The 68,173-nt window shown below is 60.7% G+C and overlaps 4 protein-coding genes across 5 annotated transcripts in view; all 4 read right to left on the bottom strand.

Annotated features, from left to right (window-relative positions):
* The window catches only part of SERPINA3 (serpin family A member 3), a 10,455-nt gene extending 7,377 nt beyond the window's left edge, over window positions 1-3,078 (bottom strand). The window contains exons 1-2 of the mRNA XM_002723248.6: window positions 3,022-3,078; window positions 606-1,253 (exon numbers count right to left, since the gene is read on the bottom strand). Of these exons, the coding sequence (XP_002723294.3) occupies window positions 606-1,236 (631 nt within the window). The 5' untranslated portion in view covers window positions 1,237-1,253; window positions 3,022-3,078. The remainder of the gene's footprint in view (window positions 1-605; window positions 1,254-3,021) is intronic.
* A 15,369-nt stretch (window positions 3,079-18,447) lies between these two features.
* LOC100359259 (plasma serine protease inhibitor) lies at window positions 18,448-28,070 on the bottom strand. Of its 2 annotated transcripts, none has more exons than XM_051839123.3 (5): window positions 28,014-28,070; window positions 24,069-24,700; window positions 22,482-22,752; window positions 21,986-22,133; window positions 18,448-19,427 (listed from the first exon to the last, which is right to left on the bottom strand). In XM_051839123.3, exons 2-5 carry the CDS (start codon window positions 24,682-24,684, stop codon window positions 19,239-19,241), a joined length of 1,224 nt encoding a protein of 407 aa, XP_051695083.1. In that variant the 5' UTR covers window positions 24,685-24,700; window positions 28,014-28,070; the 3' UTR covers window positions 18,448-19,238. The 2 variants fall into 2 exon arrangements, with proteins under 2 accessions (XP_051695083.1, XP_051695084.1); XM_051839124.3 differs by having other exon boundaries at window positions 24,069-24,695.
* An 8,213-nt stretch (window positions 28,071-36,283) lies between these two features.
* On the bottom strand, window positions 36,284-46,141 carry SERPINA4 (serpin family A member 4; the record flags this gene model as incomplete). The annotated part of the gene is given in 5 exon segments (XM_089322526.1): window positions 36,284-39,659; window positions 40,384-40,543; window positions 41,564-41,837; window positions 44,622-44,773; window positions 45,999-46,141. Coding segments are annotated over 5 exon segments (930 nt in total), but the record flags the coding sequence as incomplete, so codon positions are not given.
* A 4,415-nt stretch (window positions 46,142-50,556) lies between these two features.
* LOC100358746 (alpha-1-antitrypsin-related protein) lies at window positions 50,557-58,093 on the bottom strand. Its single transcript, XM_008251304.4, has 5 exons — window positions 57,415-58,093; window positions 54,404-55,041; window positions 52,812-53,082; window positions 51,521-51,668; window positions 50,557-50,793 (listed from the first exon to the last, which is right to left on the bottom strand). The coding sequence occupies exons 2-5, from the start codon at window positions 55,035-55,037 to the stop codon at window positions 50,608-50,610; spliced, it is 1,239 nt and encodes a 412-aa protein (XP_008249526.3). The 5' UTR covers window positions 55,038-55,041; window positions 57,415-58,093; the 3' UTR covers window positions 50,557-50,607.
* Between the last annotated feature and the right edge of the window lie 10,080 nt (window positions 58,094-68,173).

Here is a 68,173-nt window from a genome sequence, read left to right as displayed (position 1 = left end):
GCCTGGCTGGAAGCCCCCTGCCCCTGCTTTCACAGACTGGGTCTGCAGCACTGCCAGCTGGCGCCCTCTGCTGGTGGGGTGCAGTGGGAGAGGAGGAACTGACACTGACAGGGCGCCCCGAGCCAGAACTTCTGGAACCTGAGCGTCACACACTGCCCCCTGCTGTCCACACTCCACACTTGGCTATCGACCAGGCCCGGCACACACGTGACAGGTTCCTGTGTGTGAACCAGATGGAGGCGAGGCACAGAACGGGAAGCTGAAGGGTGGGGCTGCCAGGGGTCAGCACAGGAGAGGGAGGAGGGGGCTCTAAGCAGGGAGGTGGCAGCCTCCTGGGGGCCCAAGTGTGTAGCTCCCTCCATCCCTCCGCTGCTGGCTTTGCTGCACTGCCTGTGCCCGATGGCTAGAGGTGGAAGCGGCAACTGGTCTGTCTGCTGTGACCCTAGGGGTGGGGCCCTAGGGCAGGGCGGCGGGAACCCCACCAGCAAGGCAGGCGCCCGGTCCATGTCCCCTGCCCCCTAGCACAGCTGCTGGGCCGGGGCAGAAAGAGCCTGCGGACTCAGGACCCTGCGTCTGGGACCTGCGGACCCCGGGCGGGCGCTCACCTTTGAAGAAGATGTAATTCACCAGGACCATCGCGGTCTGCGGGTCGAGGCCCTGGATGAGGTCCACGATTTTGCCCTGGGTTTCCTTCTCCACGTAGCTGTTGATGAGTCTCTCGGCGGCGGCGGGGTCCTGGAAGTCGGTGGCGATGGCGGCCGAGCCGTACAGCTTCTCCGCGCCCTCGGCAAAGGTCGCCAGCATCTCCAGCGACTCGCGGACGAACAGTGCGTTGCCCAGGCTCAGCTGCAGCTGCGCGCGCGGCTGGCGGAGGGCGCTCAGGAGCTGCTGGAAGCCCCAGTGGATTTCCATCTCCGGCGTCTCGGTGAGGTTGAACTTGAGGCCTTCAAGCAGCTCGGTGAGCGTGGAGTTGCGGGCTCCCAGGGACAGGAAGGCCAGGGCCGTGGAGAGGCTCAGCGGGGAGAAGATGAGGTTCTTGTGGGGCATCGTCGAAGCGAGCTGCTTGTACAGGCTGCAGGCGAAGTGGGCGTTGCTGGAGACGAGCCCTGCAAGCCGCCGCCCATCCTCCGAGAGCTCCTGGCCCCGGGTCTCCTGGCCAGCTGTGCCCGCGGGGTGGCAGAGGACAGCAGGGCAGAGCCCCGCTACCACCAGCGCCAGCGCCAGGAGAGTTGACATCCTCACCGCTCTCAACCCTGAAAAGCAGGAACCCTGTAAGGCTCAGAGGCCCAAATGGTGCAGCTCGTCCCCTCAGGGCCTCCCTCCTGGCCTGCGCTCCAGCCCTCATGGCTTCGTGACCTCCCCTGGGGGCGATGCTTTCCTGGGGACCCAACAGACACCACTGCTGTGAGGGTGAGTGCTGTCCCTGGGACAGAAGTGGGGCACAGAGTGGTGCAGGGGGCTCCCCAAGGGAACACAGCGGGCCAGGCACGGAGGTGCGGTCAGCAGCCAGGCCCACCCAGCTCTTAGTTCCGGTGGCCATGAGGTTGGGGGACGTGTCCTTCCAGAATGCCTTCTCCTCCCCCATGGGCACCCATCAGAGGGAGAGACAGTAGGGGGCCTTGTCCCCACCCCAACCACTATCTGCCCTGAAGTAGGACCCTGGAGGTCTCCTGCCCCGTGTCAGACCTCAGCCCTCCCCCAGTCCTGGGTGGCAGGTGCCATGGTCCCAGGCAGGCCATCCCTGGAGGGGCCCGGTCACAGCGCGGTCTGCTAAGGGAGGACCCAGCAAGCGGCTGGTCCCTGAGAGGTTCTGCGGGGTTGACTTCCTCCCCTGGCCCCTGGAGCTGCTGCACAAGACCGGAGACAGGGGCTGCATTCAAACCCCTGACTGTGGCCGGCAGCTTCCACCCACGTGGTCCCTGACTCCAGAGGAGAAAGGGGGCTGGGGCCGGCGCTGTGGCATAGCAGGTAAAGCCGCCACCTGCAGTGTCAGCGTCCCATATGGGCGCTGGTTCAAGACCCCACTGCTCCACTTCCAATTCAGCTCTCTGCTATGGCCTGGGAAAGCAGTGGAAGATGGCCCAAGTGCTTGAGCCCCTGCGCTGCATGGGAAGACCCAGAGGAAGTTCCTGGCTCCTGGCTTTGGATCGGCACAGCTCCGGCCGTTGTGGCCATCTGGGGAGTGAACCAGCGGATGGAAGACCTCTCTCTCTCTCTCTGTCTCTCCTATCTCTGTATAACTCTGGTTTTCAAATTAATAAATAAATAGACCTTAAAGAAAGGGGGTCGCTCATGTTGGGTCCCAGGGGAGGATGGAAGGAGAGGAGGAGGAGGAAGGAGAAGAGGAGGAAGAGGAGGGGAGGCAGTTCCGGGTTGCTGGGAATCCGGAGTTGAGGGACAGGGCAGCCTTGGCCTCAGCTGTCGGCTGACAGTCGGGCAGATGTGGCCAGTCCTTTGGAATGGTGTCACACGGGATTTTCCGCAAATCACAGCTGGAGGGAGATGGCTGGTGTATCTAAGCCAGCCAGAGGGGGGCGCAGCCGTCCGTCAGCTCGGCCACGGGGCCTCAGGGAGAAGTGGAGCCCTGGCCCCTCCAAAGGCAGCCCCTGTCTCCCGCAGACCCTGCAGCCCTGATGGGGCCTGCGTGCTTTGTCCAGGGGCCCCACGGCAGGGTGTGCGTCTGCACCCCGTCCTGAGAGCAGTGCCCTGTGCCAGCCGAGGGGACGGCACCTCCTCCCCCTCTGAGGGTCAAGGTCACAGCTCGCTCCCACTCAGAGCCCAGAGCGTGGAGTCAGAAATGACCCAAGAAACCACAGTGGCCCCTCCACCCAGGGCAGGCGTGAAAACCCGCATCCCCCGAGAAGGGGACATTGGAGTTGGTGGCAGCCCCAGAACCGTCCCTTGGCCCCCAGCCCCATGACCTGAGCCCCCTTGCACCCCACACAGGCCACAAGCTCCAGGTCACAGCCTAGCACCCCAGGAATCCTCAGCTCCCAGCACGGAGGCAGCAGCGTGGGTTACCTGCTGGTAAAGCCGAGGAGGCACTGGGAGGTTCCGGAGGCGCCCGCCCGGAGTGCTGGCTTTGCCCGAAGGCCAGCACTTATTTGTCCTGGCAGGGAACCCCGCCCCTTGCTTAGGAAATGTTGTCGGGAACAGCCGAGGGCTCTGTTCTTAGACTGGAAACAGCCAGACGACTGTTTCCCATAACCTGGTTTATTGGCTCCAATGGAACAACCCGGTGATGGGAAGCGCCTCTAACTTTTTGTTCCTTAAAAACAATGACAACAAAAACTGCCTTCTTAGTGCACTTTCTGTGTATAAAATGTGTATTGAGGAACATGGAATAACCCAGAAAATATAAATAAAGATGCTGGAAATATCCCCCAGGGTGGGCCCGGCTAACCCGTTGGTGTATTTCCACGTCGCTTTGCTTCTGAGCGTTGGGCGTGAGTCTTCATGCGTCTGTGTGTGTGTGAGGTGTGAATCTCTGAACGCAAACGCGGCCGTGCTGTTTGCAAACACAGGACTCTGTCGCTGTGCGTGCTCCAATGTTATATGCCTGCAGTGTCACGGGCGTGCTTACACCTGCACTGCACACGCATGTGAGAGCGTCTCCCTGTGCTACGAAGGCGACAGGACTTCTTCAGTCTCGTGATCTCGCGGGCAGGCCAGCGTACACGGGATCTATCATTGGTCAAACCGTCAGCACGCAGTGCGTGACTATCGCTCTAAATGCAAGCCTGGCTTTGTTTGGAGCACTGTGTGAGCGAATGAACCACAATAGATGCTTGTTGGCTCTAAAGCGTGAGTGACCGATGAGAGTGGAGTTTCATCCTCCCTAACTTGGTGGTCCTTGCTTTGCAGGCTCCATATATTTTCAGAATGTAATATCTTTTTAAGCACTTTTGCCTTCTTCTGCTGCTTTCCTAAGGCCATTAGCAGGGAGCTGGACTGGAAGTGGAGCAGCCAGGACTTGAACTGGTGCCCATATGGGTCACTGGCACAGCATGTGGCGGCTTTACCCATTATACCACAGTCAGACCCCAGAATGCAATTTTTTTTAAAAGATTTTATTTTATTTATTTGAAAGAGTTACAGAGAGAGGTAGAGACAGAGAGAGAGGTCTTCCCTCTGTTGGTTCACTCCCCAGATGGCCACAATGGCTGGAGCTGTGCCAATCCGAAGCCAGGAGCCAGGAGCTTCTTCCGGGTCTTCCACGCAGGTGCAGGGGCGCAAGGACTTGGGCCATCTTCTACTACTTTTCCAGACTATAGCAGAGACTGGATGGGAAGTGTAGCAGCCGGGACTAGAACCAGCGCCCATATGGGATGCCAGCGCTTCAGGCCAGGGATTTAGCCCACTGCACCACAGCGCCGGCCCCACATTTTTAAATTCACACAGAATCTCAAAGACATGGAGGCTACAGGTGCCTGAAGCTCTCTTAGTCCAGGTGGAGGCGGTGAGTTGACGGAGGGGCTGTCCTTTGCAGGGCACCAGGCTCCGTCTACCTTGTGGCTCAGCCATCCCTGGGCATTTGTCTGCTTGGCCCAAGGCAGTGGACTCCAGGGCCTGACGAGGGCAGAGGGAATAATGACCCAGCTCATATTGGACAGCACTGCCCGAGTCCACTATCCCCTCCTCATTGGAGTGACCCGTCCCCAGGCTGCAGGATCCCTGTAGCTAGCTGGTTTACCATCTGAGCCAACAATCTCTTTGGAATGTTTTCTCATCAGAGTCCGGGGGAGCCCCCTCCCACATTTCTGAGCCCCTGCAAAAAGAAGTAAGAAGGAACCCGGGAGGATCCAGTGGCAGAGGTGTCCTGTGCATGACAGCAGAGAGCTTTGCCGTCCTGTATTCAAAGTGTAGGCTGGGGGCCAGCAGCACCTGCGAGCTTGTTAGAAACAGACTCCCTGGCAGGCTTCCGGCCCCGTGGTTAAGGCACGGCTCGGGATGCCCTCAGCCCATATTGGGGTGCCTGGGTCCTGGCTCTGCCCTTCATTCCCGTTTCTGCTGATGAGCACCCTGGGAGGCAGCAGGTGCAGGCTCAGGGAGCTGGGCCCCTGCCACCCATCTGGGGGACCTGGATGAAGTTCCTGGGCTCTGGTTTCAGCCTGACCCACTCCCAGCTATTGCAGACAGGCGGGGGATGAACCAGTAGATGGAAGATCTCTCTCCATCTCTATCTCCTTTGCCTTTCAAATAAATAAGTATTTAAGAAAGTAACACAAAACCTTGGGACCCTGCCAGCCTCACTAATGCAGAATCTGCATCCTCACTGCCGCCCCGATGAGCCGCGGCCCCGGCAAGGCTGGGCTCTCCAGGATGGCGAGCCTGTCTGTGCGCGGTTTCTTTCTCTCTGGCCTCTGCAGAAGGTGGCTTCCAACCAGGCTCTCCCTCAGCACAGCCAGGGCCTTTCAGAATCTGAAGGTGCAGAGGGACGTTTTTCGTGCCTGCTTTTGTCTCGGCTGCACGTGGGCTTTCTTATAAGCATGCGCAGAGTTGGTTCCTTCCAGTATTCCACAGATGCTCACGGAAGGAGCCCTGCACCAGGGGGGACCCAGCAGTGAGCGGAGCCAGGAGTGACCCTGCGCTGCAGGTGCTGCCGTCTCTGTGGGTCAGAGCAGTGAGTGCCTTCCTTAGCCTCACCGGGAGGGTCTCCGGGGGTCTCCGCACGTTTTCTGTAAAAGCCCAGAGAGTCAAATTTTAGATGAGAAAGGGCACATGTGATGTCTGTGTCTTCCTCCGCTTTCTCAAGCTTCCAAAACTGCCCAACTCATTCCTAGCTTATGAGACGCAGGGCAGGCCTGTGGGCTGGATGCGCGTGGTGGGCCAGGTTCGCCAGCCCCTGATGAGATGCGTGCAGGGCTGGCACAAGGGGACGAAGGCTTTCGCTCTCCTGGCTTGGGCTCCAATCACAGCTTGTGGCCCATGCACTGCCACGGGGGGCACGGCGGCCAGAGTGGGTCTAATGAGCTCTTCCTGATGGCCATCTGTCTGTGCAGCACAGGGTCATTCCCAGGGCAGGACACGGAACTTGCTTTGCTGATTCCCACTTCGCTTCCTGGATGTGGCAGCAGGAGCTGTAGCAGGAAGCCGGCTGCCAGAGCGTGAGCCCGGAGAGGCAGCTCAGCTGCGTGCTACGCCGTTCGTTCGGCTTGCTCAGCCACCATCAGGCAAGCAGGTGTCGGCAGGAGCCGGGGCCCCACGGCCAGTGCGTCCTCCAGGCTCAGCAAAGCTTCCCCGGGGCAGATGGCCTCCGTTTACAGCGCAGCTGAAGGTGTTCCACCCCCGGTTTTATATCCCGGCGGGTGACGTGGATCTCTGGACACCAGCGCTCAGAACCTCCTGTTCTCCGAGAGATGAAGATATGGCCCGGGCTGGTCCTGAGCTTCCTTCCTGTCTCAGAGGGCGGTCTTCTCGGCCACTCGGGAACTTGTCCTCCTGAGCGCTCCAGCCGACCCCCACCCTCTGATCCTGCTAAGTCCATACTTGCCCCTGGCAGGGGTCAGATCGTCACCCCTTCTTTTAGTCCCATCAGATTCTACCCTAGGTGGTGCCCAAGTGAGTGCAGACTATCAACCAAATGATGGATATTCCCACGTGACCGGGACGGACTGCCTTTGGGGGCGTCCGTGTCTGGTCACACTGAACACGTCTCCCTCCTCTCTCTCTCACCTGGAGTTTTATTGGCCAGCCTCGGCCTGTGTCAGCCTCCAGGTATGGGGTCCAACATGGAAGCGTGGGACTTGCCCAGGTGCCCCCCAGCGTACGTGGTAGAGCTGGGAGTGGAGCTTAGGGCAAACCACGCCAGGGCCAAATCCAAGCCCCTCACCACCACACCCTGCCCTTGTTTCTTAAACAAGGAAGCCAATTTCACCCTCGAAGACAGAGGAGAGAGTGACAGTCTTACAGAGACGGGGGTCGCCGTTTGTTCCACCTGGACCTGTGCGAGTTGTCTTTCAAGTGGGCTGGGATCCCAGCTGCCACGGAGCTTTGTCTCCATCAGTCACCACCCTCGTTCCTTTGGCTGTGGAAGAACCTGTTCCTCTGACGTGAATGCGCCCAGGTGGGCAGTGCAGGGTGAGCCGGAGACACACCTGGCTTTGGTGAGGGAGGGAACAAGGTCTCCGGAAGCCTCTCTCTAAAGGTCAGGAAGTCCCCAGGGCGCAGGGTGGAGACGGGTAGAGGTAGCAAGTGGCACCTGCCCCTGGGGCCTGTGTGACCGTGGCTGTAGCACCTGCCCCAAATGGGCCCAGGACCCGGGGCACGCAGGGGCCCTGTCCCAGGGTCACATGGTGTCAAGGCGAAGCTTGGGTGCTGCGAGCTTGGTCACGCTGTCCCCTTCCAGCCCCCTCCTGTGTGGTGCTGCCTGCGCCGCGGGGCGGGTTGGCCTGGGAACAGCTCAGGGAGTCCTTGACCGGGTCCCACGTGGACAGGGAGGCGCCCACAGGTGGACTTGGCAGGAGCGGGGTGATTTCCTGGTCCCGATGTGCACACCGCCTACTCTGGGCTCTGTCCTGTTCTCCGGGAGGGGGCGGCAGCCTCTACTGCGAAGCTGCTTGCGTCGTTTGCACCTGTACATTCCTCAAACACAAAGACCAGTTGCCGCCTTCTCACGGGACAATCTCGCTCTCCCTCTCCCTCCACTTCCCCCACCCCCTCAGGAGTCCTATCTGAGCTGCCCTATGAATAGGCCCACACGGTGAGAAGCCAGGCCTTCTGCCAGTAGTCCCGTGAGTGAATGGAGATGTGGAGCTGCCGGCCCCAGGCAGTTCTTCCGGTTCTGCAGCCTTGGCCAAGAACTTGAATAAGTTCTTGAGAGGCGGTGCCCCAGGCCCCCCAGTGAGCCCCTGCTGGCCCTCGGCAGCGCCAACACGTGTGCGGGGCGGTGGGCTGGGACGCAGCAGCCACAGACCGAGGCAGGTCCACATGCCGGCCCTCCTGGCTCTCAGGCCGGAGGCAGACTGTGGGAGGACACGGGAGGATTATGCCACTGAAGCCCCACTAAGTGGGAGTTCCTTCTGCCCACCCCATTCTTAAGTGGATTTGCCTTCCTCCACCTGACACGGGCCCAGTGGCATCGGTGACGGCCCCCCTGTGCTGTGTTCTTTACACTTAAGAACTCTTCGAGGGGCTGGCGTCGGGGTGCAGACGACTGAGCCACAGATGAGGCATCGGCGTCCCACATCCAAGCGCCCGTTTGAGTCCTGGCTGCCCTGCTTCCGAACCAGATCCCTGCTCACGCACCTAGAGAAAGCAGGAGAGGACGGCCCGAGTGCTCGGGCCCCCACCACCTTCATGGGAGGCCCAGATAAAGCTCCTGGCTCCTGACTTTGGCTTGGCCCAGCCCTGACTGCTGTAGCCATTTGGGGAATGAACCAGTGGATGGAAGCTCTCTCTCTCTCTCAGTCACTTTTCAAATAAAATGAATCTTTTTAAAAAAGATTTATTTATTTTACTTGAAAGGCAGAGTTACACACACACACACACACACACAGAAAGAGAGAGAGGTCTTCCTACCCCGGTTTACTCCCCATGGTCTCAACAGCTGCAGCTGTGCTAATCTGAGGCCAGGAACTTCCTCCGGGTCTCCCACACAGGTGCAGGGGCTCAAGGACTTGGGCCATCTTCTGCTTTCCCAGGCCCCAGCAGAGAGCTGGATCAGAAGTGGAGCAGCTGGGATTCGAACCGGCGCCCTTATGAGATGCCGGCACTACAGGTGGTGGCTTTACCCTCTACGCCACAGCGCCGGCCCCAAACAATCTTTTAAAAACAGAGCTCGCCAAGTCCTCGCAAACACCAGCTGAGGTAGGTGGGCTTGCTCTGTAGCACCTGAGGAAACAGCACAGACAATGGAAGCGCGTTTCCAAGGCCACACAGCGGGTCCATCGGAGCCGAGCTCGGGTTCTGAGCCTCTCTCCAGGGAGCACAGCTCCAACCCCACAGACCTGCGCTGGGCCTGGCCCTGGAGCCACAGTGACTGCAGAGACAAGGAGCCACCTGCTGGAGGCCCAGCCAGAGCGTGAGGGCATGGAGGTGGACGTGGACGTGGGCGTGGGAGGCTCCTGGGATGTGAGTCAGAATCACGCTGCCACCCGGCCGTAGCAGCTGCTGCCCCCACGTTGCACCTGGGGTGATCTTTCCGGTTTCGGGGTCCCCCTCTGGCCAGGGCTTTGACCCGACTGCCCCCGACAGCTCTCCTCATGCCGGGCACACCCTAAAGCAAATCCCTGCTGTCCCTCCTGCGCCGGGCTCGGCCAGAGACCCCTTGCGCCCTCCCACTCCGCGTTCCCAGAACCCACCCCTTCCCCTCTGTCAGTGCTGCATCCCCACAACCCTCACGTTCCCTGGGGCCGTGACCTCCCAGCTGCCCCACACTTCCTCTCCTGCCCCATCAGTCCGTGTTCTCTTCCCTCCCTCCCTCCCCCCTTCCCTCCCTCCCTCCCCCTTCCTTCCTCCCTCCTTCCCTCTTTCCCTCCTTCCCTCCTTCTCTTTCTTTGAAAGATTTACTTATTTGAAAGGCAGCATTACAGAGAGAGAGAAAGGGAGATACAGGGAGATGCTTCCATCTGCTCGGTCACTCCCTAGATGGCCGCAAAAGCCGGGGCTGGGCCAGGCCAAAGCCAGGAGCCTGGAACCCCCAACTAGGTCTCCCATGTGGGTAGCAGGGGCCTGAGCACCTGGGCCACCATTTGCTGCCTTCCCAGGTGTATCTGCAGGGAGCTGGCTTGGAAGTGGAGCAGCGAGGACTGAGCCAGCACCCATAGAGATGCCCGCATCTCAGGCAACGGATTAACCACTGCGCCACAACACTGCCCCCCCCCCCGCCAGTCTGTTCTCTACAAGGTCACAGAACACCTTTAAGAACACATGTTGTGGGGTCGGCGCTCTGGTTTAGCTGGTGAAACTGCTGCCTGCAGTGTCGGCATCCCATATGGGCGCCGGTTCAAGTCCTGGCTGCTCCATTTCCAATCCAGCTCTCTGCTATGGCTTGGGAAAGCAGTAGAAGGTGGCCCAAATCCTTGGGCTCCTGCACCCGCGTGGGAGACCCTGAAGAGGCTCTTGGCTCCTGGCTTCGGATCGGCACAGCTCTGGCCGTTGCAGCCATCTGGGGAGTGAACCATCGGATGGAACACCTCTCTCCTTCTCTCTCTCTCTCTCTCTCTCTCTGCCTCTGCCTCTCTGTAACTCTGCCTTTCAAATTAATTAATTAATTAATTAAAAGAAAAACCACATTGTTCAGCTCACTCACCTGATTGATGACTAAGAAACCTAAGCCTCCCCTCAGCCTCCCTCCTTTCCCTCCTCTGGGTCCGGCCCTCCCCCCTCCAACATCCCTGCCTCCCTGTGGTCTGATCCCCTCTGACCTCTGCCACTGGGTCACCTGCTATGTTTCCTAGAGCAGAGTTCTCCCTGCAGAGCCCTTGGGTCCCCCAAAGTGAGCCGGGGGACCGAGGGACAAGGGGCTCTGTCCCTAAGGGAGCTGGAGCAGAAGGCTCTCTCTGCTGTCACCTGCTGGCCGTGCTCGGCACGTGCACCACCCCCTTGAGAAACCCGTAGGGATCAGCTCCTCAGTGGTGGACAAGGGGACCTCCGAGAACGCTTGAGCCTGGCGCAGTCTCAGACGAGTCGGCCAGTGCAGGGCTCAGGGCTGCCCCAATGTAGCAGGGAGGCCCTGGGGCGCTGCCTGGAGCTCACCCTCCTGGACACTGCTCCTACTTCTACTCTGCCTGCGGTCCCTTGCCCTCTGCTCCTCCCCACAGGGGGCGCTATGGGTTTCTGGCCATCGGGGCCCTGCTTCTGGCTCATCCCTGCTCCCTACAGACTGGATTGCCAGGCCGAGCCAAGAGAAACACCTCCAGGGACTTAGGCTACACAGTGGCTCGCTGTGGGAGGGCCACACTGCACTGGGCGCCAGCCCAGCCGCCTGCCGGGCCTGCTGGGAGTGATCCGGGGCTGGGCCGGCACAGCCACCCCGGGCCTGCTCCATCCAAGGCACCTGAGGGCCGGCTGCAGACCCTGAGGCGGTGGAGGCTCCCTGGGCTCTGGGCCTCTGGGGCCGCCGTGCCGAGCTGAACGGGGGGCCCTGCCCTGCCAGTGCCTGGCAGTGGTCGACAATGAGACCTCTGTGCATGCATCCAAACCCCACGGCGGAGCCTGCAGGCCCCTGGCTGAGACTTTCTGTTTCGTTGGGCTGGGGCCCAAATATGCATTTTGAAAGATGCTTATGTATTTATTTGTTGAAGCAGAAAGACAGAGACAGAGAGAGCGCTGTCATCCACTATGCATTCCTCAAGTGTCCATAACGGGTGGGGCTGGCCCAGGTGCAAGCCGGGAGCTGGGAGCTCATCCAGGTCCCCAACATGGGTGGCAGGAACCCAACTACTGGAGCCATCACCGCTGCCTCTGAATGACACCTGGGCAGTAGGGACTCCGTTCTGGAGCACCTGGGACTCCATCTTGAACCCCCCCCCCCGCCCGCCCCCCGCCGGCAATAAAGGACGTCAGATTGTGCCAATGTACGGAGTCCTCTGCTCTCGCTCAAGTACAGTGGCTCCCAGGGTCTGCATGAGCCAGAATCCAGAATCGGGAGTGGAGCCAGGACTCTACCTGCTCCCCCAACCACGCGTCTTTAACAAGCCCCCAAGCGCTGTCCACCAGTGTCGCAGGAGCTCACAGCATCTCCCCTTGTCAGGTGTCTGAAGCAGGTGCCAACTCAGCCCCTCCCACTGCACAGCAGGAGGAATGCACGTGCTGTGTCTGCTCCACGGTTCCACGCCTCTGACGCGGGGAGCAAGAATTGCAGCTCCAGGCCCCCACTCCTTTCCCTCACACCTGCACCTTCTCCTGCCCTCCGGGCCCCACTCCTGCCAGCCCAGGCCCTTTTAGTGTCTGTGAAGGACCTAGAGGAGGAGCGCTTACCTGCGGGTGCCATCTGCACGGTTCAGGGCAGCCTCCGGGGTGAGGGCAGAGAGAAGCAGGGCTCGGCGCTGGACGCTCTGCAGGAGCCTCCGGGGTCCCTGGGCCTTAGAGTCCTGCGTCCTCACTGCGGAGTTGAGAGGGTTAAATGAACTGACACAGGGGAAGTGCCGGGCACTCAGAACGCTCAGCTCTTAGTGCAGCTGGAGGCTTACGGGCTGTGTGGGGTGTGGTTGTGGGTGTCTGTGTGTCTGTGAGTGTGTGCATGCCTGTGGGTGTGGGCAGGTGGGTGAGTGCCTATGTGTGTAGGTGTCTGTGTGTGTGTGCATGTCTCTGTATGTGTGTCTGTGTGCATGTGTGTGGGGGGGTGTCTATGTGTGTAGGTGTCTCTGTATGGGGATGGATGGGTGTCTGTGTGTGCGAGTGTGTCTCTGTGGGGGGTATCTACATGTGTAGGTGTCTGTGTGTGTATCTGTGTGTGTGTGTGGATGTCTATGTGTGTAGGTGTCTGTGTTTGTGTCTCTGTGTATGTGTGGATGTCTATGTGTGTAGATGTCTGTGTGTAGGGGGGTGTCTATGTGGGTAGGTGTGTGTGTGGATGTCTATGTGTGTAGATGTCTGTGTGTAGGGGGGTGTCTATGTGTATAGGTGTGTGTGTGTAGGTGTCTGTGTGTGTGTAGTGGGGTATCTGTGGGTAGGTGTCTGTGTGTGTCTGTGTGTGTATGTCTATGTGTGTAGATGTTTCTGTATAGGGGGTGTCTATGTGTGTAGGTGTCTCTGTGTGTGTAGGTGTCTGTGTGTATGTGTGGATGTCTATGTGTGTAGATGTCTGTGTGTAGGGGGGTGTCTATGTGGGTAGGTGTCTGTGTGTGTCTCTGTGTGTGCATGTCTATGTGTGTAGGTGTTTCTGTATAGGGGGGTGTCTATGTGTATAGGTGTGGGGGGGTGGGGGGGTGTCTATGTGTGTAGGTGTGTGTGGGGGTGTCTATGTGTGTAGGTGTGGGTGTGTGGGTGTCTATGTGTGTAGGTGTCTCTGTGTGTGTGTGTGTGGATGTCTATGTGTGTAGATGTGTGTAGGGGGTGTCTATGTGGGTAGGTGTCTGTGTCTGTGTCTGTATGTGTGACAGCGCAGGTGTGTGTGTGGGAATATTCTGTTTCCTACAGTCCACGTCCTTCTAGACAAGCACCACCAGGTGAGGTCATGGAGCCTCCTGACCAGGTTCCCCCGCGGAGTGCAAGGACCCAGGTCTTGTGTTTGTAGCTGTTGCCATCTTGGGGTTTGGGCCATAGTCCCTAAAGACACAGACACGATACCAAGCACCATACCGCCTAATGTCGAAATCTCCAAAGATCAAAACCCCTGATGCTAAAATCCTGAAAGGGCAAAATCCCAAAAACGTCATTCTGGGGAGAAAAACTCTGTGCATGACAGTTACATGGCTTTTTCAAGGGGCTTTATTGGAGTCGTAGCGGAACTCGAGAGAACGCGTCCCAGGGCTCTCACACAACACAGGAAGCCACGGGAACCCGGACACTTCCGCCAGCGTCAGCACTGGGGTGTGCTAACAGCAAGGGCAGGGGTTCCAAGCTAACAAACCGTATTTGGAGACACAGGTCAGAAAGAGAACTGTTTGCTGCCCATCACTGTGGTGGGTAACTGGGCCCCCCCCCACGTCCCCCTACGACTGCAGCGCGAGGCGGACAACCCACACCTCCTGCCAAGATCCATCCCAAACCACGTGGGTCAGCACCCACATGCCGCCGCCCGAGCAGCCAGGCCCCAGGAAGTTTTCTCTTTCGTAATCACGGATGTCCCGAAAGGACAGCGCTGCCCACCAAGGGAGCTTCAGCGTGTTTGTCTACGTGCACGGGGCTTCCATGCAAGGTCAAGGCTGCGATGAGTCTCTGGCAGAGGCAGACTTGGAAGACGTGCCTGAGACACCCGAGGACTTGCCGAAGGTCCGGACACAATCAGATGAGGCGGAGGTGAGATAAGCAGTCTCGCAGAGGAGTTTAAAAATAATGCCAACGGCTTAAAATCATGGAAAAAACTAAAACAACCCCTCCAATTAAAAAAAAAAACCTTATAAGAACATTCCAGAAGGTGTGTTTAAAAGGGAAGCAGGAAGAAGTGTGCTACAGGGATGTATGCGGGCAGCAGTCCCCAGAGCGGGCCCGCGCTCCTGACCCCCAGCTGTTGTGCAGCCCGGCACCATGAGCTAATGCATTTGCTGTTAAGGGCACACTTTCACGGAGAATACGCTCACATTCTTTTCCTGTGGGCGGTCCCTCTGCCAGAGGCTTCAGGCCTTCACACTCACCCACCTGCACCTGCCTCTTCACCTGCCCATCCGCCAGGCCACGCCTCCGTGTTGGCCCAGGTACCTGGAGCTGCATCCTGCGTGCGCCCTCCATGGACCACAGACCCTGCAGGGACAACACTGTTGACAGCACAGAGCTGCACCCTGCATCTTCTTGCCCACAGAGTTTTCACACGGGCGCTTGTAGTTGCTGTGTTGTGTGGCCAGCCTACTTACCCGAATTTCCCCTTCCCCACCCAATTCTGCTTTCTACTTTTCTTAAATGACATTTTTATTCCCCAATGGCAATTGTGCTTTTTCAGGATTTTAATATGTAGGGTTTTTTTTTTTTTTTTTTTTTTTTTTTTGACAGGCAGAGTGGACAGTGAGAGAGAGAGACAGAGAGAAAGGTCTTCCTTTGCTGTTGGTTTACCACCCAATGGCTGCTGCGGCCGGCACGCTGTGGCCGGCACCGCGCTGATCCGAAGCCAGGAGCCAGGTGCTTCTCCTGATCTCCCATGCGGGTGCAGGGCCCAAGCACTTGGGCCATCCTCCACTGCACTCCCGGGCCATAGCAGAGAGCTGGCCTGGAAGAGGAGCAACTGGGACAGAATCCAGCGCCCCGACTGGGACTAGAACCCGGTGTGCAGGCGCCGCAGGTGGAGGATTAGCCTAGTGAGCCACAGCGCCGGCTATATGTAGTTTTTCAATGTTCAGGATTTTAATCTTTAGGAATTGCGATTGGGGAGTTTGATCTTTCAGGATTTCAGCACTGGTATAGCATTAGGGACCCTGTCTTTTGGGAATTTGTTCAACACCAGCCCCCTGGACACCCCCTCACTCCCACCCTCCTGGTCTTGGGGAACAGTGGCCGATGGTCAGGGCTGGGGAGGGCCAGGGCTGTCACCTGCTGACTGCCGCCCCCACCCCAGCTCGCTGTGCAGTGTCCTGGTGGCCCATGAGGGACTGAACCTCCCTCCCCCACTTCCCTCCGCAGCCCCAACCACGCAGCCCGGCTGCCCGTGTCAACACACCCTCCCCGCCTCTGGGACTGTGCTCACTGGGCTGCCACTTAATCTTTGCGCCTTCTTCTCCTGCTCGCCCTGCAACCCCAGCTTCCCGGCACCACCAAAGAGAGCCCCCCGTTGGCACCCTGGCTACAGAACCCCCCCGCCCCCCATTGCTCAGAGCCCTGTTCTCCGCCTTTACAATCCCCAGCTGGACTCCTGTGCGTTTCTCTGCCCCACCCCCGGCTTTTTTTTTTTTCTACACATTTTATTTAAAAAAAAAAATGCATCAGCTTCCTGTTTTGAAACACCTTTGGGTTTAGAGAGAAGCTGTGCAGACCACACAGGGAGGTCCTCCCGTGCTTCTCCCATTCTCCCCAGAAGTCAACATGAACATCTCAGGGAACCACGGAGACTTTCCAAGACCGAGGAGGGAACGCTGGCCCAGCCCAGAGCTATTTGGATTTTGCGTTTTTCCACACAGTCTGGTCTGTTCCGGGACTCCTTCCAGGACCCCCCCAGGACAAGCGCCGTTCTCAGTGGGACTGGTCAGGCGTTCTGTTCCCTGTGCCCCACCCTCTGGGTGCGGCTCCTGCTCCCCCGCGGCTGGGCTGAGGTCATGGATTCGGGGGCAGTCCTTGGGGGGGGTGCCCCAGCCCACCCACCCAGGCCCAAGACGTCGGCAGCAATGTCGACCTTGGCTCCCCGGCCGAGGCGGCGTCTGCCAGGTCTCTGCTGCAGGGTCGCCGTTGTCCACGTTCTGTGCTCAGCTCTCAATGCCTGTCACATGCCGTGATGCCTGGCGTCGGCCCACACGTGATGGGGTTCCCTTTTCCGTTTTATCCTTTAACTCCTTTCAATCTGCCGCCTCCACACCAGGTGTCCCTGCCAAGAGCACGGACTTCTGTTTGCTGCTTCCCCCAAACAAGAGGGATTCTGGCTGGGGCTTCGGGCACTCGAAGGGCTGGGGTGGCCGAAAGGGACTAAATCTTGTGCCCCACCCCCACATTCACAGATTGCAGTCCTAACCCCAGTCCTGCAAAATTGGAACTGGATTTGGAGAGACAATTAACTTAAAGCAAGGCCGTGAGGGTGGGCCCTGCTCCGAGAGGACCGACGTCCTTCTAAGAGGAGATGAGGGCACAGACACGCACAGGGCATCCAGGGGAGGACATAGGAGGAGGCAGCCAGGAGCAGAGTCCCCCAGAAAATCTTGAGCTTGGCCTCCAACCTCCAGGCCAGGGGGCAGAGCCTCTCTGCGGTTGAAGCCGCCAGCTGGTGGCACCGTGAAGGGCAGTCCTGGCAAACGCGCACCCAGGCACAGGCCTGCCCCTCTGTGCCCTCTGAACCCTTGTTCTAGAAGGCGTGAGCGCCCCCTGGAGGGCTGAGAGGCGGCACCTGCTGATGTGCAGATGGGACAGCCAGGGACAGACACGCAGGGCACGGGTGGCTCTGAAGTCCAGATGAAAGCAGAGACTCCACTCTGGCCCCGTGTCCAGGGCCTGTCACTGAGCTGCCAGTGCGTCTCCCCCTCCTCTTTGCTCTCCTTCCGCCCTGTGCTGTTCCACTCTGAACTCTGCTGGAGTCCCCGCCACACCTGGGCCCCTCCCCCCACGCCCATCTGCAGCTGGGCCCTCTGCCTGGGAGTCCCCAGTACGCCTTGTTCCTCCAGATCTGTTCTGTGTTGTCTCTTTCTCAAAACCCAACCCCTGCAAGCCTCACCCTCTTTCTCTCTGTCCCTGAGCTGTGACACCATTCTGTGCATCCCAGGACCCAGCACTGGTGGAGTTAAGCAGCACACAGCCTGGGACGCCCTGCCCCTCTCTGGTGCGGAGCTCTGATGTGTGACACACACGTGTGAGCCCACCCTGGCCCCGCACACAGTAGCTGCTGTCTGACTGGCCTGTGGCCTCGGAGCAGTGCTGGACTTCGGCCTCTTGCAAGACACGCCAGCAGAGCCTCCCCCTGGCCTTGGACTGGCCAGGTAAACAGGGAGAAAAACATTTGCCAGTCCAGCCCAGCCATTGCACAAGAGAGAGACCCATGGGAGGGGGGAAGACCACACCGAAAGGCTGGATCTTAAGGAGCCGCCTGGCGCCTGTGGCACAAACACAGACAAGCTGGCCACAGCCACCTGCCCTGCCATCTGGCCCCCACTGCCACCAGCTGTGACATAGGGACAATGGTAGACTTTGCCGCTCTGTGGAGGGGTAAGGGCAGTCACCATCACCAAGTGCCCGACGTGGCTGGCATATGGTCAGTGCTCAGTGCTCTGGACATGGCCCCCATGTGACATTCTGAGTTTGTCACCTCTAGTGGGCACCGCCTGGAATCCAGTGCAGACCCTGGAATCAGAGCAGTGCAGTGCTGTGGCATGGAGGGTGAAGCCACCGTCTGTAGCACCAACAGCCGATACGGGCACCGGTTCGAGTCCCGGCTGCTCCATTTCTGACCCAGCTCCCTGCTAGTGCTCCTGGGAAAGCAGCAGCAGATGGCCCAAGTCCTTGGGCCCCTGCACCCACGTGGGAGACCTGGAAGAAGCTCCTGGATACTGGCTTCGGATCAGCCCAGCTTTGGCCTTTGCAGCCATTTGGAGAGTGAACCAGTGAATGGAAGACTCTGACTTTCAAATAAATGAATAAATCTTTTTTTTTTAAGAGCAGTGGGCACAGCCTCCAGGAAAGCATTAGAAGGACACGCAGGCTGGGGCAGGCAGGCGCTTCAGGGTCAGATTTGGGGGTGCTGCTCAGGGGGCAGTTGGAGATGGAGTGTGCAGCTTGCTCTTCCAAGAGTCTGGTGTCCTTCGTTTGGCCAACGAGGAAACATGCTGGCTTGGTTGAGGTTGGGAGGGAGCTCACCTGGACCCCGCACAGGGGAGCTGTGCGGAGATGCACTTGGTCAGGGCCTTGTCCATTCCCATTGTCTCCCCACAGGGCAGAGCACTGGGCCGTAGTGGGGCTGGCTGGTGGCCCTGAGGCCACATACCCTGCTCAAACCCCGGCTGCACTACGTGTGAGCTGTGTGACTAGGGAAGCCACAGCCTCTCCGAGCCCCACCTTCCCTGTGTGGAATCCCTGTGGAATGGGAGTAATAGAGGCACCCCTCCCCCAGGGCGGTTGGGAGGGGGGTAGATGTGGCTGTGCAGCTGAAACCCAGAGGCTGTGTGGAGCTTTGCCCATCACTGTTCCCAGAGCTGCTTCCGTAAAGACAGAGACCCCCAGTGTCTGCAAAATCCTTTATTGTTATCACCTATATAAAACCCCAAACGCGAGTCTCCGGCATCTGCAGCTGATGCGCGGCTGTGTGCAGAGGCCTCCATTCTCCCCTCGCCTGCCTGGCCCGCGGCGTTGTAACTGCAGCTGGGAGGGTGCAATCTTCCGCTGGCCCACTTCCGGTCTGAGGCGCCACTGTCGTGCTCCAGGGATGAGACCGCCGGGGAGCGCCCCGGGCTTCCTAGTGATTTCAGGGTCCGGGACCGAATCCTTGCCAGGATGCTCCGATGCCCAGAGAGGGAGGGAGGGATGTCCCCCGACGTCACACAGCAGGTTAGGGCCGGGACAGTGGTCCCTTTCCAGACACCCTGGGATGGTTCTTCCCAAGCACAATGAACTGGCAGGTGTTGCTGATGGGTGGGGACTAGGCTCCGACATGTGACTCCTGGGGGGTGCTCATTGCTAGAACACCTCTCCCCACCCTCCTTGGACCGAGCACCACCGGCCTGGGCTGCAGGCATCTCTGCCACGAGCGTGCTATGTGAGCATGGGCAAGGCAGGCGCTGTGTGTGTGTGGGCCCGGTGCTACCCTCCAGCGACAGAGAGTGAGGGGGATGGAGCGGTCTCCAAGTTCTCAAAGGTGCCGCTGTCTTGCGGTCGTGTGCGGAAGCCACCCTCGGGACGGGACGGGAATCTCATGGTTACGATTTGCGATGCCTCACCAGCCAACTACACGGGGGTCGATCGCCAGCTACCAGCAGTGGAGAGATGGGGGCCTGTGCATTCGGGGGAGCCGCCCCTCAGGGCTGCACCACTTTGCCAGCGAAGAGGATGTTGCTGTGGCCGTCCACAATGAGCAGGAGGAAGGGCCTGTTGAACATCAGGGTGGGCACGCCGATTCGGACCGACCTGAACAAGAAGATGGAGGCCGTGGCTGCAGCCGCTTTGGTTCCCGACTCGTCCACCTCCACCACGGCCTTGTGCACCATCTGCAGGGACACGGGCACCGCACATCACTGGGCCGCCGGGGCCGGGAGAGGCCAGGCAGAGGGCCGCTCCGGGCGTCACTGTCCGGGACCCACGTGCCTGAGAGCGCAGCAGGTGGGACGCGGAGTGACCGGGCAGCCGCCCCGCCCACCACATATCACACACACACACACACACACCCCACACACCATACACACACACACAGATACACACCACACACACACACACCATACACACAGATACACACCACACATACCACACACACACAGATACACACCACACACACACCATACACACAGATACACACCACACACACACACCATACACACACACACACCCTACACACATAGATACACACCACACACATACACCATACACACAGATACACACCACACACATACAGATACACACCACACACACACCACACATACACAGATACACACCACACACACACACCATACACACACACACACCATACACACACAGATACACACCCCACACCCCACACACACACAGATACACACCACACACACCACACACACACACCATACACAGATACACACACACCCTACACACACAGATGCACACCACACACACACAGATACACACCACACACACACATACCATAAACACACAAATACACATCATGCACATACACAGATACACACCACACACATACAGATACACACACACACCATACACACACACAGATACACACCACACACACACACCATACACACATACACAGATACACACCACACACACAGATACACAGCACACACACCACACACACACAAAGATACATACCACACACACAGATACACACCATACACACACAGATACACACCACACACCCAGATACATACCACACACACACCATACACACACACAGATACACACCACACACACAAAGATACACACCACACACAGATACACAGCACACACACAGATACACAGCACACACACAGATACACATATAGATATATACCACATACACAGATACACATCACATACCACACACACCATACACACACATACACAACACACACAGATATACACCACACACCACATAGATACACAATACACACAGATGCACACCACACATATACACAGATACATACCACAACACACCAAACAGATACACACTACACACACATATAGATATACAACACACATACAGATACATATCACATACCACACACATACACAACACACACACACAGGGAGGGAAGGTGGAAGGGAGATGGGATGAGAGCACAGAATTCGAGAAGAGAATGGGATTGACAGGAAGGGGTGTGGTGGGATGGGACAGGGTGGGGTGGGGTGGGGTACAATAGGACGGGGTGGGATGGGTTGAGGTGGGACGGGGTGGGGTGGGGTGGGACAGGGTGGGGTGAGGCGGGACTGGGTGGTGTGAGGTGGGACAGGACGGGGTGAGGTGGGGTACAATAGGACGGGATGCGATGGGTTGAGGTGGGATGGGGTGGGGTGAGGTGGGGGGGACAGGACGGGATGGGGTGGGGAGGGGTGGGTGAGATGGCGTGGGGTGGGGTGGGGTGGGGTAAGGTGGGACAGGATGGGGTGGGTGGGATGGGACAGGGTGGGGTGAGGTGGGATGGGGTGCGATGGGGTGGGGTGAGGTGGGGTGGGACAGGACTGGACGGGAAGGGGTGAGGTGGGGGGGACAGGACGGGATGGGCCGGGATGGGGTGGGGTGGGGTGGGGTGAGATGGGGTGGGGTGGGGCGGGGCGGGGTGGGGTGGGGGGAGCTGGGGTGGGGTGGGATGGGGTGGGGTGGGGCGGGGCGGGGTGGAGTGGGGGGAGCTGAGTTGGGGTGGGGCGGGGCGGGGTGGAGTGGGGGGAGCTGAGGTGGGGTGGGGTGGGGGGAGCTGGGGTGGGGTGGGGTGGGGGGAGCTGGGGTGGGTGGGGTGGGGGGGACAGGACGGAATGGGCCGGGATGGGGCGGGGTGGAGTGGGGGGAGCTGGGGTGGGGTGGGGTGGGATGAGATGGGTTGGGGTGGGGTGGGGCGGGGTGGAGTGGGGGGAGCTGGGGTGGGGTGGGGTGGGATGAGATGGGTTGGGGTGGGGTGGGGCGGGGTGGAGTGGGGGGAGCTGGGGTGGGGTGGGGTGGGATGAGATGGGTTGGGGTGGGGTGGGGCGGGGTGGAGTGGGGGGAGCTGAGGTGGGGTGGGGTGGGGGGAGCTGGGGTGGGGTGGGGTGGGGTGGGGGGAGCTGGGGTGAGGTGGGGTGGGGTGGGGCGGGGTGGGGTGGAGTGGGGGAGCTGGGGCGGGGTGGAGTGGGGGGAGCTGGGGTGGGATGGGCCGGGATGGGGTGGGGTGGGGTGGGGTGAGATGGGTTGGGGTGGGGCGGGGCGGGGTGGATTGGGGGGAGCTGGGGTGGGGTGGGATGGGATGGGGTGGGGTGGGGTGGGGTGAGATGGGTTGGGGTGGGGCGGGGCGGGGTGGGGTGGGGGGAGCTGGGGTGGGTGGGGTGGGGTGGGGGGATAACAGCCTGGAGCAACAGCTTCTGAACACAGACGCCCGGGAGCTCCTGGACCCACCTCGGACACCTGGATGTTGGAGTGGCTGGTGATGGCAGACAGGTTGGCGTGGGAGGTGAAGACGTCACTGATCCCCAGCCTGGGCAGGATTTTATCTAGCTGGTAGGAGCCCTTGATGGAGAACTTGGGAAGATAAAGGTCGAGCTGCCTGGCAAGGGACAAGGACCGCGCAGGGACGGCTCTGAGCACCGGCTCTCGAGCCCGTGTCCCGCGCCTGCCCTGGGCCTCACAAGGCGTATTATGGCCGGTGCCCTAGTCTTGCTTGGGGCTTGTGCTTCGGCCGTTGCGGGCAGTCACTGCCCACCCTGGTGCCATCCTGGGAAACCCAGCTGAGCTGGGCCAGGACTTCATGGGGTGCCTCCGGACCTGGCAGCAACTCACTGGCTGGGCAAGTCCCCCCTGCCTCCCCCCACCTCCCTGTACACCCCCACCCTGCTGTGAGGCTGCGGGGCAGGGCCAGGCGCCCCACACGGCCCCAGAGTGGCCGGAGCTGTACCTCTTGGTGAACATCTTCAGCCACTTCCTCAGTGTCTTCTCGCTCAGCCCCTCCTCCACCTGCCTCATCTTGCCTTCTTCAGGGAGAATGAAGAGAGCCGTGGCGTTGCCCTGGTAACGGAGCCCGAGCACCATGCAGGAGAGGTTTCGGTCCAGGAAGTAGAGATACTGGTCCTCACGATTCATCATGGGCACCCGCACGGAGGCCTCGGGGCGCACGTGGAAGTCATGCTCCCGGGTGTCCTCGGGGCTGAAGCTCATCTCCCATTTAGCTGCAGAGGGGCCGGGACTGTGTGTAAGAAGCAGAAACTCTCCCAGACGGAAAACACAGCCCCCTGGAGCAGCCTTGGCCGCACTGATCGCCGGCTGCCGCGCCCTTGGCCGCAGAGCCAGGTCCCTTCACGAGTTCCAGACAGGCCTGGGTTTCCCTGGGAGCACGCCCTGGCTTTCCTGTCTTCAGAGGCCTCCGATCCCTGATGTTTGCTTAATTAATTTATTTGTGAGGCACAGAGAGAGAGAGAGAGAGAGAGAGAGAGAGAGAGAGACCGACAGAGCGCCCATCCTCTAGTTCAGATGGCCGCAATAGTCCGGGCTGGGTTGAGGTGAAAGGTGGGAGCTCAGTCTGTCAGCCTAGGCTGAGACCACAGGTAGGGGGCAGGAGCTCACTCCCTGGGTTTGCATTAACAGAAAGCTTGGATCAGGAGCCAGAGCTGGGTGTTGAACCCAGGCAGTCTGAAGTGGCACAGGCGTCCCCTGCCACCTGATGTCACGGGGACAGCCCTGGATATGGGGACAGGGGAACTTGGAATCCAAGCTTGATATGCATGCCCTGCCTCCAAGTGCCCAGCCTCGAAGTGACCGTGCTGGGAGGTGGAGCCTTGGGAAGGGACCAAGTGGGGCCTTGGGAGGGGACCAGGGCTCTTCCCTGGGCGCTGTGCGTGCCCTCCTGCCTGGGAAGGATGCCATCCAGGACTCGGGGAATGGGCACTCCCCGGACACCGAAGGTACCTGCTCCTTGATCCTGAACTTCTCAGCCTCAGAACTGCAAGAAATAAATTCCTGCCTCCAACCCGCATGTGTGTGTGTTGGAGCAGACTGGGCCCCTAGGAAGGCAGGCGGCTTCCAGTGGGACTCCATCCCCTGCAGCCAAGGAGGGGCAGCTGTGAACAGAGTGGGGATCTTCACAGGAAATGCGGGGGTGCAGGGGGATACACGCCAGGCCAGCTCTCACTAAGAGGCAGACTCTCCAGACGGTGCACACAGGTGCAGTCTCCAGAGGTGCGGGTGCTTGTCCGGGCTAAGGGTCGAGCGTCTGTAACCCTGCCCTGAGTACCTGTGGCCTCGGTGGCGTCTTCCCCATGGTGACCACAAAGAACTCACGCTGTGGCATCAGAGTCCCCAGGGGCCCGCCAGCGTGGGGGGTGCAACACCCTGAGCTTCTTGACAACCAGTCCACCCCCAGCAGCTCCTCAGCCCTCCTTCCACTGCAGGCCCCAGGCAGGACTAATCCACCCCCGCCCACGGGAAGTTGGGAATTGCTATTGGAAGCAGCAGAAGAGAAAGTTCAGGTTTGAACTTCGAGTCTCACCTTTGAAGAAAATGTAATTCACCATGACCATGACCTGGGTGCCGTCCAGGTGCTTGAGCAGCTCCACCACCTTGCCCTTGGTTTGCTTGGCCACGTAGTCGTTGATCTGCTTCTTGGCTCCCACGAAGTCCTCGAAGTCGGTGGAGAAGGCGTCTGCCAGGTACAGTGTCCTTATGGCGCTCAGGAAGGCGTCCTGGATATCCAACTTGCGGTCGATGAACAGGGTGTTGCCAAGGCTCAGCTGCAGGTCTTCTCTGGGCTGGGTGAGCTCGTGCAGGAGCTGCTGGAAGCCGTGGTGGACCTCGTCCTCCGAGCGGGCCTGGAGGTCGAGGCCCAGGCCCTCCAGGATCTGCGTCTTGGTGTTGGACCGCGCCCCCAGGGCCAGCATGGCCAGGCTCAAGGAGATGCTCAGAGGGGAGAAGAAGACGTTCTGGCCCGGGGTGGTGGAAGCCAAGGCCCTGTAGAGGTCGAAGGCAAAGTCCCTCCTGCTGGGGGCCGCCGTGGCCTCCACGAGGGGCTCCTTCACTTTCTTCCGCATCTCCCGGGGGTGATGGCGGCGGGGGCTGGCACCCTGAGGGCTGAGGAGCAGCAGGCACACGAGGAAGAAGAGCTGCATTGTGGCTGCTCCTGTTCTGGGAGGAAGGGAAGGGGGGTGGTCTCAGAGAGAGGGTCTGGGCCCCGCGCAGCGTCTCCTGGCGGTGAGCTGGGAGGGAGACAGGAGACGGCCTGCTGGGCGCGAGTGACATCTCAGGATGTCACACCCAGCCCCAACAGGAAGGTCTGCTTGGTGGACTGGCGATTCTGTGAGGCTGGGGGTGAGGATTTGTGGAGGGCACAGGGCCTGGGGGACGTGGACGTCCAGCCTGGAAAAGGAAGGAAGTGGTAGAGGACCCTGCCCCTTGTCCGCATCCAGGGCCAGGCTGCCTTGTGGGCCTCTCAGAGGCTCTTTGGGAACTGTAAGCCGGGCCCCTTCTCAACACGGCCTCTGACCTTCCCTTTGGTGTCCTGTGCCTCTGCAAATTCAGAGCAGCTGCCCGCTGTGGGCTCTGAGCCCTGCTGTCCCGGTTCACACCGTGAGCTTCCCCTGTGCCGGGCAGGGCACCGGCACACAGACAACTGCCCCTTCTCTCCCGGTAGCTGAGCAGGCCACCCCCGCTCAGGAAGTTGCCTCTTACTGTGCGCATCCAGGCCCCTCCTCTTCCGTGTCATCAGCTGCTGTGTGGACATCCTGACCCTGAGACCGCAGGATGCATTTAAAGACAGAGCCTTGATAGAGGTGATCGAGCCAAAACAAGGCCACTAGGGAGGGACCAGACCAATGTCCTCATAATAGAAGGGGAGGTGAGGACGCAGATAGGTGCAGAGGTGAGGACACACAGGTGCAGAGGGGCTGTGGACACACAAGTGCAGAGGAGGTGAGGACACACAGGTGCAGAGGTGAGGACACAGACAGGTGCAGAGGTGAGGACACACAGGTGCAGAGGTGAGGACACACAGGTGCACGGGGCTGTGGACATGACAGGTGCAGAGCAGGACCACGGTGGGACACGGAGAAGGCAGCATCTATCCACCACGGAGGGGCCTGCAGAGACCCCCTGGCACCTCGGTCTCAGGCTTGGCCTCCAGCACTAGAGAGGAATTTCTGCTGCTCAGGCGGCGGCGGGGGGGGGGGGGGGGTTGTCTCTGGTGCCCCAGGACACAGCCCATCTTCTCTTTCCATCTTCCAGAGGAGGAGGCTCTCCGCGTGGCCCTGGGGGCCGTCAGGTGGCCTGTGTCAGCTTAGCTCTTTCTGCCTGCCTTCTGCCTTCAGCACCTCCTCCCTCCCTTCCTCCACCCTGGAGCCATCTCCTGTTCCTGCTTCCCTGTCTGGCTTCTGTTCTAAGTCCCTCGTCTACCCCACGGCTTTGCAGAGCCCACACTGCAAAGCCCACTACCCGGTGCCAATCTCAGCCCTACTGCGGCCTGGTCATGTGATGTGGGGCAGGTCAGTTACACTGGAGCCCCCACTCCCACCCGAAAGGCAGAAGTGATATCAGGACCGGCTCCCTGGGCACCTGTGGCCTTCAGCTGATCACCATAGATAAAAGCTGGCAGAAGTGCCAGTGCATGAGGAGCCAGTGGGGCCACGTCTGGCCAAGGCCTCGCCTGAGACCCCATTTCATCTGCTTTGCGTGGGGTGCACGCCTTCTACACGTACCCTCCTGTGCACCTGAAAGCAGCCCCGGCAGCCGATTGCCGAGCTGCGGATGGCCTGCCTGCTTCTAGGCGGTTGTCCCCGCTGCGTTCCATTCCTGGAGTGAGTCCCCTCCTGCTGGGTTCTCTCCCACTCTGGGCACCATCCTATCGGGCCCTGCAGGCCCAGGGCAAGCGGGGCCAGCCTGCCGGTCACCTGACCCCAACCACGCCCAAGGGGCCCCCAGCAGTGGCGTGGGAAATGGTTGCTGAGCCGGGGAGAGATGGGCAGACCAGGGCTGCAGGTCTGTCTGTCTGAGCCACGTTGAGTACTCCTGGCCTCCACGCTGCACGCTGAGCTTGGAGAAGGAGGCTGATGGAGGAGGCTGTGCCTGCAGAGCCACAGCCCCCCGGCACCAAGCCAGCAGCCTCTGCCATCGCCGTGCGGGAGGCCCAGGCCCATGGTGGCGGCGGCACCTCTGTCGGGCACCGCACAGTGTTGACATTTCTGCTCCTCCAGCCTCACGCCTTTCCCACGGAGGCAGCTCCATTTCACAGGCAGGAAGACTGAGGTGCACCACTGCAGGGGTCCACTGTGACCCTGACCCTTGAGGCCCCAGTGACCTGGCTCTCCCAGCCTCTCTGGCCCACTCTGCCCTGAGGCCCAATTCTCCCAGTGCCTCAACCCCACTCTCTGCAGTGAGCTGTTGCTATCATGGACGAGGCGGGGCGAATGAGTGAGTGAGTGAGCAGGTGAAGGAATGAATGGACCTTGGCTCCTCCTGTGAAATCCGCAGGTGGCGGACGCCTGCTGGACACTGAGTGCTGGCACCAGAGCCAGGCTGGGCACCCGCAGCTGAGCTCTGCGGGTGACCTTGAGCATGAGCAGAGCGTGTGCTGGGCTTCCTCTCTGCTGGTCTGAGCTGATTTCATGAGCTGCCCCAGCAAGCACACGAGTGCGCACCATGAGGCCACCCGACAGTCAATGCCAGACGTGGCCGGCACCTCCCGCACCCCGGCTCTCAGGCTGGGGTTCCCTGAGCTGGGACCCAGGGCCCTGGCCCAGGGTAGCCTCTGCTTTGATTGCCGCTTTAGCCCAAGGGGCCATCCAGAGCTGTTAACTTCCTTTCTCTGTTTGTTTACTTAACAAAGCGCCTAAGGGCTCCTGGAGCCACCCCACGACTGCCCCTGGGGGCAGCCCCCAGGCAGGGCCCTTATCTCGGGGAAGGAGTTATCTTTGGCCATTTCTCCTGGTAATTTTTCTGAGTCTCTAGGCCCAGAAAATAGCACGAGCCACCACTGACTGAGGGCTGTCTAGCAGACACCTTCCCGCTGCTTTATTTCAGGGCTCCCTGACCTTGGCCCAGGGGGCACAGGCAGCAAGATCCTTCCCTCTCCGGGGCCCTGCTGTACACTGGGGGGTGTCTGGCGATGTCCCTGGCCTCCAGCCCTTAGTACCTGTCCTACCTTGTCCAGCGGTGACAGGCCACCTGTCTCCAGACACTGCCGGCTGTGGTGGGGTGAGAGCCACACCATGCAGAGGCTCTGCCACATTGAGTGTGGAGCCCGAGGTCCTGGAGCGGGGGTGGGGGGACCCTCTCTGCTGCCTCAGAGCCCCGCTTGCCCCCTGACCCTGCAGGGGCCCTTCCAGCTGCTCTGACACTCCCCCAGGGCTCTTGAGCATTGTAAGCCCACCATGCTCCAGGCTGCCTGTGCCCCTCCCTGCACTCCTGTGCCTCCCACGGGCCCCCCGGGAGCAGGAGCTATACTTACTCTGCAGGCCCAGCGTGCACAAAAGGAGGTGGCGGTCTGTCGGACACAGCAGAGGGCAGAGGGCTGCCTGGAGACAGCCAGCCTTTGTACCTGACTGACCACGGTGGCTCTGTCTCCACCCCTCCTCTGGCCCCGCCTGGCCCCGCCTGGCCCCGCCTGGCCCGCCCTGTCCTGTCCCAGCAGGCTTCCTGTTGAAAGCAAAGCAGCAGGAGCCAGGGGCTGTTACCAGGCCCCTCTTACATGCTCCCAAGCCCCACACTGATCACCACTTGCCTGGAATGGAATGGCCACTCTGGGGTGGGGGTGGTTTACACGGGCCACTGGCTGCTGCCTTCCAGAAATGGGGAGGGGGCACCCTCAGGCCAGTCCTTCCCTTTCACTAGTCTCAATTCTTTTTCTGCAGATTGGGAGAGCGTGGCTTGAGCCTGGGCTGGGCTTACTGCATCACAGACCATGGCAATTGGAGGAGAGGGTCTCCGTGAGCCCCCCACCCCCACCCCCCACCCAGCTGAGACAAAGGGTCATCACAGAATCCAACCCCCTGAGTGCACTAGCGCCTGCGCCGAGGCTGCCAGGGCAGAAGGAAACATCCAGCGTCACACATGGTGTTAGTGGCAGAAAGAGGCTTGGTGCCCGGGGGCTGACTTCAAGGCCAGCGCTCTTGGCTGCACTGACCCTTCCTGCCTTGAAATGAGGGTCTCCAACTCTGTCCTGGCCTCTTCAGAAGACTCCCAAGCGGCTGGCACAGGGGCCTGGCTGAAGCCTCGCTCCATGACCCAAGGCCCCATGCTGGGCTTCCGCTCACCGCAGGGTGCTGCGTGTGGGCGCAGGCGCAGTGTGGAGCTGGCTGAGCAAAACACAGACCGGGTGCTTCCCGGGGGAGGCGTGTCCCTCCCAACGGCCGAGACCCCACCTTTCCCTTCTCCCTGACTTTGGAGCCCAAAGAGTTCTCTATGTTTCCCCAGCAGAGATAAGAGGGAGTGTTTAGTAACACTTTTTTATGTATTTATTTTGTATGTATCTCATACTTACAACATTAGAGACATAGTAACTCTTCCCACCGCACCCGCCCTCCCACCCACTCCCCCCTACCCCGCCTCCTCCCTCTCCTGTTTGGTCCAAGAAAGAAAAAGAAACAGAAAGAATGGAATTAAAAAACTAAGAGGATGTTCCTCAATGGTCTGGACATTCTTGGGGTCTTTAAAGACAGTGAAGTTTCTAAAAGGAAAGAAGGGGAGGAAGGAAGGGAAAAGAGGAAAGAAAAGGAAAAAAAGCGAAATCATCACCTTCGAGAAGCAGCAACAAAGAACAGCCCTCGTCTGGTGATGCTTTTTAAAGGACCACACACCAAACCCAGGGCTTCGGGCACGCTGTCTTTGCAGTCTTTATAACCATGCTGCAAGACAGCTGCTGATGGCTGGCCCGGTCCTGAGACAGGCACACATTCGCAGGGTCCCGAGACGGGCACACTTTTATAGGGTCCTGAGATGGCCACACTTTCGCAGACTCGGGCAATTGTTTTGCTTAGCGCCAACACAGTGCAGCAACAGACAGGTTGGGCCATCAGCTCACAGTCACACAGCAAGGAACGAGGGGAGGGGAGGCTGTTCCCCCACGGCCAGGGTTTGCCTTCTTTCCATCATACCCAGGGGGTGGAACTCAAGCTACAGACCTGTGTGGGGTTGCTAGGGGACTTGGATATTCCCGTCAATGCCTGGAATCTGGAACAGCAGGAGGGACTTTGCAGATGGCAGGAGGTGTAAAGTGGTTCCCTCTGAGTTGCAGGGGCCCTTGAAGCAAAGCGGGCAGGAGACTGGAGGTGGAGGAAGGCCACATAATGCATTTTCTCACGGTTGAGGAAGCTGCAAGGTCAAAATCAAGGTGGGTGCATACATACACACAAATACACACACATGTTCATACATACATGTTCATATACACATGCACACAGCACACATACATGCATGTTCATACACATGTTCACATACATGTGCACACAAATGCACAGCACACACAAACATATGTGTTCATATATACACACATCACACACATATTCTTTTTTTTTAACTTTTATTTAATGAATATAGATTTCCAAAGTACAGCTTATGGACTACATTGGCTTCCCCTTCCCCCCTGATGACTTCCCTCCCACCCGCAACCCTCCCCTTTCCCGCTCTCTCTCCCCTTCCATTCATATCAAGATTCATTTTCAATTTTCTATATATACAGAAGATCAGTTTAGTATACATTAAGTAAAGATTTCAACAGTTTGCACCCCCATAGAAGCACAAAGTGAAATATACTGTTTGAATACTCGTTATAGCATTAAATCTCAATGTACAGCACATTAAGGACAGAGATCCTACATGAGGAGTAAGTGCACAGTGACTCCTGTTGTTGACTTTACAAATTGACACTCCTGTTTATGGCATCAGTAATCTCCCTATGCTCCAGTCATGAGTTTCCAAGGCTATGGAAGCCTTTTGAGTTCTCCAACTCTTATCTTGTTTAGATAAGGTCATAGTCAAAGTGGAGGTTCTCTCCTCCCTTCAGAGAAAGGTACCTCCTTCTTTGAAGACCTGTTCTTTCCACTAGGATCTCACTCACAGAGATCTTTCATTTAGCATTTAGTGTTTTTTTGTTTGTTTGGTTGGTTGGTTGGTTGGTTGTTTTTTTTTTTTTGCCAGAGTGTCTTGGCTTTCCATGCCTGAAATACTCTCATGGGCTTTTCAGCCAGATCTGAATGCCTTTAGGGCTGATTCTGAGGCCAGAGTGCTGTTTAGGACATCTGCCATTCTATGAGTCTGCTGTGTATCTCGCTTCCCATGCTGGATCACTCTCCCCTTTATTTATTCTATCGGTTAGTATTAGCAGGTACTAGACTTGTTTATGTGATCCCTTTGACTTTTAGTCCTTTCATTATGATCAACTGTGAACTGAAATTGATCACTTGGACTAGTGAGATGGCATTGGTACATGCCACCTTGATGGGATTGAATTGGAATCCCCTGGTATGTTTCTAACTCTATCATTTGGGGCAAGTCAGCTTGAGCATGTCCCAAATTCACACACATATTCTTACACACATGTTCATACACACATATACAAATACATAACACACACACAATACACATGTTCATACACACATGGTCACATACACATATTCAGTGTTAGACACAAACACACACCCCACCTATGCATACACGTATGCACACATGCACAAACACACAGCGCACACGTTCATAAGTATAGCCCTCCGTGCTGGAGGGAGCTGCAGGCCAGGTGAGCAGCTCACCTGCTCCTGGGTGCGAGTCCTGCTCTGGGCCTTTGCTTAGTAACTGGCCTTCTCCTCCCAGGCTTCGTGGAGCTGCTCCTGCCTCCAGCACCTGCTGTGTGCCTGTTACCTACCGCCAGGCCTCGCTTGCCTGCCTGCCTGCCTGGGTCAATACACGTGGCCCTGATCCCTTGGCTCCCTTCACCCCATTTTCCCTCCTTTTTCTTTTCTTTTTTTAAAACTATTTTATTTATTTGACAAGTAGAGTTATAGACAGTGAGAGAGAGACAGAGAGAAAGGTCTCCCTTCCGTTGGTTCACCCCCTGAATGGCCGCTACGGCCGGAGCTATGCCGATCCTAAGCCAGGAGCCAGGAGCTTCTCCTGGTCTCCCATGCGGGTGCAGGGCCCAAGCACTTGGGCCATCCTCCACTGCCTTCCTGGGCCACAGCAGAGAGCTGGACTGGAAGAGGAGCAACCGGGACCAGAACCCAGTGCCCATATGGGATGCCGGCGCCACAGGTGGAGGATCAACCAAGTGAGCCACAATGCTGGCCCCTTTCCCTGCTTTTTCTAAACTGTGCACCCCCATCGGTGCTTCTTGGCACTCATCATGTTCTGGAAAGCACTCCTGGCCTCCAGAAGCAGCCGCAGCCTGCGTGGATGAGCCCAACCCAGAAGACAAGGAGCTGACAGAGGCCCCTGTGGTGAAGACGCCAGGGCCAGGGCCCCTTCCTGGCTGGAGGGAGGGGTGGCGTGGGAAGAGCTGCTTGGAGATGGTGACCTTGGAGCTGGGCTTTGGGACACAGTGGCCCTGGCTGGGTGGAGGAGAGAGGCAGTTGGATTCAAGCTCGTTAGTCCAAGGGAGGCTGCAGGAAAAAGAGCAGTGCAGCCCAGAGACCAGGGGGTGGGGGCGGGGTGGGGTGGGGAGTGCCAGGAGGCGGGCGGGGAAGGAGGCAATGAGCACAGAGAAGCCAGGGCCAGCTCGGACATGCAGGGCGTGGGTGTCCTTCATGCCGGGGTGGGGCAGGGCTTGACTGCTCAGCTGCGGAGAGAGCAGCATCCGAGGCAGGTGTGGAAGTGCTGGGACCTCAGGTGCCAGACGAGGGCCTGGGCTGAGGCTGCCTGGTGGGGCTGGAGGGGATGCAGTGTGAGGGGAAGGTGGGAACGGGGCCTAGGGAGCCCCAGGGGCTGCTGGTGGAGAAGACGATGGGGTGTGGGGGAGGTGAGTGGGGCTGGAGGAGGGGCCTGGGCCAGGGGCAGAGAGGGGGCTAAGGTGAAGGGAGCAGCTGAGGGTGGGATGTTCTGGAGACGGGGGAGGCCGGACAGGAGGACGCAGAAGGGAGCTCTGGGGACCCTGAGCAGAGGACGAAGAGCACATGGGGGGAGTGGAAGGAGGAGGTGCAGGCAGAGGCAGAAACCGAAGGAGGGGGAGGGGGCTGTGGTCAGCGTCAGATGCAGGAGGATGAGGAGGGTCCGTGGGCCCCAGGCCACCAGGTCACCCTGGTGGGAGGTGGAGCAGGGCCCAGGGCCTCAGGTTGAAAGGTCAAGGGGTGACAGGGCAGAGGGCCCGGAGGTGGGAGGAGGGAGCTGTGCACGGGGCGGGGGGGATGGGCTGGGAGGGAGGGCTAGGGTTGGGAGGGAGATGCTATGGGAGGGGGTAAAGGACAGGGCTGAGTCCAGGGGCTCCAGAGAGTGGAGAGCAGGAAAGACAAACGGAGGCTGGTGACTCCCAAGGTCGGCACAACAGATGACCTTGAACTGCATGCCTTAAGGCAGAAATTTGCTCTCCCACCATTCTGAAAGCAGATTGGAACCAAGGTGCTGGCAGGGCTGGGCTCCCTCTGACTGCAATCACCCCAGGGGAACTCAGCCCAGGACTGGGTGGCTCTGGGGACCTGGAGGCCACAGCCACGCCCTGGGGTTTGTCCTCAATCCCTGCCCAGCGGCACAGCACCCAGAGAGGCAGCTGATGCTGGCGAGGGCTGCACCTGCCTGACGAGCGGGGACCGGCTGGGCCCAGGTGTGTCCTTTCCAGGCCCAGCAGTCCTTAGTTTTGTTCTTGCACAGAGGTGGCCAGCCCAACCCCAGGCCAGGCCCATCCTGAGTCACTTGTTTTTCTCTGCACAGGAAGAGGAGCAAGAGCCCCATGCCCAGCAGGTGACTTCCACACTGCAGAGAGGGTGGGGCTCGGCCTGCGGCGCTGGCCACAGAGCTGCCCAGAATGCCTCTCGGTGGGCTCTGGCTGCCCCTGCTGCCCACCTCACCGTGCAGGGAGCTGCCTGGCCTGGCAGGCATTTGCCGCTGTGCCGCCTGCTCCGGAGCACAGACTGGGGGAAAGAGAGGAACCGAGGCAGCGTGTGTCAGTGCCGCTGACCCCCGGGCTGTGCGCGCAGTCACTCACCAGGTGCCATGGTGGGCTCCTGAGTCGGGGGTCCTCACTGCCTCTTACTGGGGAGGGGATTGCAGCTCAGAGAGACCCAGGTGCCACACCCAGTGACAGGGGCTGAGTTGTGTCCCCTCCCCAAGTCCAATGCGGCTGGTTTGGAACCAGGGTTCCTACAGGTGAAATGAGTGATGATGAGGCTGCCTCACTGCAGAGTGGGCCCCTGGGCCAGGATGAACGCTGGTGTTTAAGGGGGGGGCTCTGGACCCCATACCCACAGAGACTCCTGTGAAGCCGGGGGTGGGGCTGGAGGTGAGGCCTCCGTGCCCAGGTGTGCCCAGGGCAGACGAGGCCTGATCTCCTTCCCAGCCGCCCCAGCAGGAGCCCACCCCTGACTTCGGCCTCCCAGCCTGCAGGACGCCAAGGCCAGGCCTCCCTGGGGCTGCAGCGCCATCTCAGGTCCTTTGTTCTGAGTGGATCTGTCACTGGTGGGGCTCAGATTCAAATCCAGGCATCCTGGACCGAAGTCCAGGTTCTACCTTCGGACGCTCCGCAGTCTCTGGGGCATCCAGGAAAGCTCTGGGCCCTGTGCCATGGTCACAGCCACTGCTCAGAGCCTGGGGACTGTAGGTATCCACTCTGCCCCTGGTCGCAGAAAGCCCTTCCTTGCCGGGCAGGCAGAGTTGGTGCCGACTCCTTGCTGCCAGAAGCCAGAGCCCCAGGCCAGCATGTGCAGGGCATCCCATGTCTGCCCTTCCGTGCCGGGCAGGCAAGTAGCATCCCATGTCTGCCCATGTTCACGAAGCCACTGTGCAGGGACCTGTGTCCCAGGGGCCACCTCCCCTTCCAGGGAGGAAGTTCATAAGCTCCGAGGTGAAGGAGATGCCCCCAGCCTAGACTTCACAGAGAAGCTGGGACCGCCACCCAGACTGCAAGTACACCCTCCCCACCCCACCCCCAGCACGGGGAGGCCCCTCTGCTACCGAGCAGAGCTGTGGCACTGTGATACAACAAGGAATATCAGGGCTGGTGCTGTGGCGTAGTAGGTAATGCTGACCCCTGCCACGGCAGCATCCCACGTGGGTACCGGTTCAAGTCCCTACTGCTCCACTTCTGATCCAGCTCCCTAGTATGGCCTGGGAAAGCAGCGGAAGATGGCCCAAGTTCTTGGGCCCCTGCACCCACATGGGAGACCTGACTCCTGGCTCTTGGCTTTGGCTTCACCCAGCCCTGGCCTTTATGGCCATTTGGGAGGTGAACCAGAGAATGGAATGGCAGATCTCTCTGTCTGTCTGTCTGTCTGTCTCTCTCTCTCTGTAACTGTGCCAGCTCCTGAGACGAGGTCTTAGCATCGTGTCGATGGGGCACTAGGGCGATGCAGGTTGTAGTTGTATCTTCGATCCCCATTCCTGACACAGAGCCCCTGAGACCTTGGCCACGTCCTGAGGGACGGGAGCGTGTCTCGTCCTGATGAGGGGACCTTGGGAGCCTCCTGGAAAGCCTCAGGGTGGTGTCTGGTGCCAGGCCAGTCTCGTTCCTCACCCCCTCCCTGCCCCCGACCTCTGGGGTGGGGTCAGGACAAGCTGGATCAGTCCCAGTGGGTGTGGGGAGCGTCTGTACAGAGACGGTGGTGGGGGACTCCAGCTCATGCCTCTCCCCTGTCCCTGGCCCTGCGTCTCTCTTCTCTGTTCTCTTGCAGCCGCCACTGACGCAACAAACCAGCGAATGCTCCAAGCATCCCCCAAGTTCTGCGTGCCACTGGTTCATTGAACCCAAGGAGGGGCGTGGGAACCCCAGTCCATAGGCCGTAGGTCAGAAGTACAGGCGACAACCTGCTCCTCGCCACTGGTGTCTGAACTGGGGACACTCTCGTGGGACTGAGCCCTCAGCCACGGGCTCTGCCTCTACCTGTAGGTAAATGCGGTCACATGGATTGGACTGTAGACATCCGGTAGGTGTGGATGCACACTGGTTGTCGGCAGGGAGAACCACACATGTCTGCCCACACAAACGCGACGTGTTGGGGTGACTGTGACAGTGGTAAGGACAGTTTGGCTTTTCCCAGCTCAAACACGGCCGACCTCCACCTTGTCACTGATGTAGATCCCAAACTGTGCGTCTCTCTGTACCACCAGGGTCCCCACGCTGTCACCCTCCTCTGGGATCTGGTCTCAGGGGCCCGGCCCATGTCCCTGCCGCTATGCTGTCCCCTCTGCCCTCCCATTATGGAGCACAGGCGAACTCCACTTCTCCTACAGGAAGATGAGGGCAGGACTCACACATGGGGCACCCGACCTCCAGGATGACAAGGGTAAGGAGAGGCCCCGGTGAGTGGCAGACAGGAGACCACCCAGATCCTGCTCTGGACAGACACCATCTCCCACACGGAAGCTTTTAGTTTAGGCTTGTTTTTGTTTTTAATGCATCAGCAGGGCATTTTGAAATCGGGCCTGCAGGATTAAATATTTACCCAATCAATTCCGGGGGTGTTTCAAGGGGTGGTGACACAGAACAAATAGCTTGGTGACCTCGCTCACAGCTCACCCTTTGCATCCACCCAGTCACCCATCCACCCACCCACTCACCCACCCACCCACCCATCCATCCATCCAACTACTACTGGTTGAGGAAGATTTTCTGTAACTAAAATCACTGGATACAGGGCTGGTGTTGTGGTGCAGTGGGCTCAGCCACTGCCTATAAAGCTCCACCCATATCGGAGCGATGGTTCAAGTCCTAGAAGCTGTGCATCTGATCCAGTTTCCTGCTAATACGCCTGGAAGAGCAGCAGATGATGGCTCAAGGACTTGGCTCCCTGCACTCATGTGGGAGACCTGGATGGAGTTTCAAGCTCCCGCCTTCAGTCTAGCCCAGCCTTGGCATTGTAGCGATTTGGAGAGTGAACTAGTGGGTGAAAGATTTCCTCTCTCTCTCTCTCTCTCTCTCTCTCTCTCTCTCCCCATATGTGTGTGTTTGTGTGTGTATACATCTTTAAAAAAAAGTAAAACAAGGTCACTGGATACATGAGAACAAGAGGAGGGACGGAGGCAGGAGGGCAGGAGAAACAGGCAGGGACCACCCTGTGGCAGACAGGCGCCTTGGAACCGTTTCTTGAGTGGGAGAGGGAATGTCTCAATCTGAACAAGGAGGCTGGCCTGGGGGTGACTTGTCCATCACACCAGGGCATCGCTCATCCAGGCACTACCCACGCACGGCCATTGCTGTAGGGAACCCGTCTCCGGCCTTCTCCCAGGCCTCTGCCTGTCGCTGGTGTCCACCCGCTCAGCTGCCTCTCCAACTTCTTAGTAGGTATGGGGGCAAGGGGTCACTATTCATGCTTAGCAGGCCCGCATGTCAGCCGGTAAAGCCAAGGGCTGGAAAGGAGGCTGCTGCCTAGAGGCCCTCTGGGGTCCCAGGGAGTTCACAGGGCCTCATGATCGTGCGTGGAGCTGGCGAGCTGAGCCCAGGACACCCCGGCTTAGACATTGTCTCCCTTGGGTGCTTTCCTTGTCATTGCTCTCCCGAGGCTGTCCTGTGTCCGGCTCGGGGCTGTGTTCTGGAGGCAGGAGGGAGAGGAAGTCCCCAGGGCGGCGGCCCCCTCCCTTCAGCAGTGGCTATCATTCTATAAAAAGGGGTCTGCCTGTTTCTTGGGAGATCGGGTTCCTGATTTCATGGCAATAAGCCAATCCCTGGGGCTGCAGCAGTACTGGGGCCAGGCGCCATGTCACAAGGTCCCTGAAATATTTTGCGTCATGAGCAGTCACCTAACAGGAAGTGTTTCTCCTATTGCACCCTGGGTTACTACTGGTGACAACTCGGGTTGGGACAGGGAAGTGTCCTGTGAGCCGGGACAAGGGCCTGGGCCAGCTGGCTCTTGCTCTCAAACCCATAGCCCGAGTTTTCAGAATGGACCTCGGGCCTCCTGGACACCCAGCAGGACCATGGAGGGGGTGCAGCCAGCAGCCAGCTCTCCTGGAGCCAAGATGATTCCTTGAGCAGGTCCCAAAGTAACAGCCCCCGCCTTTGCATCCAGAACAGAGAGCCAGGAGCCCTGGCTGGATCTACTGAGAGAAAGGGAGATGAGTGATGATCTAGAACCTTCCACAGGCTCCGTTAGGAACCCCAGCAACAAGGGCTGTGAGGACAAGGATGACAAAACACCTTCAGTTTTGGATCACCCTACTGGGATTCTGGGTCAGTTTTCCCGAGTCGTGAAAGTGCAAAAATGAGAGGGATTTGGGGTCCCCATGTGGCACATGGATTTGGTGGGGAGACCCCCCCACACACTCAGAGCTGGTGGGGGCAGCCCGGGTTACCCAGAGCTGTGGGATATGGCTAAGAGCCATTGTTGTGGCACAGCCGGTTAAGCTGCCACTTGCGATGCTGACGCCAGCATCCCATATCTGGAGTGCTGGGTCGGGTCCCAGCTGCTCTGCTTCTGATCCAGCTCCCTGCTGATGTGCCTGGGACCCCGGCAGCAGAAGACGGCTCAAGCGTGCAGGCCCCTGCCATCGACATGGGAGACCTGGATGGAGTTCCAGGCTCCTTGCTCTGCAGCCCGGAGGCCATTCGAAGAGTGAGCCAGTGGACGGAAGATCTCTCTCTCTCTCTCTCTCTTTCTCTCTCTGCCTTTCAAATAAATAAATAAATGAATATTTAAATAATACAGTTAGTGTTTGCATAGCACTGTTTAAGACTTCGCATATATGGCAGCTTTTTAGCCCTCACAGCAGAGCCATGAGGTAGACAATCCTCTTACATAGCTGGGGACACCGATGCCCAGAGAGGTGCTCAACTTCTCCAAATTGCACAGCTTCTAAGCAGCAGAGCTGGGATCTGAACCCAGGGATTTTGAAGTCCACGTACCGACAACCTGTGGGAGCAAGACAGGCTGCCTGGCTCCAGGCCAGGGGTGAGCGGCTGGAGGCAGAGCCTTGTAGGAAGTCTTACTCCAGACCTCCCAACAGAGGGTGAGCCGGGCCCAGGGAGAGGCAGGGAGAGCCCCTCCTTTGGGCAGTCCAAGCTCACTCTCCCAGGGGTTCCACTGTCACACTGGCCACCACGAAAACCCGCATTTGCCAGAAGTCCCTGAGGCTTGGGGCACACACAGCCAGCTCCTGCCTCTTTCCACAGGCCTCTGGGTTATTTCCCCGGACTCTGGGGGGACCCTCCCCCGAGAATACAGTGCATGTATGCCAATGGCGAGAGCTGGGCCAACTGGGCCAGCCTGTGCTACTCAGGAGGAGCGGGGATTTGCCTGCAGCCCCAGAGCACATCACTGGCACAGCCAGCACAGAGACCAGGGCTCCATTCCTGAAGCAGCCCGGGGACCACGCCATGTACCCAGGAGAGCCGCTGCTAGGGCGGGGCCTCACCAGGCCCCTCCTTCAGGCCGCCGTGTGGCAGCCTTGGTGTGTGCGCTCCCCGCAAAGGCCTCCCAGACCTTGCTGTGGACACAGGCACTGGCCTGCCTGGGGGGCAGCCGGCGCTCCACCCACATACCAACAAGCCCTGGAACCTGGAGGGAGGGGTCGGAGCCTGGAGGACCAGGCAAGCACACCATAATTAAACACCTGCTGTGTGCGAGCTGTGGACCAGGACTTCAAAGTTCTACCTCTGTTTAATCCGCACAGTCACCCTGGGAGGGTTTCTCCCTCCATCCAGCCCATCTAGGGACCACCACTCCCGCCCCTCACCAACCCCTCTGCCCTGGGCTCCCGGCACCATCCTCGGCCCCCACTCGGCACAGGGAGCTCGTCCCAGGCCATGCCTTCCCGCTGGAGGAGGCTACAGCTTTGTGGGGTTGACGACCCTGCCCAGGAAGAGCACATTCTGGGTGCTGGGGGAGGAGATCACCACCAGGAAGGGCCGGTTGAACCACAGGACTCAGTGATTCTTCTGGGCGGACAGCAAGACGATGGAGGTGCCCGTGGCCGCCGCTGCCTCCGTGCCAGCCTCGTCAATGTCAAGGGTGGCCTTGTGGAAACTCTGGGAGAGAAATCACAGGCATTATCCCCGGGGCAACCTACACGGGGCCTGGGCGCCTGCTTGAGCCCAAGGCTGTGTTTCACGAGTCACGCTGACTGGGGACAGCACAGCTGGGGTCACTGCACCCGTGGGTCATGGAGCTGGATGCTCGTCCAGGATACGCAGTAGCGAGAACTATGCTCAAGTGAGCACCTGCTCTGGGCCTCGGGCACAGCACCTGTCGTCTTGTGTGATCTTCCTAGCCAGCCTATGAGGTCAGCCGTGTAATGCCCACTTTACAGATGAGGAAAATAAATTCAGGAACAAAGCAACCCCAGCACCATACGAGACAGACCTGGAGCTCGAACCCTCAGACTCGAGACACCTCCCTCGGGTCTGCATCTGCTTCTCTTAGCTGAAGCCACAGGTCTGTTTTTCAAGTCTTTCCCCAGGATAACACCTGCACCCAAGCCAGCCTCGTCTGCCCCTCCTCTGTCCCTCCCATGGCGTTGTCACCAGCTAGGCGAATGCTGTCTCCCAGAGTAGAGCAGGAAAGGTCCCTGAGGCCAGGCACTGGGGGACACCTAGCTCCACGCCCAGCACGTGGCGGTGGATGACCGAGCAGCCTCGGGCTTGGAGACTCCATGTGGCGGCAGGGCGCACACCTGCTGGCCCCAGCAGCTTCCTGGGGGCAGAAGTCAGTGCCCTCCCAGGTCTCCAGGGGCTGATGGTGGAGATGACTCACTCTGGACACCTGCAGTTTCTCACGTTCGCTGATGCCGGAAAAGTCAGCCCGTGGGGAGACCAGTTCTGTGAAGCCGAGCTTGGGCAAGATCTGATTGAGCAGGTAGGAGCCAGAAATGGAGAACTTGGGGAGATGCAGCTCCAGCGGCTTGTAAAAGTTCCTGCAAGTGATACTGGCTGAGGACAGCGGGTCAGGACAGGCCAGGGGCCCTGCAGGGCACAGCACGCCTGCCTGGCACTCTGGCACCACAGCACCCCCTGCGGCAAGAGCCCGCAGTGGCTGCAGCCCAGGCTCCCTAGCCCCGGGCCCTCGGCCTGGGGACCTCCCCCATGGCACAGGCTGCCCTCTGCCTGGGTGCCAGTGACTCTTGGTGGCACACAGGCATTCACCTCTGTGGGAGCCCTGTGGGTCTCACTGTGTTTGCTTGGTGGGACTCCCTGTACCACCAGGGCTGTGTCAACTTTCCCACCCACAGCTGATGGCCACTGGCTGCTTTTCGGCAGGTGTTGGTTGGACCTTGTTTCTCATGGCCACAAGCCAGTGGGAAGCTTCTTGGCTGTGTCCTGGGGTGGGTGGGTGGAGCTTTATTTATTTATGTATTTTTTGACAGACAGAGTGGACAGTGAGAGAGAGAGAGACAGAGAGAAAGGTCTTCCTTTTTCCGTTGGTTCATCCTCCAATGGCTGCTGCGGCCAGCGCGCTGCGGCCAGCGCACCGCGCTGATCCGATGGCAGGAGCCAGGTGCTTCTCCTGGTCTCCCATGGGGTGCAGGGCCCAAGCACTTGGACCATCCTCCACTGCACTCCCGGGCCACAGCAGAGAGCTGGCCTGGAAGAGGGGCAACCGGGACAGAATCCGGCGCCCCAACCGGGACTAGAACCCGGTGTGACAGCGCTGCAGGCAGAGGATTAGCCTAGTGAGCCGTGGCACCGGCCTGGGTGGAACTTTCTTAACCATCCCCACCCTGGCAGGGCCAGGGCTGACCCCAGAGAGGCAGACTTGACACAGGCCCCTTTCCTCTTGGGGTGTTTCTCTGCCCTAGCGAAGGGAGCCTCATTTTAACTACAATGGGAGAGTTCGTTAGTTAAGGATGAGGCTCAGAGGTTCTTTCGCGATCCGGCCAGGGGGCGGGTGCTCCTGGCTTTCATCAGAAGGGCCTCTGCAGGGCCGCACCACTCACCTCCTGCTCAGCAAGCTGTCCCATCCCCGCAGCGTCCCGGGCGTCAGCGCCTCCTCCACTTGTGCCATTTTGCCTCGGTCGGGAAGGACAAAGAGGGCCGAGGCGCCTCCCTTATAGTCCATGCGCAGCACGGAGCAGGCCAGGTGCTGGTCCTGGAGGTACCAGCGGTGCTGCTGGTGCTGCAGCATCATGGGCACCTGGACCACTGTGCTCTCGTCCACGTAGAAGTCTTGGGGCTTGGTCTGGGCGAGGATGAATGGCTTCTCCCACAGCGCTGCAGCGAAGATGGACCGAACAGCACAGGAGTTTCAGATCCTCCCTTGCTGCCCCCACACAGTGCACCCCAGGCCTTTCACCAGCTGACTGCCCGGGGCCTGGGGCCTTAGGGCTCACTGAACTGTGAGACAGGATGGGGGCAGGCGGCACCCCCGTGCAGATGTGTGAATGGGGTGGGCACAGAAGGCAGAGTAGGGGCCAGTGTTGTAGCAGGTAAAGCCACCACCTGCGATGCCGGCCTCCTATATGAGTGCAGGTTCAAGTCCTGGCTGCTCCACTTCCCATGCAGTCCCCTGCTAATGCGCCTGGGAAAGCAGTGGAAGAAGGCACAGGTGTTTGGGCCAACACACCCTTGTGTGAGAGTCAGAAAAAGCTCCTGGCTCCTGGTTTTGACCCGGCCCAGCCCTGGCCATTGCGGCCATCTGGGGAGTGAACCAGAAGATGGAAGATCTCCCTGTGTGTCTGTCCCTCTCTCTGTAACTCTGACTTTCAAACAAATACATTAATTAAAAAAAAAAGAAGAAGAAGAAGAATGCAGAGTAACAGAGGATGCTGGAAAGGGGTTGGGTTGGGATCTCTAAGACAGAAAGAGGAGACGCTGGATGTGGGAACGGACTCCACCCTCCTTAAGAGAGGAGGGCTCTCAGCTTGGGCTCCAAGTGCAGGCAGGGGAGTCTGGAGTCTGGAGGTGAGAAGTGGGGGGACTTCCTGTTTCCCCGGCGGAGATGAGGCGAGGTTCTCAAGTTCAAGTGAGCTGTGTGCAGGGGTTGGAGGAGGAAGAGGCAGTTCTTGGTTTCGGGAGAGTGGAGTCTCACACAGGGTGGGGGCGGTGTGGGGTGCCCAGGAAGAACCTTGCCCACAGATCCCAGGGGAGGCCCACAGTCCAGGGGGGTCTCCTTCTCCACCCTCATTCAGCTGCCGATGGAGATCATGGGGTTCAGGCAAATTGGACCAGGGAAGTGGGAAGGAGGAGAGAGCCGAGGAGGTGGTCACAGGGCCAGCACTGCGTATGGGGGCGGTGCCTGGAGGGAGGCGAGGACAGGAGGGGATGCACATGGCTCCATGCCAGGATCAATCCGGACAAAATGGAGAGACCTGGGAGTCCGGCCAGTGTCTTCCCGACTGCGAAACCCACGCTACTGGTTTCCCTCCTTCCTTGGTTATTTCAAAATTAAAAGTATTTAAAAGTCCTCCGTAGTGTGGAAAATCCCGCGTGCTGAAGGCGCGATGAGCAGCCTGCCTGGACCACAAGTCTGGGAACGCGTCCCGGAGTTTCGCGGCCTGTGGGTTCTGGCTTTGCGCTGGTGACATGTGGGATTTGGAAGGAGGCGAGAAGCCACCATTGCTCCCCTTGAGCCTTCACTGCAGAAAAGCAGGAGTGAATCCTACAGGATCCCAAAGGGTAGGGGTGGGGCCTATAGGATGGGTGAGCCCTATAGGAAAAGGGTGGGGCCTATAGGAAAAGGGTGGAGCCTATAAGATGGGTGAATATGTTAGGATGGAGTGAGTCCTATAGGATCCCATAGGAAAGGGGTGGAGCCTATAGGTTAGGGGTGGAGCTTATAGGGTAGTGGTAGATCCCATAAGATAGAGGTGGAGCCTATAGGATGAGTGAATCTGTTAGGATGGAGTGAATCATATAGGATGGGGTGGAGCCTATAGGAAAGGGGTGGAGCCTATAGGAAAGGGGTGGAGCCTATAGGATGGGGGTGGAGCCTATAGGGTAGGGGTGGATCCCATAGGGTAGGGGTGGAGCCTATAGGGTAGGGGTGGATCCCATAGGGTAAGGGTGGAGCCTATAGGATGGGTGGATCCACTGGGATGGAGTGAGTCTATAGGATGAGGTGGGTCCTATGGGGTCAGGGTGAATCCTATGTTCTCTTTCACGTGACTTGGAAGCTTCAGAATGAGAACTGCTATCATCAGAGCAATGGCAAGTGCTTTTCATGGAGCGTAGGGAGCGGCCGGGTCAGCAGGCAGAGGCAGTCGGCAGAGATGGCGTCTGGGGCGTTGTGGGTCATTCAGTCTCTGCAGCTGACCCATCCCTGCTCCATCCGTCATGGCAGCAGGAACTCTGCCAGGGCCCGTAATGAACGGGCGTGACTGTGTGCCAATAAAACTTCAGTTACAGGGGCACGTGGCCAGCCAGAGTGGGCACAGGGACTGGGGTTTTCTTAGCCCTTTAGGCCTTCTGCTCAGGAGCATCCGAGTTCCCATTGTCTGCGGGGCAGCTGGTGGGCTATGGTCCACGTCCCCCAGGGATGCACGGAACCACGGACACGACGGAACCCTGCATGCTCTTTTCTAGACACACAGACCCATGCTAAACTCGACTTCTGAATTAGGCACAGTTGAGATCAACAACAATGATGCGTGATACAACAGGGAAATTATAATCGTATACTGCAGAGTTCTTTTAAAGTGGCAGGTTGTTTATTTCTGGAATCTTCTATTGAATCGTTTCAGCGCATTACTGAAACAGCACAACGCAAAACCTGAGGTAGAGGAGGGCCTTTGACAGTGGGCGGAGCTGAGTGCAGATCTGGGCCCAGCAGCTCCCTCTGGTGGCTGCCTCTAACACAGTCCTGTCACTTGTATTGCAAGAATAAAGTCGAGGTAGGAAAACTGGCAAACACAGGACAACGCTGGAACAGGATGTCCCTGGTGGGCTGCGTGTTTCCGTCACACCCAGCCTTCCCAGTTCTCCTTTTGGATATCTGAACACTTGGCAAATTAGGGTGCGGGGGGGGGACCTAGGACCCACCAAGATCCAGACTCTTACCCTTGAAGTAGATGTAGTTCGCCAGCACGAGCTGGGTGCTGGGTTTGAGTTCTCTGACCAGATCTGTGATCTTGCCCCGGGTCTCCGCCCTGACATGGTCATTGATGAGCTGGGCTGCATCCTCGGGCTCTCGGAAGTTGGTGCGGAAGAGCCTGGACGTGTAGAAGGCCATGTGTTGTTCAGGAACCTCGGGAGGGGCTCCAAGTCTTGGCTCAGAAACAGGGAGCTGCCCACGTGGGTCTCCAGCCTGTGGCCCGAGAGGCTGAGTGTGTGCAGGAGGTGCCGGAAGCCCTGGTGGATGGTGGCCCTGGGCAGCTCCGTGAGGTTGAAGCCCAGGCCCTGGAGGATCTGGGTATTGGAGCGGGCCCCCAGGGAGAGCAGGGCCAAGGTGACCGAGACACTCAGTGGGGAGAAGAAGATGTTCGCCCCAGGCCGTTCGGAGGCCACCAGGTGGTAGAGGCGGAAGGCAAAGCCAGTGTTGCCAGGCAATTTTGAGGCTGGGGAGCCCTCCTCTGTCCCTGGAAGCTGCTGCCTGGAGGCGTTGGTGTGCGCTTCACCCCCAGCTGCCCACCAACCAGGGCCAGGGGGCCGGCCAGGAGGAGGAGCAGGTGCACAGCAGGGAGCATCCTCTGCGCTCTGAGGCCTGGAGATTCCCCAGCGGACACCCGGCCCCGCCCAGAGGATGGGCAGAGGCCCTGAGTAACAGCCTTGGCTCCTGTAGGGGGCACTCACCCTCACACTTGGGTGGCCTGGGTGACACAGCTCTCCTGTGCCGATGCAGTAGATTTCCAAGGCACACCTGGTGTCCACCCTCTCCCTTCATTTCCTGTCTCCGGGAGCTCTGCCTGCCTCGAGTCTCCATTCCAGCCCGCAGCGAGAGAAGCCAAGGGTGCAGAAGGGACTTCTCCAAGCTGGTAACCAGCAAATGTGGGAGCGAGGCCCCAGTCTGCGGGCCCTGCCCAGGGCAGCCTCCACCATGCTCCGAGGTGCACGTCACCGGGTGCCAGCCTCTCTCCCACCATCAGCGAGGGCAGCGGAACGGCGCCTCCTGTTAGTGCCCGGTCCAATGAGCACGCTGACCCCAGTGAGCCATTTGCCCGAGGTTGCAGGGATGGGATCCGTCACCTTCTCATAATGACCTGATCCTGCCCACGCCAGGATGCTCTGATCTCCGCCACCCAATCTGCTCTCACGCCACCAGCTGGCCCTGCCACCCCTGGTACCCCGCAGGCCATCCCTAACCTCGCCCTCACCTCCTGCTCCCCCACCCCAGCTCAGCTCTCAGGACGGCCCAAAGGCTGCCCCTCCCCTGCTGGGACCCTCGTCTGGTCTCCAATAGCTGCTCTCCGTGTGGCCGGCACAGCCGCACACACTCACCCGGGGCATGGCTGGGTTCCACCAACCCTCAGTGTACAGACACAGAAGTTCCGGTTCTCTCGATTTGCATGTGCTACATTTACAAAGTTTATCACATGCCCTGTAGCTCGTGGGGGTGGAGTCAGCTCCAACCCAGACCATTGTCATGGCTTCCTCTCTAGGAGGGTCCATCCTGGGATTTCATGGGTTGGGGTGAAGCTGACGTGGGACCCTTAACACATGTGCTTGGACCCCACCCCGCCCCACCCCCACATCTGCCTCCGTGGCTGTCCAGTGGAGAAACCCAGAATGGCCCCACTTGAGCGCCACCAGAGCTCCAGGACTGGGTCCTGGCTGACTGCCCTGCACCGGCGGGGCCCCAGGGAGCAGAGCCATAGGGTGGTTGGCTGCGGTGGCCTACAGGGGTCACTCTGACCCCCATTTCTCACCTCGTTGGAGGGCGCCCACTGTCCTGGCCTGTCCTGGACTTGCCTGGTGACCCCGGGAAGCTCTCAGTCCTACTCAAGTGGCCCCTTCCTCTGGCAGGGGTGGGGACCGGCTGCCCCACGGGCTGTATCAGGTCTGTAAAGTCCTGTGGTCCAACCCTGTCAAGGCAGCCGCAGGCAGGACTGGAAATTCAATCGACCTCTAGCAGGCTGTCGCAAGTTGACAACTGTGTGTGGCCCGTGAATGACGTTATAAAAAGCCAAAGGGCCCTCGGCAAAAACAGGTTCCCCTGCCCTGGCAGTCTGCAGTCTCTACCCTCTCCCGGTTACTCACGCAAGTGGGTCCTGGAGTGGCCCCCCGGGGGCTGTCTGACTTCCAGAGGCGGCTTCCCAAGCCCAGGAGATCGAAAAACAAGGTCCCACCTCTGAGCGCCACCTCCTGGCCAGGTAATGATTAATGAACAGCCCTGGAGGGCTCCACCGGGAGCCTCCCTCTGGGGACCCAGTGGGCTGCACCTGCTCACGTTGGGGGAGAACAGGTTCTGGCTTCTCCCAGAGGCCCAGGCTGAGACCTTTGGCGGGTCTGGTCTCCATGGAGACCCTCACTTGCTGCCCACCCCCCTCTCTGCACCTCCGTTGCCTGCCTCCCACCAGGGGCTGGGGCCAACCCCCAGCAGTGAGCTACAGGTGACTTGGTAAGGTGCACACTGGACTACAGACTAGACACCCTGCAGCCGCGCTGGCACCTGCCCGGAGCCCCAGTTTGCAGCCCTGCACTGTAACTCCTAGACTGGCATCCTGATTCCTCATGTTGATAGCCGAAAAGGACAGCGCATTCCTGGGCAAGGGGACCCCGTCTCTGGCAGCGACTCGCCCTGCACATCTCCCCTTTAACGAGGGAGCTGAACCCTGCTGTCGGTTGGAGAGTGGGAGGAGTACGGCCCCCCGTGAGCTGATGTTGGCAGGGACGGGTCCTATAAGAGGTGGGACCAAGTGCCCACAGGCTGGGCAAGGACTTCTGGGAAGGCTGGGCAAGGCGGCCCCGCCCTGTGTCCGGCTTCCTGCACCTTCCTCCCTGTCACTCCTTCCCCTCAGTGTGACCACAGCTGCCACGAGGCCCTCACCAGAGACCGCAGAAGCCGAGCCGAGCCTGGGAACCAGCAGAGCCAGGTTAGACTTTTTCCTTCATAAAGGCACCGGGCCTCAGCTATTCATTGCGGTCAGGAGAGTGGGCCAAGACCAGCCCCTCTCCCGATGGCGGCCAGGCCAGGGCGGACGAGGCCCAGGGCCGGGGGACAGAGGGGACAAGGCCCAGGGCTGGGAGGCAGAGGGGACAAGGCCCAGGTGGTTAGCTTCGCGGGCCTGCCCCCCGGGCCTTGGCCTTGCTTTCTCTTTCTCTGAACTCACGGTGTCCTCCTGCCCCCTGCAAGCCGGGAGGAACCTGCGTCCTGGCCGTGGCTGCCGGCAGCGCACCAGCCGCCACTGGTGGGGAGAAGCCGCAGCAGCTAGTAGGCACTGTCCTCACCTCACAGTGCTGGTGCTTTTGGGCCCAGCTGGGAGGTCCCGCCTGGGGCTGTCCCAGGGGCTGCAGCTGGATGGCACTGGGAGGGGGCCTTGGGGACAGAGGGGCTGCTCCCAAGCCACGTCGCCCACCCTGCCTGGTGATGCGACCACAGGACGTCATCCCAGGACTCTCAGGAAGTGTGCTCCCTCCCCACACATGAGAGGGGGTGATGGGGCACAGAGAGGCTGAGCGTCTTCTCGAGGTCACACAGCCGGCCCTGGCCCTGGCCCCGTGCTCTTTAGCTCCACTTTTGACCCCTGCTGTTCGAAAGAGGGAGACCTAAGCCCAGCCTGTGGTGGGGCCTGCTGTGGGCCACTCCCTCGGAGGGGACTGGACCCTGCTCGGGGCGGGGTGGGGGCGCCAGGGCCAGGGAGCCCTGCGTCTCCCAGGTGAATCCTCTGCTCAGCCAGGCTTGGTCACAGACGCTGCCCGAGAGGCCCCAGAGGTGGCGGCGGCAGCACTGGAGGACTCGACAGCTTTGCCCAGAGCCACGCTCCCTGCTTCAGGGTGGCCCTGGGGGCCTCCAGAGGGCAGCTGGTCACAGCCCAGAGTCGCGGGCGCTCCCACCAGCCCCCTGCCTCAGAACCATCGGTGGGCGTGGCGTCAGGAGGGCGGGAACCTGCATTTTCCTGAGCTCCCCACAGGGGTCTCAACTCCCTCACCCATGACTCAGTGCCTGTGCTGTGCAGATCGTCCCTGCAGTTCAGCGATTCACCAGAAGAGGGCGCGCCGCCCTTGCCAGCGGGCCGGCTGAGCTGTGGGCAGTTCCTAAACCCTTGCCCAGGGGCTGGGGGGACAGAAGCGCAGCAGGTCCCGCAGAGGGGCCGCCTGAGGAAGGAGCATTGGCACTGAGCAGCAGGCGGGGCATCGCCCAGGGAGGAGAGGGTGGAGGTGGAGAACGGTGTTCTAGGCAGACGCAGCAGGTGCACCTGTCCTGCAGGGAGCAGGGGGTGGTGTGAGGATGGGGCCCCCAGGCTGCTGGGGGCCGGGCGTAGTGGTTGGGGTGACAGGAGAGGCAGGGTAGGCGTCGGGACGCACAGCTGCACGGCCTCAGCCTCAGGGAGCAGCGGGGGCGACAGGGGGAGCCCCAGGCCAGGCACAGTCACAGGCAGGGGTAGAGAGGGGCAGATAGGCGGCAGCTCCCGGGGGGGGGGGTGTTTAGCCAGAGCCTGGTCTGGTGGTGCAAGGGCGCTGATCTGACCGGGCAGAGCAGGGGCCGCCTGAACATGAGGGCTCTCTGTGGGATTCGAGCAGCTGAGGTGGGGAGGCAGGACCCTCCTGGGCTCACTAGCAGAAAAGGAGGCAGACGGGGCTCCCTTGTCCAGGCCCATCCTTCTCGCCCCTGGGCAGCTGCCCACCCTGCCCCCACACTGGCAATGCAGTGTTCAGGGCTATGGTGAAATAATGAAGCAGGCCAACCTCACAAAAACAGAAGCTTCCTTAGCGCACAGCCCCGGAGCTGGAGGGCAGGGCACCGGCATTGGCCGCTTTGCTGAGGACATCCTGGGGGTCGCTGCCTGGGAACCGCCTCTGCCTCTTCCTCCGCTGGGCGCTTGCGGCACACACCAAACCTCTGTGCTGCCGCTGCCCCCAGGGTGCTGCTCTGGGACATACAGGGCTCTGGGCTGGGGCCCCTGCAGCACGAGGCAGCCTGGGCCCAGCAGATCCACTGCACCCCGCTGGGCAGGGGGATGTGCGTCTTGCCAGAGCCACGCAGCACCCGTGCCTCATGGTTCAAGGGGGGATGAGTTCTACATGGGCTCAGTGTGGCCCTCTGGGTGGTTCTGGTGACTTTGAGGAGGGCGAGAGTCCAAGCCCCAGAGACCCTGACAGCCTGAGAGCCTGAGAGCAAGGGCTCCTGGGAAACTCTGCCTCTTCTGTTCTAGGAGACACCTGAGAGTGGGAGGGGCTGCGGGGAGGGGTCGGGGGCGGGGAGGAGAGGTGACCAGGGGACAAGGGCTTCCCCTTCTGCTGTGGGGACTCAGCGCACGGTACAAGGCTTGAGCAGCCAGCTGTGGGAGCAAAGAGGGCATCCTGGAAATGGGCGGCATGGGAGGGGAGTGGCCTGGGATGGGTTGGGCATCCAATGGGATGGAGGGGACAGTATGGGGCGGGGCAGCTGACAAAATGGCGGGGCAGCCTGGGAGTGCGCGGAATTGCCTGAGGGTGCGTGGTGCTGCCTTAGGCAGAGATGCCAGCGGGCAGGGCTGCGTGGGTCAGAGGCAGCCTGGGAGTGGTAAGGGCCCTGGCGGTGGTGGCAGGACTCCAGGGTGGGCTAGGCAGGCCTAGGAGGATGTGGACATTCGGTGGGCCTGGACCCCCAGCCTGGAGTGAGAACCACGCCATCCCTCCAAGATAACCCAACGAGGCTGGAAAGCCGGGAGCGCTTCTGGGAGCTGAGGGCCTCAGAGCCTTGGGTGCAGGTTCCCCACACTCATCACCGCCCACATAGCTCCGTGCTGCACAGGGACCTCATGGGCTTGGCCGTGGGCGGCACCGATGCAGTGGAGACCACATGAGCTCCGGGGCGGCCAGGGTTCGCAGGTGGACTCTAGGAGGAGGCTCAGACTTTATTGTGTTTGGGGCAGGGCCTGACGGGGGCGGGCCCTGATGGGGGCTGTTAGCCTTGGCTGGGATTCACCACTTTTCCCAGGAAGATGGGAAAGTTTATGGTGACATCCATGACGATAACCAGGAAGGGCCTGTTGAACTTGAAAGTGGGCTGCCAGGGCCACGGGCCCACATTGAAATGCGAGCCCTCAGTAAATGCGTCTTCATCCAAGGTCAGCACCGCTCTGTGTGTGGCCTGCGGGGCAGAGAAGCAAAGCCCGGAGCCTGCGCTGTCCACACTGAGGCTCCAGGTGGACGCCGCGCCCTAGGCACTGCCTGTCCCCTCCTCCCTCCGCTGCAGTCACACCAGACCTTTCTCTGTGTCCCGGGCTCTGCCCCTCCCAGGTCCCCACCTCCCCTCTCTCAGCCCCGGGCTGCACCCCCAGCCTCTACGGGGCCTGTGTGCACCACAGGGCTCTTGGTTCTGTGATTTTCAGATTCTTTAAGACAAAACGGGGAAGGTGATGCCCTGGGATCCAACCAACCAGGCTCAGGGGCCCCAGGGCAGGAGGGGATCTGGGTGCTCAGGGCTCCCTTTGCTGGAATCCCTCACACTCACACTTGGAGGCACCCAGGGCTGCGCGGCCCACAGAGGGAAGGAGCCGGGGACTGCCTTGACTCACTGGGCCCCGCTGCAAATGTGGGGAAATCGCGGCCCAGGACTGCAGGGCCCTCGGCAACCTGTGGACAGGTCAGTGACCCGACCGCAGGGGAGACCCCGACAAGGCCAGCGGCACAGGAAGCCCCCTCCCCAGCTCTGCCACCTGACACTTCCCGTCCCGTCCCAGGCAATCAAGAGGCTCCTGGGGAGGAGCCAGGTGGCCCTGGTGTGTGTCCTTGTCCCTTCCTCAGTCTCTGGTCTGGATCCGGCCCCTCCCGTGCCCTTGGACAACAGGGACAGCCCACCAGTGGGACGACTTCACCTGGGAGAGCTTCAGGGGGCCCTGCTCCGTGATCCCCGAGAAGTCAGCCTCGTCGCTGAAGACGTTGGTGATGCCCAGTTTGCCCAGGAGGGGTTTCAGATCGTGGGTCCCAGAGATGGAGAATTTGGGGAGGAACACGCTGGCAGACCTGCCGTGCGGGAAGACAGTGCAGACGTCTCATTCCTGCTCCCCTCCTCTGGGGCCCAGTGTGGGCACTGTGTTCTTTCCTCCTGGTTTCTCCCACTTAGCCTGGCCCCTCCCCCACACCCACAGGGACGCTGACTTGGTCATTGTCCTCGTAGCCCCCATTGCAGCAGGTGTCAGAGTGTCAGCACCCACAGGGCCCTGGAAAGCTACCTCCCCTGAGAAGCCCGCCAGGCAGATCCAGGGTGTCCCTGGAAGAGCATCTAACCTGCCCTGCAGTGTTGGTGCCCCCACAGCCGGGGACTCCCTGGTGCCTGGCTCCCAGGGGAACGTGGCTGGCGGTGGCAGGTGCTGAGTGACAGCTGTCTCGTGGGTAGGAGAGTGGACCCAGCAGGCTTAGGGCTCAGTTCTGGTTGTGGGGAGCAGGTGCGGGCTTTGGTGGGCGGGCAGACTGGCACTGGGGCTCTGTGACGAGTTCTGGCCGTGGCTGCTCCTGGGCCCCTGTTCTCATCCCTGGTGCAGGGACCTCGGGCAGGGTGGGGCGGGGCAGAGGGCTGAAGGCGTCCATTCGGCATTGACCCTCAGCCCTGTGTGTGCAGTCATGTGTGTCTTATAGGGCACAGCGGGCAGCAGCTCTGCGGGGCACGGGCACGGTTCCAGGCACAAGTCTGTGTGGGTGTTGGGTGTGCTGGTGCCCTTCCCTGCTGGGCCAGGAGAGCACTCGAGTGAAGTCACAGCGACACCAGCTCTCTGCAGACGGGTCCAGGCCTCTCCCACTCTGGCCCTTTCCTTTGCTGGGCCTCTTCCCCTGCCCACCACGGACATCTGTGCTTGGACCCCAGACTCAGCTGCTGCCTTTGCCAGGGAGCCCTCCTTGGTTCTGCCGTAGCCTGTGCTGCTGTTACTGTCACTACGTTGGGCACGGACGTTGGGAAGTGGCCGTGTCCATGCTGGGGGCGGAGCCCGCAGAGACAGGATCATTGCCTTTTCTGCGGCCAAGGCCATTTCCCAGACCCCAGCCCACAGGTCCGGAATGGAGCCACGCCCCCAGGGAGCACAGTGCATGCTGCGGGTGGCCCCTCCCCTGCCCCGGCTGGTCCTGCCCAGCTCGGGCAGCTCCTGGGCAGCACCCGGCCCCGGGAGGCACCTGATGTCCGAGGGTGTCAGGAGGCCGTCGAGCTGCTCCTGCGTCAGCCCTCTCTCCAGCTGCTCCATCTTCCCCTCGTCGGGCAGGACGTAGTAGGCCACGGTGTCCCCCAGACAGTGCTGCGCCAGCACCCAGCTGGAGAAGTTGGTGTCCCGGTGCAGGTCAAATGCACCCAGGCGGTTGACGGTGGGCACCCTGACGGTCGTCCTCTCGTCCACGTGGAAGTTCTCCTCCACCGTGAGCTCAGTGTGGAATTCATCCCGGAGTTTCCCTGGGGACACGGCGAGGTGGGGTGGCGGTTAGGGACCTGCGATCAGTGAGGAGCCCGGAGCCCCCTCTGTGACACAGGAGTCCCCGAGCCTCAGCTTTTCATCTGCAAATGGGGTGGAGACGCGAACCCCAGATTGCAGGACAGCTCTGTGACAGCTGCCTGACGTCACAGGAGGGCCCCCGAGTCCTTGTCCTGGCTCATTGCTGAAAGTACTTCTTCACAGGGTTAGCAATTGTGTGTCTGTGCCAGACGCTGGTTGGGGGAGGGCTTAACAGGAATTAGGGGTAGAACCAGAGCTCGGAACTTGTTTGCCCTGGGGCTCCCTGGCCCTTGCTGATGGTGGGCAGTCATCACCCAGGGCGAGCACGCTGCGTGCTGCTCCTAAGTCCGTGTCCTGGGAGCTGCAGGGGGAATGCAGGTGCACGGGCAGCCTCTCCCTGTGTGGCACCAAGAGGACCCCACCGTGAATACAGCCAGAGAGGCAGGTGCCCCGGGGACCCTAGACCCTCCTTCCTCCCTGGAGGGGGAGGTGATGGTTGGGGGGGCAAGCCCTGTGCTAGGTCTCAGTGGAGCTGGGAGCTCGCTGTGCCGGCCCTGGCTTGGAGCCCTGCACTGCAGGACTGTGCAGGGAGGGAGCCCCAGGGGGAGGGGAGGGCCCTGGCCTTGACCTCCACCGCCCTCCTCCCTCTCCCTGGGACATGGGAGTGGCCTCAGAGCACCCTGTGGGCCCCACAGCCCTGACCTTCTGAGTGCTCAGAGGCAGGGGGCAGCTGGGAGCCGAGGTAGCTGGTCACCTCCTGGGCGCCACACAGCCCCCGTTCTCTGTCGTGTGGCTCATCCTCCCGGACACCTGACAACAGGGCCCTGATTTGGTCCAAGATAAGATAGGACAGCAGCAACCCAGAGAGGTCAGGTGGCTTTTCCCATATCCACAGCGAATAAGTGAGAAGGCAGGACCTGAACCCACACCCTACAGACCCCAGAGCGAACTCTGGTCCCTGACCCTGGAGCGGTCTGGGGGGCGGTCCCTGAGCCCTGGAGGGGGCTCTGATTGGTTTGTGCGGCTCCTCGGCACAGGAGACTGACACCTGCAGTGAGTGCTTGGATAGTGATGGCTCTTGCTGGGCCCCTGGGCAGGCGGTGACGTGGCTGTCTTCTGCTCCTCTTTCCCTACTTTAGCTGCTGGGGTGTGGGAAGAAAGCAGCCCTGCGGGACCCCTGGCGGCCCTGCACTGCACTTCCTGGGAACGCTGGGGCGCTGGCAGTCTCGGGACACAGCTGGCGGCTGCCCTGGCCCCGCGCAGGCACTGGCTCCGGCTCACCGTGGAAGGAAATGTACGTCAGCAGGGCCAGGCTTGTGTCGTTCTCCAGCTCTTGGACCAAGTCCGTTATCTCGTTTTTTGTTTCCCTCCTCAGAAAGCTATTGATCTTCGTCCTGGCCCCGTGCGTGTCCCTGAGGTTGATGGTGATGGCTTCAGTGTGGGACAGCTGCTGGACGCCCTGCACAAACTCAGCCCTCGGCTGCAGACGCTCGTCGATGAAGAGGACGCTGCCGGCAGCCAGCTCGTTGTCCCAGTGCTGGAAGGTACGGAGGAGCTGCTGGAAGCAGGCGTGGACCAGGTGCTCCTCTGCCCCCAGGAGGTTGAACTCCAGGCCATTCCAGATCTGGCTGTGGGCGTCAGCCTTGGTGCCCAGGAAGAGCGTGGCGAGGGCGGCAGTTACGCTCAGTGGGGAGAACACGATGTTACTGCTCTTTGAAATCCAAGCTAACTCTTTGTACAGGTAAAGAAAGATGTCAGCAGTGTTGTTGAAGATGCTTTGACAAAAATGATGCTGGGAATGTATTTCAACAGGCTTGGACTCCTCTGACTGCCGGGCACCTGTAGCCTCTGGTCCCCACAGCAGGCAACACAGCACTGCCAGCAGCAGGGGGCGCTGTGAGCTGGAGGACAGCATTGTCCTGCAAGAGAGGAGCAGCAATCCCTGAGAGTGGCCCCTTGAGGACGTGGCCTGGCCCTCCCGTGACCTCACGTCCCAGCACCATGGTATGACACCTCTCCCACGCCCCGACCAGGCCCACACACGGCTCCATCATCACCATTCCAAGAATCAGACGCGACCACCTGGGCGTCGCTCACCTCCTGCCCAGCACCGCCCTGGTCTCACGGGCCTGGACTCCCTGCCGCCCGCACACTCCACCAGTGCGCACACCGCTGTGCTGCCCTGACTGACGAGGAAGCAAAGCCCAGAGGGTGGGCGATGCCCGAGGGCAGCTGGCAGGTCCAGGCAGAGCCGCAACCTCCACCCGAGCTGGGCCAGAGTCCACTCCCTGCACAGCTCCGCTCACTCCTGCATTGGCCTTGACGTGCCAGTGTCCCAGCCCCCGGGGTACGACAGAGGACGCTGCCGCACAGCAGGCAGAGGGGACTTGCCCAGGGCTCTCCTGGGTCACGTCAGGCTCAGGAAGGACGTCCAGGCCTCAGAAAAGTCACTGGGGGCCGCACCGATGGCCACTGTGCACCGCCCAGAGGGCCGGCATCTTCCAGCCATGCGCGGCCAGAACCCGGGGCAGCCCTGGCCCTGAGGCTCTCAGGGACTCTGCCTCTCATCCCCAAGTGTGACTCAGCGTCTCCACTGCAGAGGCTCAGCGTGACTCAGCAGTTTGCTCAGGCCACCCAGCAGGGCAGGCTGGGACCAGCTGCATCACCAGCTTTTGCGTGGGTGCCCCGTGTTCAGCTCGTCGCCTGTGCACCTGCTGGTGCTGAGGCTGCACCTGCTGCTCAGCTGGTCCTGCCACTCGCCCTGTGGGGCCGGGTGCGGCTGTGCTGGGCGGGGCGGGGCTGTCCTGTGCAGGGTGGGCCAGGCAGCAGCCCTGCTCCCTGGGTGGCAGTGCACTGTCTCCCAGCATCACCAAGGGCCTCCTGGCCCAGCCATGCAGGGGCTCAGGACCCACCGGCTGACGGGGGAGTCCCCTGCTCCCTGACTGGCTCAGACTTCTCTCTGCTCAGAGCAGGCTTGGGTCATGGGAGACCCAACCACATTCACCTCCCTTGGCCAAAGGTCCCCAGGAGCCAGGAGTTGGGGGCGCCCCTTCTTCCTGTGGCAGGGCCCTGTTTGGGGCCCCCGGATCCCCCCTGGCCTGCAGGGTCAGGCCTGAAGGAGGCCCCAGCCGATCCTCTCACCCTCACCGTGGGGCTCAGAGCCCCTGGGAGCTCAGTGCTGTGCCCACTGAACCCTTTCTGGGAGCTGCTGTCCCTGCAGCTTCCTGGGTGCGCCCCGGGGGGCCTGGGCTCCTGGCCCTGCGCATGAGCTGAGATTCCTGCCAGCAGCTCGTGGCCCGTCCTGGCCACCACCTGTGTCCCAGCCACAGCCAGCACTGATGGGGCAGGGACCTGCTGGTGTCTCCAGGCAACGCAGGTGTGTGGGGAGGAGGGGGTGGCCCAGAGCACCAATGACTTTTCCACTGCACAGCAGCACTTGGACCCAGGCAGGCATTTGACCTGGGCAGGTGCTCGCCGAGAGAGGCCTGTGGGAGAATGAGTGCAGCCGATCTGGAGTCAGGCCTGCACCTGGTCTCTCCGAGAGAATAGCCCTTTCGGGCAAGAAATCAACAGGTGTTGTAGACTCTGACTCTGCAGGATGGGGGGGGATGACATTAGGTGACAGGGCTGTGAACCCAGAAAAGACAGAGGGGGAGGCGGCTGGAGAGGCAGCCGGGCCAACTTAGGAGTAATGAACACACCCCTCCCTTGCAGGCAGCTGCTCTAGCCAGGAGGTCAAGGGCAGGGCCCCTGTGGCAGGAGGGTGGACAAAGCAGAAGTGAGAGGACCCGGGCCATCCTGTGGGATTCTGGGTAACCAGCCGCCATGGGCCAGAGGTAAGAGGGCCCCCCTTTCTCCTCCAGGGAGTTGAGCAGGGCAGGGGGCAGGAATCCACAAGCCGAGGTCTAGGACTGTGGCTCAGCTGGGGGAGAAAGGAGGACTCCAAGGAGGAGCCCCTGAAGGGATGCATAGGGAGGGGCTGTGGTGGGGGTCCTCCTCCGGACCCTGCAGGTGGGAGGGAGCCAGGTGAGGCCCAGGGGACACAGGCTGAGTCTGAGCCCAGGCGGGGCGGGAGCAGGAGGGCAAGGAGCAGTCAATCAGCTCCCCCTCCCCGGCACCTGTCCATGTGGGCCCTGTGTGCCGGGAGCTGCCCAGTGAGGCCATGGCGTCTCCCACCTGACTGCCCCGTACCATGACCGAGGCCTGGCTGCCAGCGCTCAGTCTTGGCTCTGCCACAGGAGTGCAGCGCTGCGTGCCTCAGTTTCCCCGTGTGGACTGGGCCCAGCACTCACCCCACGGCAGCTCAGGAGGCTCAGCAGAACCTGCGGGTGCTCAGGTGGCTTGTGGGGCTGGACCAGCGCTGCTGGCGTCCCACACTCACGCACAGCCTTCAGGGACTTATAGCGCTGTCCAGGGGGCGTGGGGACACTCAGTTCCCATGTGACCAGAGACTCCTGTCCTGAAATGAGCCCGGCACAGCTCCAGCCCCTGGCCAGGTGTGTGCTGCCCGGGGCTGGCCACCTCCCAGGGCCTGGCTGTCCTGCCCTGAAGTGGCTTAGTCCTGCGGAACCCCCGGTGCCAGGCCACCAGCAAGGACAGAGTCTCAGAGCCCTGTGGCCACCAGAGACCCAGGGCTCTCTGCTGCTCAGCCCCTCCTGGAGTCGTCGAGTGGAGCCAGGGAATCCTCACACGTCCAGGGCCTACACGGGCACCCGAGCCTAACATCGTCTACAGGCAGCACAAAATCACCAACTTGAACAGGAGCCTGCTGGAGATTGACTGACTTTCCAGTCCTGCCTGTGGTGCCTTGGCCAGGCTGGAACAGTGACATCACAGGCCTCGCACGGCCCCGGCCAGACCTCCCCCCCCCAACTTCCCCACCTGACAAGGACTGGCAATCTGCGGTAAGAGAAGCCATAACCAGCACCACAGGCATCTCGGCCGGTTCGGCTGGCACGACTCCGAAATAAAGCCCAGCACACCTGCCCCGTGATGGCCGCTGACGTGTGCCGCTCACATCAGCTGCTGTCAGGTGCAGAGGCTTCCATGGGGATTTTACAAATATTTATGTGTTTGAAAGCAGAGAGGGAGAGGGAGAGAGAGGTTTTCCTTCTGTTGGTTCACTTCCCAGGTGCCCATGCAGCCAGGGCCGGGCCAGGCTGGAGCCCATTGCTGGAACCTGCAGCCGGGTCTCCCACGTGGCGGCCAGGATCCAAGAGCGCCCGCAGCGTCTGCTGCCTTCAGTCCTCCCGTTAGCCGGAGGCTGGGTCAGGAGGCAGAGCAGGGACTGAGCCCAGGCACCCCCAGGGGATGTGGTGTCCCACGGGGCAGCTTAGCCTGCAGCACCCACACCCCTCCCATGATCCTGTAGGAGTGGACAGGAGGCTGGTGTCATCGCTGCAGTGTCTGGATCGTGCTGACACACAGTGTCCGTGTCTTCCTCTCCACTCCACTTCCCAGGCGCCTTTGGGAACCCCCGATCTCTGCGCTTTCTGGCAGCGCAGCTGCGGAGCCAGAGCCTGCTGATTCCTGGTCCCGAATACGCCTGGTTTCTCTAGCGACAAAGGGCAGAAGGGGCCGACTTCCCCTCCGCCCTCCGGGCTTGTGAGGCTGTGTTCTGTGCTGTTTTAGGGCAGACGATTACATGGCTGCATACGCAGGTTTCCTTCAGCCTCAGCCTTGCATGTGGGGAAAGGAGCTAAGCCTTTTGTACAGAGCGCCTTCACCCGGGGGTTTTATCCTACTTCCGTCTGTTTAAGTCACTTCTGCTCTTAACGCTCGCAGCCGCGTTGCTTATGAAGGTCAGACACGCGACAGCCATCACTCTAGCTCGTTCTTTCCATTGAGCAACTTATGTGATCCGGGCTAACAGGGCTGACTTTGGCCGTAAACCCGGGTGGGAAATGTTACACCCCCGGTGCAGGTGCAGGGCTGGGGGCTCTAAGACGTGCCCTTGTAAGGAGAGCGAGAAGCCAGGCTTGAAGGTCTTCCCTTGTGAGCTGAGGGAGGAGACAGCCACCTGCAGGCTCCCTGCACACGAGCCCAGCCTGGCAGTGCTCCGGGCAGCAGCCCCATCCCCCGGGGAGCCTCCTCCTGGACGGGCAGCCGGAACACCCACGCGCACGGAATCCTGGCAGCAGTGTGGTCGCAGAGCCCCACAGCCCAGAACACTGACACAGCCACAGGCAGGTTCTACCCTTGTGCTCAGTGGACCCGGGGGCCTCCTGGAAAGCTCTGGGCCCGGTGTCGTGGTCGCGGCTGCGAGCCCGGGGATGTTGGAAGCTGCTCGGCCTCTGCACCCAGGAGGCCCCTCCTTCCTGGGCAGGCTGGGCTGGCGCCAAATCCTGGCTGCCCTCACTGCTCTCCTGAGCTGGAAGCTGGGACCCCGGCCAGCACGTGCAGGGCGTTCCACATTGGCTGCCTCTCCCTCTAGGGAAACGGTGTCCCATGGATTGGATTGTGGACACCCAGCAGGGGTCTAATGCCCACGTGGTTGTTGGCAGGGAGAACTCGACAACCCACACACCAGTTTATCTTTCCATCTCCAGCACAGCCAAGCCCTCCGCGTCAGGGTTTGTAGACTAACAGTGAAGCCACATCACTCACTAAGGTCACCAGACATGTCACCCCCTCTGGGGTCCGTCTCTGGGTGCCCCTCACACTGTTCCCTCTGCCAACCCCTGTGAGACCAGGTAGGACTCCCACACAGGGCTCCCTCCGTCTTCAGGAAGTCAGCCTCCTTCGTGCGTAACCAAGGCAACAGGAGGACGAGGCCCCGGGGAGTAGCAGAGGGCCAGAGAGGGCCCTGGCCCTGCTTGGGACAGACAACACCTCCGCATGGAATCTTTCAAGTTTTTTTTTAAATGCTTCTAAAGGGCGTTTTGAAATCTGCCTTGCTGGACCCAGTGTTTGCCCAGTCAACCCCAGGGCTGTGGGAAGGGGGGTGACGCAGAGCCAACAGCCCGGGGACCTTTCTCCTGGGTCGGCTTTGCTGGCTGCTCACTGGTTCGGCAGAGACTGACTGGGTCTCTGTCGCACACAGCTGTCCTGGGGCCTGGTGAGGACAGGATGGGGGTGAATAGGGCCCCACCTTTCAGATGTCCCATATCCAGGGGCCAGTGGCCGGGCCAGAAATTATCCTCAGGTGGGGCCTCAGAGGGCAGCTGGTCACAGCCCAGAGTCGCGGGCGCTCCCACCAGCCCCCTGCCTCAGAACCATCGGTGGGCGTGGCGTCAGGAGGGCGGGAACCTGCACTTTCCTGAGCTCCCCATGGGGTCTCATCTCCCTCACCCAGGGCTCAGGGCCTGTGCTGTGCAGCTCGTCCCTGCAGCTCAGCGCTTCACCAGCAGAGGGCGCGCCGCCCCTCGCCAGCCGGCCGGCAGCTCCAGAGCTGTGGGCAGTTCCTAAACCCTTGGGCAGGGGCTGGGGGGACAGGAGGTGGCTTTGTGTTTGGGAAGCACCCCGGGCGCGCTGCCCTCCTGGAAGGCTGTCCTCAGCTCCAAACTCCTCCTCTGAGGGAGGGAGCAGAACTCGCCCCAGGCAGGTGCAGGGGGAGCCGGGCTGAGGGAGACGCCCAGCTCCTGCGCACCACAGCCCTTCCTCTCCTGGACACTGATTGTCCATGGCTGGGAGGGGACGGGGAGGAGAGGGCTCAGCAGGACGCTGCGTGGCTCCTCACTCAATCGCCCTGCGCTCTGCACTGAGCCGGCTGCAGGGAACAGATCCGTGTTCTGTGCAGGCGCCCCGGCGCCCCGTGGGCAGCCCTGCAGGGGCAGGAGTTGGCGCTGCCGGCACGGGGACTGCTCTGGGTGCGAGGTGAGGGCAGCAGGTCCCGCAGAGGGGCCGCCTGAGGAAGGAGCATTGGCACTGAGCAGCAGGTGGGGCATCGCCCAGGGAGGAGAGGGTGGGGGTGGAGAACGGTGTTCTAGGCAGGTGCAGCAGGTGCACCTGTCCTGCAGGGAGCAGGGGGTGGCGTGAGGATGGGGTCCCCAGGCTGCTGGGGGCCGGGCGTGGTGGACGGGGTGGTGGGAGAAGCAGGGGAGGTTCCGGACGCACAGCTGCACAGCCTCGGCCTCAGAGAGCAGCGGGGGCGACAGGGGGAGCCCCAGGCCAGGCACAGTCACAGGCAGGGGTAGAGAGGGGCAGATAGGCGGCAGCTCTGCGGGGGGGGGGGGTGTTTATCCGGAGCCTGGTCTGGGTGGTGCCAGGACGCTGATCTGACCGTGCAGAGCAGGGGCCACCTGAACATGAGCGTAAATTCACTTCCCGTCCTGATGTCAAAGATGGGCCCTTTAAGAGATGGTTAGGTCGTGGGCGCGCCACACTCAGGCATGGAGGGACCCGTGCTGGGAGGCAGTCAGTCACTCCGGGGGGTTTGCAGTAAGTCCCGCGCCCTCTCGTGCTGGGATGCCGCCGAGGGCCCTCACCAGGGCCAGCACCTCACTCCTGGACCCCTCAGTCTCACCTGAGAGCCAAACGAACTTTACTTATTTATCAAAGATTTCTTTATGTACTTGAAATATATTTAGAGAGAGGAGAGCCAGTGGGCACGGGGAGGGGGCGGCACGACCACGCGGGTGCACAGGGCGCCTGGCGAGCTCCCCGCGTGCCAGCACCCCCGGCCCTCCCAGGATGGTGAGCTGGGAAGGCGCTGCTTAGCCCTGATTGCAGGGAAACAGGAACTCTCTGTCGCCCCCTCCTGGTGACTTGGATCCTGTTCCCCTCTGTGCCTGGCCCAGTCTGAAGAGTGCTGGTCCCCTGGACCCCGCTTCTCTTAGCCGTCACAGGGCGTTGATTCAGGACTTGTCGCACGGCCTCGCCTTCCGCGGCAGCACCGCACCGTGCCCGCCAGCCCAGCTCCTGGGCCCCAAGCAGCCCCTGGACTGGCCCAGGTCCCTGCAGCAGCCTGTAAGAGCACACAGAGGCCATCCCGCCTCTGGGCGCCCTGATGACCCTGGGCCCCGCCCTCTCCGGGTGTGTGCTTTCCAGACGCATGCGCACCGCAGCTGACCCTGCGCACCCCTCCTATCCCCATCTGCAGCCCAGCCCAGGGCTGCCTGCTCCCTGGGACACTCCCTGCACTGCCCCTCCTTCTATCTGCACACAAATAACCAACTGACATCTCACCTCCTCCTGAGAGCCTCCCCGGATTCCTCCCTCTTAGAAGAGCCCAGCCCTTCCACGTCCCGCACTGTGAGGTCCTGCTTGTTTCCTAGGGCGTGGGCTGCGGGTTGCCTGAGCGCTCATCACCCAGCACCCTTCCTGCTTCAACATGTCGGCCACCAGCACCGCGGCCCTGGGCCTCTGTGTGTCCAGCCCCGGGGAGGCAGAGGTGGGCGGAGACCGCCTCCAGCCCTGGGGAGGGGGTGGCCGGCGGCCCCAGGTGTGGTCTCCCTCGGGGGCTGCCCTTCCCGGGCAAGTGGTCTTTCTTCAAGGCCCAGCCGCTCCAGCCCAGCAGGGGGCGCTGCAGAGCAGGGTTCACTCCCCAGCCCGCGGGTGGCCTGAGCTCCGCCCACAGCATTGCAGCTCCGCTCCCTGCCCCGCCCTGCGCTGCTTCCTCCTGGCCGGTTTCACAGGTGTGCGTGCCTCAGGAGGAGCTCAGCATCAGCTCCCAGAGGGCCCAGCCGGCCACACCGGCTTCCCCCGTGCATCTCTGCGTCTGAGCTCAAGGGGCAGGACACTGGGCAAGCTGGTGAGGGCCCCGTAAGGACCCCCTTTGAGCCTCACCTCTGTAAACCCCGGTTTCCTGGGTGCTGGGTCTGGGGGACAGCAGCCCCGTTTGTGGGGAGACAGAGAGCGCTTCCATGCACAGTTCGCTCCCCAGCGTGGCCTCCTCCCAGCTGGCACTCCGCTTCCAGAGCGCTGCCCCTGGCTCCACCTGCCTGCCTCTCGGACCTCCCACCTCCTCCCAGCCCCATGCCTGAAACCTCACAGATTCCCAGGACGCGGGGCACCCAGGATCCTCAGACCGCCATCCCCCGGCCAGGGTGAGGCAGAGTTCGGTCAGGGAGTTGTGCGCCTCCTTTTCCCTTTTGTCAAATTTCTGGGTTTGGGACCTAATTGCTGACGTGGGCTGACTCCCAGGCACAGCCGGGCCACGGGTATGTCGCAGACGCTTCTCTCGCTGGGTCCAGGTGTCAGAAGGCAGAGCCACTGAGCTTGTGTGTTCAGAGGCCCTGGGGAGGACGGGTGTTGCTTAGCGGACTCTCCTACAGAGCGCCGGCGCGGAGGGGGCGGTCACTAACAGCCCCTAGGTGAGTGAATGGATGGACGGATGGTACTGGGCGGGAGGCCAAGGGAGGAAACCCCACGTGGGTACCCCAGGCCCAGCTCCTATTCCCCGCCCCCTCTAGAACCTGACTCCTCCCCCATCTGTCCATCAAAGGCCTCCATCCCTAGGGGGAAGGGATGACCCAGGACAGATCAAAGACCAAAGCTCCCGGCTTGACTCCCAGGAAAAGGCATGAGAACTACCACTGCGTGCTGGCCAGTGACAGTGATGAAGTCTCTGATCTGCACCAGCAGCGTCACCGGGGCAGCTCCGCTGCTCACCACGTAACAAACACCAAGCAGGAGGACGGTGACCTCGGCTCCTGGATCTGGAGGCTCAGGGCTAATATCGGGTGGCCCCGTTGTCTGTGTCTGCTGAGGGTGGATGCTGGCAAAGGCCGAGCCTGGGTGGAGGAAACACCAGGTGCACAGCGGGCAGAGAAAGGCAGGGAGCCTGCTCTTTCCCTTGGAGCCACCAGCATGAGGTGATGAGGCTCCACGCCCACAACCCCAGCCAGACCAGTGTCCTCCCGTGGGCCCTGCCCTCAGACACCAGGACTGGATCAGGCCTCGGCCCTTAAGCACCACCACAATGACGCTTTGATGTTTAACCGTCTACATGAGTGAGGTAACCAAGACCTGTTCAGATTAGAGCCACCCTCACCATCAAGACCACATTGCCACCTCCATCACCATCATCACCACCACCATCATCAACACCATCATCATCACCACCAACACCATCAACACCATCATCACCATCACCATCATTAACCCATCACCATCATCACCATCATCACCACCAACACCACCAACACCATCAACACCACCATCAACAACATCACCATCATCACCATCATCAACCCATCACCATCACCATCATCACCACCATCATTACCATCACCACCTCCATCACCATCATCACCACCAACACCATCATCACCATCACTACCACCTCCATCGCCATCATCAACACCTTCATCACCATAACTGCCTCTATCACCATCAACACCGTCAACACCATCATCAACACTGTCACCACCATCACCACCATTATCACCATTATCACCACCACCACCACCATCACTACTACCATCATTGCATCCATCATCACCACCTCCTTCACCATCAACACCATCAACCCCATCATCACCATCATCAACCCAGCACCATCTTCACCATCACCACCACCACGATCACCACCACCACCATCCCATCCATCATTGCCACCTCCATCACCTTCAACACCACCATCACCATCACCACCATCACTGCCACCTTCATTACCATCACCACCACCACCACTTTCCGAGCCTGATCACCAATGCCAGTAGTGCCAGCCCCACCCTCAACCACCTCCATCTGCGCCACCTGCGCCTCCTCCTAGTGTAAGGAACATCTGAGCTGGGTGTTGAGGCTGGGTGAGAATTCCCAGGAGGACCAGAAGCAAGTGTGACCAGCCCCCACCCCACGCCAGCTCAGTGTGAGGGGCTGGTTGGGGGTGGAGGAAGCTAAAGGCTGGGCCCTTGGGGAGCGCACAGATGAGGGACAAGGCTGAGCAGGTGGCAGGGACAGGAATGGCAGTTGTCAGTGTTGCCATTTGATCAAAACATTTCTTAACGCTGGCCTTGTCAGTGGTGAAGGTGGCTTCCAAGGCCTCACCTCCCCACTCGCAGGATCTCTCCTCACACAGCCCCCGTGGGGCCCTGACGTCCGTGAGTGCAGACGGGGAAGGATCCTGCCCAGATCCTCTGGGCTGTGCCCAGGGTTCCGAGCCCTCTCCCCTTGCCCAGAGCTGTCAGCCACAGACACAGGGTGCTGGGGGGGCAGCATCCGGTGCGGGCCGCCAGGCGGCTGAGGGCACGGTGATGTTGTCCCGGGTGTCCGATGCCCTTGCTGGGACAAGGGTTCCAGGCCCCTCTCTTTCCTGCCCTGCTTAAGGCAGTGCCAGTGTTCTCTGTGGCCAGTGTCTTCCTGGCTGGCTCTGGGGACACCTTGGGCCCCCAGGGGAGCTGACCACCAGGGCCACCGAGTCTATGATCTCCCTCGTGGTGCTCTATCCGCAGACAGTTCCACGCAGTGAGAACAGGGCCACGCGGCCGACCCCGAGCCTCCAGGGGCAACATCTGAGCCTCCGCAGGGCGTCCTGCTGAGATAGGGGGGGAGGGGGGGCCGGGATCCGATGCCTGCGGCAGAGCCAGGGAGCCGCACACACTCAGGTCTGCGGCAAGAACCGTGGGACCGGCGTGGTCCTGGGCTCCTGGGCTCCCTGAAGGCCAAGCTCAGGTCAAGTGGGGCCGGCAGACGGGCAGCTCTTCTCCTGGCCCCCTCCTTCCCCACGGCAGCCCTGGTGCCGAGTGTGTGTGTGCACCTGGTTGTGTAATGGTGTGGTGACAACCCACTTGTGTCCTTGTGGAAACCGCTCCTCCCCAGGTGCCTGCCGGAGCAGCTGTTTTATCGCCTGTCCCGCTCTGCCCCTGTGCCCACAGGCGTTTGGCCCAGGAAGAGGCACCTGGACCAGGCAGGGGTGAGGTGGGTCTCAGGATCAGGGTTTCGGGTCAGAGAGAGCACCGGCAGGGGGTGGAGGCAGCCACTGTCAGACACAAACCGCAGGAGCTGCTGCCAAGTGACTCAGCTGGCTATGCAGGACTGCCTTCCTCAGAATTGCGCTGTGTGGCTGCGGGCGAGGGCTGACCCAGGAGAGGGTGCGTGGGTGGGAGGTGGGGGCTCCGCAGGGCCAGGCTGCTCTGAGGCCATCATGGCCCCGGCTCTCTCTCTCGGCACCTGCACCTGCCGCGCCCCTGTGGTTGTGGAGCGGCATCTGAGCTGCGGCTCCTCCTGATCCCCCAGCCTCCTCCCTGGGCCTCCGCAGGTCCCGGGCCAGGGGACAGTGCCAGCACCTTCACAGTCGCTCTGTCACTCGGACGCCAGCTCTGCCTCGTCCCTGTGTCCCGTCTCGACCCCAGGTTTTCTTCCCTCCACCTGCCCTGCTGAACCGCAGTGGCCCTGGGCTGACCGCCAGACCGGGGACAGGGGCCCGTCACAGCCTCCCATGCTCTCCTGGGCCCCTGCAGCAACCCTGACCTCCCAGCACTCACGGTAGAGGACGCCGATGGCAGAGAGGATGGAGGCGGCACACAGCCACGACACGGAAGGCGGGGTCGGTGGGGTGGCCACCACGGCTCACTCACCCAGGCTTTCCCGAAGCTCCAGGACCTGCAGCTGTCACCTGCTAGCCCACAGCAGCCTCGGTGACACCTGTCACCCCTTCCCCCCTTGCAAGGCCCCGTGGGGCTGGGCTCCTCTCCCACCTGCCCTGCCAGCCCGGGACGGGACAGTTTCATCCGAATTCTGCAGGGTGAATAAGCAGAGCCGGGGGGGGGGGGGCAGGAAGTTTCCAGAGCTTCAGGAACCCCCTGGGGGCTGAGCCTCTGTCAGACCAGGTCCGTCTGACCCACAATGCACTGCCCTCCCCTGACACGCTGCGCCCCCCGTGGTGCCAGTGTGGGCAGGCACCTGAGTTCTCGGCCCCACTCGTGTTCTCTGTCTCCCGGGGTCTGGGATCTGCCTCCAGCAAAGACGTCACGTGCCCCAGGGGCAGGTGCAGCAGTGGGAACCTCGGGAGGTGATGGCCGGATGTCCACAGACCCGCAGAGCAGACACATGGGCCAGCAGGGGAAATAAAGTCATCCTGGGGGTGCCAGGGCTGTGTGAAGACCGAGAGGGGCCTGAGGATCCCTTTAGCCGATGGAGAGTTTCTAGGTGACAGTGGAGCAAGGCCCCCACCACCCAGGATGGCGCCAACAGCATGGGCAGCGGGCCGCCCCCCCCCCCCCAGGCCAGAGTGACAGGGTCGGGGAGGAACAACAGGATGAGGGGAGGCATGGGTGGGCAGAGAGCTGTCATGCAGCTGGCTCCGAGGGTGCAGGAGACCACTGGATTTCCCTGTCCAGGCCTGTGTGAAGGCCTGGGGGAGGGGCAGGGGGGGGCTTTGCAGGGAGGGCAAGGGATCTATGTCAGGGAGTTGGAAGCTGGCCAGGGGTCTTCATGCCAGGACGGAGGCTGAGACCAGATTGCAAGGCGTCTTACTTGGAAAGTTTAGATGGTTCATGGGGCGGGTGATGGGGAGCCATTGCAAGTTTTTGAACAATAGCAGATCTGATAGCTAGAATTTGCAACAATTCCTCTTGGTAGCAACACAGAAATTGGTCCACTGGGGAAGGACCCAGCCCAGGACCTGGGTCAGGACAATGTTACTTTGACTCAGACAAGAGGTGTGAAAGGTGGGGCCCAGGAGGAAGGAGGAGGGAGGGAAGTGAGCCTGAGAATGGGCGGGGCGGCAGGACACAGGTGCACCAGGGGGCCTCCCCCAGAGAAAGAGCCCTGGGAGCTCCAGGCTCCACTGGCCCCATGGCCCCTTCTCCAGGCAGCCTGCCCAGACTGCCTGGTGCTCTGGGTCCCCTGACCCCTTCGGCACGGTGCCCCTGGGGTTTCTGGTCCTCTCCTGCTCGTGGCTTCTCACCTCCACCTGACCCTCTCCCTGTCCTGGCAGGAACACATCGCCGGCCCCCATGCACCTCCCAGGCTCGTCACTGTCAGCCTGGACACCGCTCTGCCGGCCTGAAGACCCAGCAACCTGGCCTCTGCCTGGAGGCCTGGGTCCCTGCTGCTGGGGCCTCCGCCTCCGGCCGCACCCCCACCCCTGGGCAGGACCGGCCCCGGACTCCCAGCAGCCAAGGAGGTCCTGACTCTGCCGACCATGGCCTCAAAGCTCCACCACCC

This window comes from Oryctolagus cuniculus, chromosome 20, assembly GCF_051225735.1.
Source record: "Oryctolagus cuniculus isolate XC-2025 breed Fujian yellow rabbit chromosome 20, ASM5122573v1, whole genome shotgun sequence".
Taxonomy (NCBI): Eukaryota; Metazoa; Chordata; class Mammalia; order Lagomorpha; family Leporidae; genus Oryctolagus; species Oryctolagus cuniculus.
This window is presented reverse-complemented; position numbering and strand designations above follow the sequence as displayed.

Coding starts and splice junctions, on each gene's coding strand:
- LOC100359259 (XM_051839123.3), bottom strand. CDS start 24,684: ATGCAGCTCTTCTTCCTCGTGTGCCTGCTGCTCCTCAGCCCTCAGGGT. Junction 22,753..24,068: donor GAATTACATTTTCTTCAAAG/GTGAGACTCGAA, acceptor GCCCCTCTGCAG/CTAAATGGGAGATGAGCTTC. Junction 19,428..21,985: donor CCAACATCCAGGTGTCCGAG/GTGGGTCCAGGA, acceptor GTGTCCCTGCAG/ATGGTGCACAAGGCCGTGGT.
- LOC100358746 (XM_008251304.4), bottom strand. CDS start 55,037: ATGCTGTCCTCCAGCTCACAGCGCCCCCTGCTGCTGGCAGTGCTGTGT. Junction 53,083..54,403: donor GACGTACATTTCCTTCCACG/GTGAGCCGGAGC, acceptor CCGTGTCCCCAG/GGAAACTCCGGGATGAATTC. Junction 50,794..51,520: donor GCCCCCTGAAGCTCTCCCAG/GTGAAGTCGTCC, acceptor TCTGCCCCGCAG/GCCACACACAGAGCGGTGCT.